The following is a 72,089-nucleotide window of genomic DNA, read 5'->3' on the forward strand; positions in this document are numbered from 1 at the left end:
CACCCAAATGGGGAGGTTTCCAGGAAGGAATCCTTTCCCTACTCCTCAAGAACATCTCCCTGCCGCTAATCAGTGTCCCTGTCAGACCAGTGACATGTCCCTATGCTACCCACAGGTGAAATCCGTGTCAGGCCCATGAGTCAGGGTCTTAAATAGACTCTGCCTGAGCCAATATGGTCACCAGAGTTCCATGGGATGGCAGCATCCAACTGGATAGCTCCCTTGGTCACCCAGGAAACCATATTCCTCTTGACTTCCTCTGACATGCAATGACGCTGCAGTTCAACACCACCTGCAGTGGAGAAAGCAGACTGCACCTGCCTACAGGTGTACTGGGTGTCCAACATATAGGGCTCATTCACCCAAGCACTGAGACCAGTAGTCTGTAAATGGGCCTTGTGTTTATGTGGCTTGAGCTGCCAGGGCTGAATGTAGGCAACCAATTCAAGTCTATAGGCATAGACACAGCTGCTCATCCTAATTTGACAGCCTTGCAGGTGTGGGTGAGCAGCCCCTTATGCACAGTCTGCAGTCTGCATTGAAAACAGCCCATGTTGTTCCAAAGATGTAGTAAAAATATGCACAGAATATTATAAATCTAAGGGCTCTTTCACACGGGGGGTCCGATCAGATCCGCCTGTCAGTTTTTTAGGCGGATCTGATCGGATCCTCCATGCAGCTCTATGGGGCAGCGGGTGTCAGCGGAGGTCACCTCCGCTGACACCCGCTGCCATCCACATCCGATCCTGTGCTGAAATCTGGACGGATGGAAACCCTATTTTTCCATCCGTTCAGTAATCGGATCGGATGAGAGCAGACAAGCGGTCCGCTCTCCTCCGATCCCCCATAGAGGGCAGCGGGTGCTGAGACACCTCCCTCTCCGCTCTGCAAGCGGAGACGGAGCTGTCATCCGCCCGACTCAGCGGGGATCGCGGATCGATCCCCGCTGAGCAACACGGATCCGCCTGCGGAGGCGGACCGTGTGAAAGAAGCCTAAAAGAGCAATTAGACTGCATAGAGCATCATAAACACATTTCATGCTGACATTTAGGATGGCTTTTAGGATCCATTATAAAACCAGATGAAGATAGGTAAGAGGAACTGTGAACTCAATAATGTCATGATGCTTTCACAAAAGGTATGAAAATCCTTTTTCCATGCCAGGTAAGGTTCTGCCCCTGTATAGAGGAGTCATCAGATGGGGTGCCATTACCAAACCTCGCTTATGAAACTACAGCAAATTTCCCCTCCCCTCTGCATTTCTGTGCTTCTCCATGCAGTGCAGCTTTTCAGGAAGCTTCAGTCTCAAAACTCCTCTAAAGAGCCCTGAGCCTGATGCAGGCAATGGTCTGACTCTTCGGAGGAGTTATACAAATATAAAAATGTAAAACAAAAAATGCAAAAATTGCTTTGTTTTACATTATTCTGTCATTTTGTGGTTAATGCTGGCTGCTATTTTTTGTCTTTGGTAGTGCGGATATTCTTCTATTTTTTTTACAAATATAAAAATGCCTTGATGGGTAGGTGTCAGTCTGGAAGAGTGTGGCAAACATTTGGCTCACAGCTGCTGTGTGGTCCGATTGATCTCCATGGGCAAGTTTGACAGGTGGTGTAAAATGAGGCTGCATTCACATCTTCATGTTCCAGGAACACAAGCAGAAACGCACGTTCCCAGAAACATGCAAAAAATCGCTATTGTGCCTGCAGTACCATTAGTTTTAACCTCTTCACGTTGGCTGCATGCATGTATGAGGCCTCTCAGGGTGTGGGCCTTCACACAGAGCGACTGCACATATGTGGCCCTGCGTAAACCACCTACCATGCTGAGAGCGCGCTACCAGAAAGCTCCTGATGCAGACTAGTGATTGGGAGCTTTCCGATTATGTGACTGCCGCGACAGCAAGTCACATGACCCGAATGCCCGCCTCCTGACTTTTGGAACCCTTAAAGCAGTGGTTCTCAACTCCTGTCCTCAGGGCCCCCTAACAGGCCAGATTTTAAGCCATACCTTGGGGAGATGCAGACTAGAATACTGCAATCAATGAGCAGCAATAGATTTCACATGTGATGTATTTCAGTTATCTTGCAAACCTGGCCTGTTAGTGGGTCCTGAGGACAGGAATTGAGAACCACTGCCTTAAAGGGTCAGGACGGCGGGAACGGGTTAAAGACGAGTCAACACTTTCCCACTCCTTCAGACTGACATGCACGCAAGACATTTTAAAATTTACACGGGGAGCAGCTGTGTGTTTTGTCACACACGAAAAAACTGCACCTAAACGCGCATTGCAAATCGCACAGGGCTCACTGCCATAAAAGGCGCAGGAGCTACTTGTTTGTCACACGTAGAGAAGACCATTCAAATGTATGGGCTGCCACATGCTATTGGTGCAACAAAAGCATGAAACATAGCGTCGCATTGCATCACGCAGGCATGAATGGAGCCTTAGAGCCCTAACCTCTCATCAGCCTTCTAGATATGAAGTGTCTTCCTCTTTGTTTTGTGCATTTACCAAACACACACTGCCCCTGCCTATTCTGTAAGATATAAAATGTCAAAATCATCCTGTACCATCTCACACTGAGATGGAACTAGTATTCCTAGCCTCCCTATATATACACACACACACTAACAAGGGGAGGGCGGAGCTTCAAACTGGACACCCCCCTCCTTAGACGAGCTTTGCGCAGTCCGACCAATCCAACCCGAGCGGCCGGAAGCCAATAACTAAGGTCGTAAGACCTAACCTATCAAGTCATGCGTTCCAGAGGACCCGGAAGTGGCATGTAGGTCAGAAGGAATATGCGGTGCCATGTGTGGTTGATGCTCGGTGAAGGGAATTAGCCGCACGGTGTGTGATACATGCACGGTGACCGGAGCCGGTGATGTGTGTGTTGTAGCAGGCTGTGTGATGAAGGATGGCAGTGCCAGCCATACAGGGCACCGGCTTCCATCTCCGGAGGATGCTCACCTACTTCCCCCAGGATATCAGCCTCGCCTTCGCCTATGGATCGGCGGTGTTCAGACAGACCGGGGCCTCCCAGAACCATGCCAATGTAAGAGGGGAAGTGACAGACAACTGTCAGTAGGACTTGGAGATGAGATTCTTTATAGAAGAACTACAGGCAAAACTTTTTTCATTTTGAATAGAGTAAGGGAGGGTTATATGTAGGGATCGACCGATTATTGGGAAAGCCAAATATCGATGGCCGATCTGCACTTTCCCGATATATTGGAATCGGCCACCAAGGTGACTGATATTGCCGATATTTTGGGAAAGTGCTTGTACCGGAGTGATGCCTGCAGCTAGAGGAATCACCCCGATACCGGCTTCCAGAGCTGACGGTCAGCTGTCTTGTAACAACAACCGATGCGGCTGAGAAGCCGCTCGGCTGTCATTACAAGGAGCGGGAGAGGATGTCCCCCCTCCCGCTGCCTTTCCGCGGCTCACCAGGGTCACCCGTCCCACCAGGAGACCTGGGAAACCAGCCTGCGCGGCCGCCAAAGACCCGCATTCGGCTCTGATCGGGTCTCCACTTTTGGGTTTTTACATGATGTCAGGACATCACTTCTGGGTACTCGGCGCTAGATTCAAAAAATTACAGCATTCAAAACAGCCGAACTTGGCGTTTTGAATGCTTTAAAGTGCAGAGGAGGGGTTTGGGGTCTTTTAGACCCCCCCCCCCCATATCCCTCCACAAGAGTACCTGTCAAAGAACAAAAAAAAAAAAAAAAAGGTTTTTAATGTACGAAAATATCGGCCGATATGCATTGACCAAAATATCGGTATCGGCAACGAGAAACCAATATCGGTCAATCACTCGTTATAACCCCCTATAGATATACAGTGGATACAAAAAGTCTACACACCCCTGTTAAAATGTCAGGTTTCTGTGATGTAAAAAAAATGAGACAAAGATAAATCATTTTAGACGTTTTTCCACCTTTATTGTGACCCTTTATTAAAACCGTACAACTCAGTTGAACGACAAAATAAAATCTTTTAGGTGGAGGGAAGTAAAAATAAAAAAAGACGGCGACTCTCCTTAATGTGGACACCGAAACAAAAATCTGACAGGTGTGCTAATCCCATTTCCATTCTGTCCAAAACGTAAAAAGTTTTTTTCTTTTAGTTACACTTTAACAAGATAGTGTACACAAAGTGACATTTCATTTTTAGGTGGAGTCTGATCGCTGTTTTTATATCTGTTGGGAGGTCAGACAGTCAGATTTCTCACCAGGCCCTCCTATTCTTCCTTTTCCCATTGGAAATGTGCTCCGGTGTCCTCCAATCTCATTTCTATATGAATATCAAAATCACAATGTTTATTTTCCTCCTGTCACTCCCTGCAGCACACATAAACAAAAGGGGATGGATGCTGATGACGTTGGTGCCCTTCTGTGGACAGCTGCCCATACTTAGCCAGTGACATTGATATTCCCTGTCCCTTTGCTTACATGTGATAGGTTAGGAAATGATCTGGACCTCTCGGATGATTGGATGAAAATAAACACAATTTTGATCAGATAAAGACGAGTTTAGAGGACATCCTAACAGTTATATAAATCAATGGTATATGAGGTATAATCCCTTATACTGACAACAACAAGACACTTTCTCTATCGCTCATTGACAGACGTAGTCCTCGGTGATACAGCACCTTCGGGTTATGTTGCCTCCGCAGGAGTAGGACTAGACAGGAAATTAAAATGCTCTGGCCACACCTTAGGGGCAGTCCCAGAGGGTATATCCTCTCTCTCTCTGCCTCAGCAAATCAGTTTTTTTCTGTCTAGTCAGGAGTAAGGACCTAGATACCTTGCTGGGATCTTCGGTCCTGGCAGGATTTTTTTCTTAGAAAAGATTTTTTAGACAGCTTTTTTTCTCCAGTGTTCCTGTGAGATCTTCAAGCAAGAAAGCTGAACTGGGCGACGGGCGGGATGTTGAGATCCAGTGGTCACCCCAGTTCAGCCTACGAGCGCGTGCAGGCCATAGCTCCGCGCTGAGTCGGCCGCGACATAGTCCCACTGAACGGGGACTGACCCTGCGAGTTAAACGTCCCGCTGAAACGCCAAGGACCATGAGTCACAGCGTCCATATTGGTCGACAGCCCTCCAACTTCGGTGGAGAGGGGTACTGTCAGGAGTTGGCGCCCGCCTGGTTCCGGTATGGTGAGTAGTATGTTCCCCTTTTCCCCCTGTCGGGTCTTGTGGTGAACGCGGGCCCCTCTCTGTAATGGTAAGGATGGGTTCCCCTCTATCCTATAACAGGTCACAGATCCCCCTAATTAAGTGTGATTTTTGTGTACAAAGCCAGCAGGCTTGGTTTGGGAGCTGACAATCTAAATACAAAGTATGTTTAAATGATTGTAATATGTGGCAGCACTGGAAGCTTACTGTGTTACTAGAAGTATCCTACCTGTCAGAAGTCACAGGACAGGTATGCGGCTTGCCAGGTCATTCCTCCAGCTGAAGCAGGTCTCCCGACGGCCATGCGGTTCCGCCAGGGTACCGCCGGTCAAGCTGATCTCCATGAGAGAAAGGTTTTGCGATGCCTAGTTACTGCAGGACGCCGCTATGCTGTACAAACCGCCGTAGATCGCACGAGGCCGCCATTTTGGCGTAGCCTCGTGTCTGCAGCATGGGGGCGGCCATGTTTGAGGTGACTCCAACACCTCGTGGAGCTAGGGGAGGCGCCGGAAGGCGTGCAGAGGGGCGGAGCCGCCTCCTTTCTTCCTGGGCAGCCAGCCAAAAGACTTCCTGTTTGTGAACACAGCGCTGTAAACTGTTGCAGTGAACGCTGAGCATCAAGTGGTGAGCCTGGGGGTCTATCTCTCTCTCTCTCTCTCTCGCTCGATAGGGATCCCTAGCAGGTAACACTGAGGGGCTTTTGTGGCGCTGGGGGTCTGGAAAAAAAAAAAAAAGTTTTTTATTTAAGTTTTGATTGAAGTTTCCGGGTAGTTACTGGAATAATCATGGACCCTGCCACACAAGTACCCCCACCTGTTTCCCTCAAGGGGGCCACGGGACCCGCCGGTGCACAGAGCATGGATGCATTTACAGCAGTTTTGGAGTCTATGGTGGCTCGGGTGGAGGCGGCCTGTCAGGGACGGGGGTCAAGAAAGCGACCCCCGCCTACCCCTATAATATCTGACACCTCTGACTCAGATTCAGAGATGGTCACTGCAGCTGCAGGTCCCTCTGCAAGGGCTGTTATCTCAGGTAAAGCTCCCTCAGACAGTGAGGAGGACGTGCATTCTTCCGCCATAATTCAGGAAGAAGCATTGGTGGACGCACTAGTTGTGGTGGTGCGGGAAACCTTAAGACTTGAGGTTTTACCGGCAGAGGCAACTGAAACAGAGATTCCCTTTGGTACTAACAAGCCCATCAAAACGGTGAAGGTTTTTCCTGTACCCAAGTGTTTTGGTAATAAAATCAAAGGAGAATGGGAGCATTCTAAACGTACCTTTACTATTTCCAAGCGTATTGCTAGACGCTATCCGTTTTGAGGAATCCCTCATTAAGAAATGGACGGTACCACCAGTGGTGGATCCACCTATTTCCAGGCTGAATAAAGCCACGGTTATCCCAGTGGAGGACACTTCGTCCTTTAAGGATCCGGTGGATCGGAAGATGGAAGCGGAGTCCCGCACTATCTTCTCTCTGATAGGGTCAGCATTTAGACCAGTAATTGTTATTGGTCTAGTTTCCCAGACACTAACGGAATGGGCGAGATTGGTACGCCAAGACCTTAGGGGAAAAGATATTCCCCAGGAAACATCTGATTTGATGGAACAGATTATACAAGGACTACAGTTTATCTGTGACGCAGCCTTGGATACTACTCACCTATTAGGGCATGCATCTATGTCAGCGGTAATCCTCAGACGTGTGCTGTGGTTAAAATGCTGGTCAGCGGACCTAGGTTCCAAAAAGACCTTGACGAATCTCCCTTTTCAGGGGAATCGCCTATTTGGGGCCACCCTAGATGAAATCATTAAAGATGCCACTGGGGGCAAGAGCACTTTCTTGCCACAGGCTGCTAAAGCTAAGGGACCTCGCAACAAGCGAGGACCTTTCTTTACCGCCCATAAAGGGTTCGCACGCCCAGCTGGAACAAGCGGGAAAGGCAAGACTCCTCCAGGAGGGTTCAAGAAGGGCTGGTCGGACAAACAGAGGACCGACTCAGCCAAACCCGAAGCAAAGGATTACACAGCCTGAAGGTGCGCCCCCCACCCGGTTTGAGGGTGGGGGGACGTTTTCACCGGTATTCAGGACATTAGATCGAGCATCGACTACTACTACCGGTGCGATTCTTCCCTTCCAACATTTAAGTGTTACAGGGAGCGGTAGTCACCGTTCCCTGAACAGATCTTTTTCTTTACCTTTTCCTAAGATTAGTCTCAATTCCCCACAGGAATCGGATCCGGTTGACCAGACAGACCAAGAAGCCTCTAGCCGGGTGACTTCGGTCCCTGAGATTCAACCAGGAGAGATCACCGTTCCTGGTAGGAATCAGGTGTCGGATAAATGTGTGGGAACAGAGAACGACCAGACTTTCTCGGATGGTCGAGGCCAGATAGCTCTAGGGACGCCTGGTTCAAATTCCGTCAGTACCAGTGGTCCTAGAAATTCTAGGCTGGCCTCGCCAAGCCGGCCTGGCCAACTTGGACTTGCTAGTCGCGGACGTTCCGTGGGAACTGCTTCTCAGGGAGTATCTACGGTCTCTAGGACCAATCTACCATTGTGCTTTACAGTCGCTGGTTTTAATGGCCTGGCCATTGAGACCCAAGTACTGAAGGACAGAGGGTTGTCAGCTTCAGTCATTCCTACCCTTATTAAAGCAAGGAAAGCGACTTCCAGCAGAGTCTATTATCACACATGGAAGACTTGTATCGCGTGGTGCGAATCTTTAGGATTTCCTCCACGTACCTATTCGGTGACTCGAATATTGGCCTTTTTGCAGAAAGGGGTTGAGCAGAAGCTAGCCTTGAGCCCCATCAAGGGTCAAGTTTCAGCATTAGCAATCTTCTTTCAGAAACCTTTAGCTACCAAGTCCTTGGTGCGGAATTTCATCCAGGGGGTGCGGCACCTGGCTCCACCAGTCCGCGCGCCCTTACCGCCCTGGGATCTTAATTTGGTTTTGTTGGTTCTACAGAAACCTCCTTTTGAAAACATCAGGGAGATTCCCTTGCTTACTTTATCCCAGAAGGTGGCCTTCTTGATGGCTATCACTTCTGCACGCAGGTTGTCAGAACTGGCTGCTTTATCATGCCAGTCCCCATACTTAGTGATTCATAGGGATAAGGTAGTACTTCATCCTAAGCCATCCTTTCTTCCAAAGGTGGTTTCAGATTTTCATCTGAATGAAGATATTGTACTACCTTCCTTGTGTCCTCAGCTAAAGCATCATCAGGAACATGCGTTGCATTCCTTGGATGTGGTTCGGGCAATCAGGGTATACCTGAAGGTTACGGAATCGTTCCGTAAGACGGATTCACTTTTTGTGATCACGGATGGCCCCAGAAAGGGGTTGCCTGCATCTGCCGCGACTATCTCCAAATGGATTAGACAGACGGTGGTACAGGCTTATTCTATTAAGGGTCAGAGTCCTCCGTTCCCTGTTAGGGCGCACTCCACTCGAGCGCTCAGTACTTCCTGGGCCTTTCGCCATCAGGCGTCAGTGGTCCAGGTATGTAAGGCGGCCACTTGGTCGTCGGTACATACCTTTACAAAATTTTATAAAATTGATGTGATGGCATCGGCGGATGCCTCATTTGGCCGCAAGGTTTTGCAGGCCGCTATTTGAGGAGACCGGTGGTCTACCTCGAGGGTTTTTTTCTGTTTGAAAAAAAAAAAAAAAATTGTTTTCTCTTTTTTTGGTGAGTCTCATCATTAAGGATGAGCATTGTAAACTTCTAGTTGGCACCGGTTGGGCCTTCTAGATTGGGATTTGATTTCCATTTTCCCACCCCTCAGTTGTGATACTGCTCTGGGACGTCCCGAAGGTGGTGTATCACCGAGGACTACGTCTGTCGATGAGCGCTAGAGAAAAATGGATTTTTGTAAAATCTTACCGTAAAATCCTTTTCTCTTAGCTCATTGACAGACGTAGTCCCCGCCCCTCTGTTTTGGAGTTGGGTTGGGTTAAATTCTCTAAGCACTGCTTTTTCACATAACTGATTTGCTGAGGCAGAGAGAGAGAGGATATACCCTCTGGGACTGCCCCTAGGGTGTGGCCAGAGCTTTTTAATTTCCTGTCTAGTCCTGCTCCTGCGGAGGTAACATAACCCGAAGGTGGTGTATCACCGAGGACTACGTCTGTCGATGAGCTAAGAGAAAAGGATTTTACGGTAAGATTTTACAAAAATCCATTTATTTCTCACATTGACACCAATGATGGGACACTTTTACCCCCACTAATACCAAGGATGGGGCACTCTTCCTCCCGCTGACTGCAACGATGGGGCACTCTTCCTCCCGCTGACTGCAACGATGGGGCACTCTTCCTCCCGCTGACTGCAACGATGGGGCACTCTTCCTCCCGCTGACCGCAGCGTTGGGGCACCCTTCCTCCTGCTGACCGCAGCGTTGGGGCACCCTTTGCCCCGCTGACCGCAGCGTTGGGGCACCCTTTGCCCCGCTGACTGCAGCGTTGGGGCACCCTTTGCCCCGCTGACCGCAGCGTTGGGGCGCCCTTTGCCCCGCTGACCGCAGCGTTGGGGCGCCCTTTGCCCCGCTGACCGCAGCGTTGGGGCGCCCTTTGCCCCGCTGACCGCAGCGTTGGGGCGCCCTTTGCCCCGCTGACCGCAGCGTTGGGGCGCCCTTTGCCCCGCTGACCGCAGCGTTGGGGCGCCCTTTGCCCCGCTGACCGCAGCGTTGGGGCGCCCTTTGCCCCGCTGACCGCAGCGTTGGGGCGCCCTTTGCCCCGCTGACCGCAGCGTTGGGGCGCCCTTTGCCCCGCTGACCGCAGCGTTGGGGCGCCCTTTGCCCCGCTGACCGCAGCGTTGGGGCGCCCTTTGCCCCGCTGACCGCAGCGTTGGGGCGCCCTTTGCCCCGCTGACCGCAGCGTTGGGGCGCCCTTTGCCCCGCTGACCGCAGCGTTGGGGCGCCCTTTGCCCCGCTGACCGCAGCGTTGGGGCGCCCTTTGCCCCGCTGACCGCAGCGTTGGGGCGCCCTTTGCCCCGCTGACCGCATCGTTGGGGCGCCCTTCCTTCCGCTGACCGCAGCGATGGGGCACTATTCCCCCTCCCCCACTGGCACCAACCATTGGGGAAATTTCCCCCCCTAATAGCAATGATGGAGCACTTTTCCCCACTAATACCAAAGATGGGGCACTGTTCTTCTCACTGACACCCAACAATGGGGCACTATTCCCCCCCCCTAAAAGCAATGATGGGGCACTATTCCCTCACTAATACCATAGTTAGGGCACTGTTCCTCTTGCTGACGTCCAACGATAAAGCACTATTCCCTCCATTGACACTAATGAGGGGGCACTATTTCCTCCCCCTAATTCCAATAATATATTCACTCCCACTGTTGCTAAGACAATTTCTACTCCCAGGGGGTACAGTCCGGCCCCCCTCAGGTCTTGAGTACAGTAAACTGGGCCTTGGTTTATAAAGTTTGGAGACATCTGATAAAGTAATGAGTAACCCAGGAGGAAGTGTGGGAGTCCCTAAAGCCCCTTTCCCATAGCTGTTTCATCAGCCTCTTTTTTGACCTGTAATTGGACAAATTTTAAACAAACTGCAATGTATTCCTATAAAGGCCAGGTCTATGTGGTCATGTGTCCTTTTACGATAGGGACCATTCAGGTTAATCAAACTTAACCCACTAAGTTTGCGTCTCTGTTCACTTTTTTGCAGACTTGGCTGAGTTAAGGCAGATCTAAGCAAATACATGTCTGGTTACATCCACCCAAAAGAATGACATCAATCTGTATTTCTTCCATCACATACCTGATATCGGTTTCCATCCTGATCTGACTCAGCAAGGGGTCAGTCTATGGATCACATGCTGAGATGGAATGAAGGTGCCTGTATGAAAGAGCCATATCCTCATTGTGAGGGGTGTCCAGACATGGCAGATCAAGTGGAGAATTGTACGAAGATCTCAGGTTTTCTATTCCCCCCCCCTGTCGTCGCTAGGGAGATTTCCAATCATTTTCTGGTTAATGCACAGACGGTGATAGGAAATCTATCCAACGGGGACTGAATTCGGATAAAAGGTTTGTGTGTTCAGGCATTTCCTTGGTGGTAGGGTCTCTTTTTAAAAATAAACTAGAAGATGTCATCTCAAGCTAATTTGATTGCTGCCTACATAGGAAATCTTCACCTAAAGTGACTCTTGTTCGTTCAAATTGTCAAGTGGGTTAAGATTACGTATGACCCCTGAGATTTATTATCATGATATTCGTTTTATGTTGTTCAAAAAGTTGTTTCTTCTTTCTTCGTTTTACCCAATTTAAATTTTTGCCTTCCAGAACAACATGCTGGACTTTGTGTTTGCAGTTGATGACCCTGTCACATGGCATACCATGAATCTAATGCAGAACCGGAGTCACTACTCATTCCTGAAATATCTGGGGCCGAAGCAAATTACTAATGTCCAGAATAGGTACGGAGCTGGAGTCTATTTTAACACGCTGGTTCCATGTGAAGGCAAGGTATGTCCATCCCCTGGATACTGCTGTCCATGATTGTAAAATAGAATGTCCATGCTGCAAACATCGGTCCTCCAGCTAAAGCAAAGACTTTAATCTGGCCATACATGGATCAAAATTTGACTGCTTTAGCAGAGACTGGCTGAATTTCGACCTTTGTATGAGCACCCTGTTTGTATACATGTTGTTCTGTCGATTGACTTGTGAACAGCCAGCCTTGTGGGTTTTTTCTGAACGATTAGTGCCACCGGATACAGCCGGCAGCACGAATCATTGTGTTCTGCTGGCAGGAGGGATTCTGCCGCCAAAGCTGACTTTGTTGATGGTGAAATGAAGCGATAAGAACATTTCATAATCTATGGTCTGCCCTATTACTATGTAATAAGGAAAGCTGTGTGTTCTCCGAAAAGATGTGCACTTTTTGTCTTTCCTGATACATTGTTTGAGGGAAAAAAACAGGTTTACAGCTTATAGTCAGGCCTGCTTTTCTGGTTTCCAGTAAAATAGCCATTGGACACAATACAATTCTATCCCAGAATTACCCACTTAGAAAAAAAAAAAAAAACAGTGCACACTCCTGGAGTAATATTAGGTGGAGACAATCCGGAAACAATTAAGTGTTTGTTTTTTTTTTTGTTTTTTCCAGAATTGTCGCTCTTTTTTTTGTTTATAGCACAAAAAATAAAAATTGCACAGGTGATCAAATACCACCAAAGGAAAGCTCTATTTGTGGGTACAGTGTCGTACGACCGCGCAATTTTTAGTTAAAGTAACACAGTGCCGAATCACAAAAAATGGCCTTGTCATTAAGGGGGCAAATCTTTCCAGTCTAGAACTGGTTAACAGGGACAGAGACAGCAATAAAAACTGACAGGTGTTCTAACTCCTCTCCAATCTATCTAAAACTAAAATGTTTTGCCTTTAGTTATACCTAGGGTAATAGCATTGATCTCTGCTAGCTTCATGTAACATATTCCCAGTTATGTATTGTCTTCTTCACCATGTCCCAAGCGGAGTCCTCTGCTGCCCTGATGGACGGCTGTCCAGCAGGTGGTCCTCCCTCCGGACTTGCATGCGGGTGCTGGCCTAATAATATCTAACGTCGAGGCGGTTCCATTTGCACCGTTCCATCCAAGATCCTCTGTCCTCTTGTCGGATACCTGCATGGATTATTGAATGTGATATTTGCACCAATAGGACTGTTTTGCTGATGGTTATTGCACAGCCACATTATATACACAGTTATATATTTTGGGTTTTATCCCAACACTTATGCACTTTTTTCCCCTACTATCAAATATGTGATTCTACATTTTATTTTTTACACAACTAGAAGTGTGCTGATTACCGCATACATAGTCTATTGAGAAGGACAGGTTTGTTTTCCGTAGACATGTAATTCATTCAAATGCAGATCTCTGTAAATGAATGATGCAGCTGTGTGGGCAGACAGCAGCTGCAGGGGAGAGAAACCCCTGCATGCTGTCACAAGTGGGGGGGTTGGAAAGCGGGTGCTTAAGACCATGTTGTGCCCTAAATACAGGTGTAAATGTTCCTAAATCCCTTCCCACTGCTGCCTTCTAGCCCTTTAAAGTGGATCTAAATGCTGGGAGGTGGAGGCAGACATTCTGATCATGTGACCGCTGAGATTGGCATTCACAGCGATCACTCGATCCCAAGTATGCATCAGGAGCTTTTAGGTACCTGTTGGTTACTTTACTGGAAGCCCGCTCTCAGCCCACACAAGTTTTTACCTAGGGCCATATATATGCACCGGGTCAGCGGGAGGTGGTTAAGGAGAACTTGGCTTTAACATATTTTAGGAATGTTATTTACCTGTAAAATCCTCCCTTGTGTAGACATCCAAAGTGTCTGATACTGCTGCTGGTTGTCTCCATCGTAGATGTGATGTCCGCAGCCCCGGCAGACTCAGAGCTGTCCCTCAAATATTCCTGTTGGCAGCTACTTAAAAACGTATGCAGGGAGGTGAGGATAGAGGCAGAGGAGCTGGGACAGCATAGACAGTAACTGAACACTGCTAGACGAGGAAAGGCCTGTGGTGTGCAAGGAAGGATGGAGGTGTGCTAGGTTTTTGACTCTTCCTGGAGTAACCAAATTTGCAAGCAATTTCAAAATCGCATTTTACGGCAATGTTAGACCCGTTCACACTGGGGCAACCTGTGATTGCCTGACAGGTCGCCGTAGGTCGCCTGCCATAGAGAAGCCATGGACCCGTTTTAAAAGGAGCGACACAAGTCGCTCCGACTTAGAAAAAGGGTCCGGAGCTTCTTTAGGGCGACCTGCATTGACTTCAATGATATGAAGTCCATGCCGGCCGCTCCGAGGTCGTGGTGCGAGCTGCGTGCCGCGACCTGTGAGGTCGCCCTGGCAAGTCGGATCGCCCCAGTGTGAACGGGGTCTTAATAAATACAACGCTGCAGGTAAGTATTTAAATAGTTTTCTGTGCTAAGCCTACAATCTTTTAAGTTAATAATAGGTTCTCTTTAAAGATAGTAAGCAAAGCCAAGCAAACCATTTCTTTATAACCCTATGGCCAATTATTCACCTCCTACAGACAGAATTTTATACTGTTCTCAAACTTTTAATACAGCAGTTTCAAGCACATTAGTTTTCATTAGCACATGATTTAGAAACTATTCTGTCTTGGCTTTGAGTAATAAGATAGTACAACTATTCAGATGAAAGTGAGATGGGCCTAAGGATACCAGAAGTCCTTTTTCTCAAATACTTTGACTTCCTGACCAAAACCATGGAATAGGTCGTGTGTTTGAAAGCGGTACTGTACTGATCGGTGTGTGAAAAGAAAATGTACATCCTACCTGTTTGAGCAGTACAGTGTTTTCATAGGTTCGGATTTGTTTTACAGAAGCATTTTTTAGCTTGCAGCATTTTAATCAATGTATTTTTATATCAAGAGTTTGAATAGCTACTGATTTTGTATTTAGGAAGTAGCAATACATTATTTCTAAGTGAACTTGCACTGTATATATGGGATTCCTTGTCACAGCTTCATGTCTTCTTTTCCCCAGGTCATCAAATATGGGGTCGTCAGTACCGATACTCTCATTGAAGACTTACTTTACTGGAAGACTTTGTACATTGCTGGTCGCTTACATAAACCGGTAAGATGGGGAGAGTGAAAGCTGGAGAAGGAACCATGAAGGGAAAGGGTTTCTTTTCTTGCAGTACAAACCTCAGGGGCACATGTACACAGACATTGTTTTCCTGCGTTTCAAATATTTAATTCCCGGTTCACATTTCTGCGATGCGGGAATGCTGCGAATATGCAGCCTGTTCCCGCATTGCACCCGCACCCCTGGCAGTTCACACTGCCATATGCGATACACAAGGGGTGTCAATTAAAAGTTAACGACCCCCCCCCAGTTGAGATCGCATATCGCAGTGCGATCTGCAAGTGAACCACCATGCGATCCGATTGTGCTACAGATAAAAAAAGGGTCATGTGCGTGTTTAGTGCGATTGCGGTGCAAATTCAGCCATACAAACTGTATAGCTGAAATTTGCACCGCACAGAGATCGCATGTAATTCGGAGCGCACTGCTCCTAAATTACATGCAATCTCTGTGATCGCACTAATGTGAACCGGCACTAAAACACGTTAAACGAGGTCAGGACATTTCCATTAACTATAGTAAGGCAATACACCCATCTGTGCAGAGGCTGCATTTTCATCTTGCTGTTTTTATTGGGTTTTTTTTGAGACTCTGCATGTTCTGTTGAGGTGCGTTTTGAATTGCAGGCAAAGCCCTTTCTTGTGAGACACTGCTTTTTTTTTAATTCAAACACTACTGCATTTGACAGATAAGTTTGAATTTAAATGTTTTTTGAATCGCATCTAGTGTGCTGCCTGTTATTTCTAGGAATGTCAGCAGAGGCACAGAACTAGAAGGTCATGGGTACATTGGTAACAAGTTGTTCAGGCCCCTTCTACCCAAAAGCACTCCAACAATCTGCCCCATTTACCCTGGCTGCCGGAGGGATTACCTTGTGCTGCTCAGACTGCAAATTGTTGCTTGGTTCTTGATGAAATATTAGCATTTAGATAAATGTCCGTGTCGGATCCCATTTTTAAACCTGAAGAACCAGGCTAGCCCCCTCCAAAAGACCATTCAAAACTCTTAAAATGAATTCTGTAGTTTGTGTTTTTTTTTGTATGTTTGTTTTTTAAATAAAATTGTTTATTCAGGGTCACTAGCATTACACTAGCAGAAAAATCGGGCGAAATTCTAATGTTGCGAACGTTCGGCCGATATTCTTGTAGTTAGTGGATGACGATTGATAATCTCTTTCAACTTTTCGGCCACGAAAAATCGTTTGAGAATTTAGAAATATTTTTCCTGAATGAATGAAATTCTGAAGTTTAGTGGCTTCCTCGCACAGGAAAAATCATAAGATTTTTCGTGCGCATGTGCAAAAACCTTTAACCTGGAAGTAAACAAATTAACAACATACAAAAGCAACGATCTTATGTCTACACAAGCTCAAATACACATTCAAATACACATTCAGCTAGCAGGACACATAGTACACTTGAGTATGCCATGTACAAATTGAGTTTTGTAAAGTAATAAAAAAGTAAAGACACGCAATGGTACTCTCATACACATGATCCATACTGAATGAATAAGTGAACGAATCAGGAAAGAAGAATCTGTACACACAACGAACGTACGGTACTCCGAGCGAGGATGACCCGGAAGGGACGTCTAGAGGTCACTTTTTTATGTCATCATTTCCCTTCTAATTTAACAAAATCGAACAATAAACCAGTTAATTTATGTCCTTTGAACGTTTATCTTTCGAAATTTGATCGCTACATGATGGTAGTATCTTTTGCCCTTCCGAAACATCGTTCGGTTTTGGACGCACACGCCCGATTTTTCAGCTAGTGTATGGCCAGCTTAAGGAATTACAACCATTACTATTCACACATCATGTCAGTTTTCTATACCTGTTACGGGTTGCTAATAAAACAGAAAAAAAGTGTCTGCTGACTTTTAAAGGAAACCTATGCTGATGAAATAAAAAGGCTGCCATTGTCAACTTAAAATTCTAGTATCCTCTGTATGCGGGTTATGATACCAGAGGCAAAGTTGGAGACTGAAATTCTAATCTGTAGACTTGTTTCAGGTCAACATATTGAAGCCTTTGGTTTAAAGTAACACCCAGGCAAATAGTATTTTATAACGGTTGCTCTGTTTCTCCTCAGTACAGGTTTCCTTTAAAGCACTTCATTACCTAGGCCCTTCATGTCTGAAGGAGCTACTGAGGCAGTGGGGTTGGCTTACTAAGTATAAATAAGGTTGTAGACAGAACATTACTCTGAAATCACAGAGCTCCCGCCGAAGCGAGACAAATGAGGGCTTGGAAAACCAAATAATGGGACTTTAGCGTTACCAATTAACCATTAAATATTCACAAAGAGATAAAAAATAATAAAGCTTTATTCGTTATACATATAAAATCATCCACTTAAAATAAGCTGAATGAGAAAAAAAAAGAAATTAATACAAAAAACAGACCAAAAAACAAACACTTTGGTGGGATATATCACATAGATAGATATAGCAGTGTTACCAAGACCATATATAGATTATATACAAGTGGCTAATCCGGTGAATAGTCCGGTTTTAGTCCACAAAGCGGTGTCCAACATGTTTCGCCGGAGGCTTCTTCGGGGGCGTTTAAAATGTTGAACCTATGGTCATGATACTTGATAGACACCTAATTGAGTTTATCATTCATATTCAGTATATCCTGATACTGTTTAAAAACTCCTGAGTGGAAATCATGGGGATATGAGCGGGGACACATCAAAGGGTTAGCCCTTGTGATTAGATAAATTGCCACACTGAAATGATGCTTTCAACCAAAAGACGACTAGGTCAGTCTTAAGGGGTAGCATAAACACAAGACTCACATACCAGTGAGTCTTGCCTAGACAGAGTCATTGGTAAAAGATGAAGATCGTACTATATGTATGGTCCCGCATCGAGTCCTTCAGTTCATGGGGACTCGATGCGGGACCATACATATAGTACGATCTTCATCTTTTACCAATGACTCTGTCTAGGCAAGACTCACTGGTATGTGAGTCTTGTGTTTATGCTACCCCTTGAGACTGACCTGATTGCGTGGGTGGCCCTTGTGAACGGGGCTCTCCCACTGTATAAACTTATATCCATAGAAACTGTCCCCACAAATACGAAAAGATTTGGCAGCCCTGGGTGGATGGTGCGGTTTAGTTCCACTTCTTCTCCTTGCTGCTATTTGGTTCACTTGTCTGCCGGTTCTTTACCTGCTTATTTCTCTCTGTATTTTCTGTTACTGTATGTACGCAGTGTTCCCCCACCACGCTTACTTGGGCGCTACTAGCGCACTGGGTTTTTCTTATCTGTCTATGATGCTGGCCACTGGCTACACGTTTGTTGTATACTGTTGCTTAATTCTGATTTTTTTCAATAAAGAGCAACCTTGTTTGTAAAAAAAAAAAAAAAAGAGAGAGAGAAATACAGGCAGATACTTACAGTATCCATCATGCCATACCATCAGGAAGGCGTTTTGATTGGCCCCAAATTTATTCTGAAAAGGTACAACTCTAAACATACAGCCAATTTCATTAAGAACTATCTTCAGTGTAAAGAAGAACAAGGAGTCCTGGAAGTGATAGTTTGGCCCCCATAAAAACCCGATTTTTATCATAGTCTGTCTGGGATTGCACGAGGAGACGGAAGGATATTAGGCAGCCTACATCCACAGATGATCTGTAGTTAGTTCTCCAAGATGTTTGGAACAACCTACCTGCCAAGTTCCTTCAAACACTGTGTGCAAGTGTACCTAGAAGATTGATGCTGGTTTGAAGGTGGTCACACTAAATTTTGATTTGGATTTCTCTTCTGGTAACTTACTTTCCATTTTGTTAATTGATAAAAGGCCCCTTTCACACTTGCCGTTCTGTCGGCAGACTCAGTTTTTCTCGGCGGGGGCTCGATCCGCCGATTCCCCGCTGAGCAGGCGGATGGCAGCTCTGTCTCCCCGCTGTGTGCGGAGACAGAGCTGTCAGGTCCCCGCTCTTCTCTACAGGGGAATCGGATGAGAACGGACCGCCTGTCCGTTCTCATCTGATCAGCCAGACGGATGGAAAATAGGGTTTCCATCCATCTGGATTTGATGGACAGGATCGGCTCGGACATGTCTCCGCTGACATCCAATGCCCCATAGAGATGCATGGGGCATCCGTTCAGATCCGCCTGGAAAAACTGACAGGCGGATATGAACAGTCTGCAAGTGTGAAAGGGGCCTAAGCCTGGTCTCCTCTGCTTCTTAATAAGAAGGTCTTGCTTTTACTAGGATGTACCTGAAATAGTATGGAACATAACTTTTCTTATCCTCTGTTAAAACACTGGAGAACTCCACTTCAGTCTGGGATGGCTCTTCCCTGGAAAAAATTCACAACAGACTATAAAAGCTAGTTTATTCAAGCCTATGGCTTTCTTTCTCCATTGCCTTTACAAAAGCCTTACTTTTTTATGATTTATTATTATTTTTTTTTTTTTTTGTACTGTGTATTGATTTTTTTAGGGTGTAAAGTGTTATAAAATATTATTATCTTTCCCTTCTCCAAGCTACCTTTAGTAGTCTGGCCAGATAAAGTTATTATTTATTACAATGAAAAAAAATCAATCTAGGATTTACAGTCCACACATTTCATGGGTTATAAAAAGTCCCCCTTCATTTTGTATGGTAGTGTTTTTATATCCAATAAAAACTGTTCGTCGTAGACAAAAAAAGTGTGTGTAATATGTATGTATATTTTGCAAATTCTATTTACAGATAAAATATGTTGGTTGTCTCTGTAGATTTACAGAAACCTAGATATAAACATTTATATAAATAGGGTGAACGCATCATTTGGTGTGCGTAATTGTTAGCATTAGAACACGTCTAACCTAGATGTGAGATTTATAAATCCAAAAATAAAAAATGTTGGAGTGCGGTCTCTTAAGAGAATCTCCTTGCAGAAGTCGGTAGGGGAGAATAGAAATGCAGGAGTCTCTTCGGGACAGGAGTCATTGCTAACAGAGCTCTCAGACTCTTAAGAGGAAGCTTTTATGTTTTGGTGGCTGCCCATAAGTGCCATGGCAGCCACACCGAATGGTACAATGGTACTTCCACCAATTGGCTGACAACAGATAAGAGTTCTTTGACAGTGACAACTTGAAAATTAGAAGTTGGGATATCTGTTTCTTGACTTAACAAATGAAATGTGTTGTCAGCCAGCTAACATAGTAGACCATAGTAGACCTCTATAATTAGGCCATATAAGGGTAAAACATTTTAAAGCAGGTAGCTGCAGGCAGGGACTACCAGTAAACCAGTCTGGTGGTATAAACATCAGTGGAGTGACTCCATCAGTGTGCTGCTTTCTTGGATGATTACTGTAACTAAACCGCGACCCACACTGTGTTTGTGGGTTTCCGTCAGTATATGGCTTCCTCTTGTCTTGAACATAGATTTCAAATATTCTAGCCGCCGACCACTTAGCTTGTATAAGTTCTGGAACCTTCTCCTTTTATTGAACAGTCTCAATTTATACACCCATGAGTACATCCCCCCCCTCCCCCCCTCCTGATCAAATTACCCTACCAGGTCAGGTGCCTGATTACATTATCCTATGCAGAAGAAATCGTATACAGAAATTAACATATCTAAGGAACAACCAACACAAACAGTATACTATTTCCACTCAGCAACTAACAGATGACAGTGATTCAATCAACCTAAGCCAATTAACTAGCAGACTGCCTTCCTCAAGCTCATGAAATACAATACACATTATCTTAAGTGTAAACACAGCACCCATTGTAGATAACGGGTGAGCAAATCAGCATATTTAACAATGTGTGGAAGACAGGTGGTTGAGCTGATGAGTCTGACTGTGTGAAGCAGTCTTCATATGTTTCTTCAGATATATGGTTGATAAATATTACTGTCCCAGTTGAAGTAATCCAAACCATATTCTCAGTGTGCAATAGATACCGGTCTTTCACTCCCAGTGACGGTGAGTACCGTCACAATTACTGTGGATGCAGAGCAGGGATGGGCTTTTGAGGCCAGGCACCTGGCTCACTGCAGACCGGAGAAGCATGATGTTGGTTTGTTAGCGGCACAGTTCTTTGGGATCTTCCTTTTATTGAAAAAAAAAATCATTTTTATTGGATCTTTTTTGGTTATACAGCATACACATAAGAAAATATAAACCAACATCTTCAACAGCTGCTTGTGCCAAGACTGGGCAGGGAATGTCAGGCATTCATGGGGGCTGTTGGTGACAAGATTTGGAGTTCCAGGATGTGTGGATTTGGTTACAGTAATTTTTTTTTTTTTATGGTTACAGATTGGGGCCAAAGCCAGATATATTGGAGTACTCACAAAGTCATTTATTAAGCAAAACTCCCTTATAACTTGCTCTGTGAGTAATACGTTACAACTGGCTGCTGAGGGAGAGTACTGCACAAAGACAGTGGCTTACCATGGGCTGTCAGCGCCCGGGGCAAGGCAGGTCATTTGCGTCCCCTAATCCATAGACTTACATATTTTCAGCTCCCTGCAGTCTGGTCACATGATCCCCTGTGTTAGCGGTGGTTGCAGGGGAGAGGAGAGAGCACTTGACAATGGCCAGTAAAGCCTGGAGCGGTGACATCACCCATAGGTTCCTATGTCCCATCTGTTGTTGGTGCTCCCTCCTCTCCCCTGCATGCACCACTGGCTCACACAGGAGATAATGTAACTAGACTGGAGCAGCCTGAAAAAGGTGTATACATCTTTTCTGCACAGGTTAGCCAGCAATAGGTGTTAGGAGGGGGGTTGGGAGAATTTTTAGGGCTACTTTGGTTTAAACTGAAAATTCTATTTTAATCCCTCCATATTGGTAGGTATTGGCGGAGTTAATGAAACCTATTGTGCTGCATTAGCGGCCACTGGCAGCAGAGCTGCACGATTAATCGTTAAAAAAAAAAAATCACAATCTCGATTCACCCGCCCAATGATCTTAATTCGGCATTTCCTCCCGTCATACAGTGCAGAGCCGTTCTTTGCTCACTCACACCTGTCAAAAAAAAAAAAAAGCGCCTCCAGCAAATGTTTATCCACATTGCTAAGGCTGGGAGATAACTATAAACAAGTTTTCCAATGTATCATTTCGTTGATCGTTGTTCATGAGGTCAGTTTAGGCCCCTTTCACACTAGTGCGACTTGTCCCGCGATTTTGGACCGTAAAATCGCATGACCAAGTCGTTTTGCATTATTTTCAATGAGCCCCATTCATATCAGTGCGTTTTTTGAAGTCGCACCGACTTCAAAGTAGTTCCTGCACTACTTTGGCACGATTTTAATGCATTTTGAGGTATATAGCCCTGAGCCATTGCTCAAAATCACGGCAAAATCGCGTCGCAAAATTGCGGTAAAATCGCATAAGTGTGAAAGGGGCCTAAACCATATAGTGATTTCTAAAGCCTTGTGTGTTTTTTTTTTTTTAATTAACAAACCTGTTCTACTTACCTGCTCTGTTCAGTTGGTTTTGCGCAGGGAAGCCTGGATCCTCCTCGGGTCCCTCGTTGCTGCTCCTGGCCTCTCCCTCCTATCGAGTGCCCCCACAGCAAGCAGCTTGCTATGGGGGCACCCGAGCCAAGCTGCAGCTCCGTTTGTCCATTCAGACACGGAGCTGACGTTCGGCCCCACCCCCTCTCCTGATTGGCTAACTGATGTTGATTGACAGCCACTGGAGCCAATGACTCTGCCCAGAGGCGTAACTAGAACCTTCAGGGCCCCGGTGCAAGAAACCATGAAGGGCCCCCCGGACCCCTGGCCTGAGCCCTTCCCTTCAAGCCTGGGGCTCTTGACACTGATCCTGGTTCCCTTTACTCTCGTTACCGTCCCGCAGAGGGACCCTTTTGCAAGTTCTGCAGTGGGCACCCTTCCTGCCATCTTGGGGCCTCCCCACGGTGGTGGAATGCCAGGGCCCGGTTGCAAGTATGACCTTTGTGATCTTGGAAGTTCACCCACTGGTGTCAGTATTTATTTTTTGGTATTTTAATTGTATTATTTTTTACAATATTACTGACTATGACTCTGTCCATTCAGAAAAGGAAGGAGCTGATAAATTACATATTTACCGACCCCCTTCCTGGTTCTCTATTGTGGCACATCCCCTGCAGCAGGAGAGGGAAGGGAGCACAGTGGGGTGGGGGGGGGGGAGCATGGGGCCTGGTTGCAATTGCAACCCCTGTAGTTACGCCCCTGATGCTGCGGCTGTGTCTCAGCCAATCAGGAAGGAGATTCCGACAGCCGAGTGACTCATGGACATCGCTGGAACTTTGCAACTCCTTTAAAGACTAAGCCTTTTTCTGACACTTGTTGCTTACAAGTTAAAATCAGTATTTTTTGCTAGAAAATTACTTAGAACCCTCAAACCTATTATATAAAACACACACACACACACTTATTTTTTTTTATTTTAGCAGAGACCCCAGAGAATAAAATGGCAGTGGTTGCAAGTTTTAATGTCGTACTGTATTTGCAGAGCGGTCTTTCAAATGCAATTTTACTTAACCGTAAAGATAGGCCAATTTCTTTTGTATAATGTACAGTTGGTTAAAATGTGTATGAACCCTGACAGTAAAAGATGATGTTACGCTGAGAATCGTGATCTTTATTCTAAGCAAAAAATTGTGATTCTCATTGTATCCAGAATCGTGCAGCTCTAACTGCATGTGTTCTATATAAATATATATATAATGTGTGTTAATTACCACTGATATTGGTGCCACTAATGCAGCACGTAGGGGTAAAATAACTGACACTGGTCACTAATGCATCAGTGACCAGTGGCTGCCAGAGCTGACAGAGGGTGGCTGATAGAGTCTCTATTTGCAGTCCCTCCCCTGTCCCCTTATCCCAGTCGGTGTCTACAGGTAGGTCTGTGTATCAGTTTATGATGCCGTTACTTTCAATGCCAGTCTACTTGATCCCGGGGGGGCTTTGTTCTTTTCCCTGGCAGCCTGCGCCACCCTTCCTTCGTCCTCCTCATTGCTAATGTTGGAGCAGAGAGAAGGTTGAAGGAGACGGTGTCTTTAGAAGGTGCCAGGAAGCTGCGCCACTTTGGGGTTTAGGAGGCTGCAAAGCTCTTCTCCCTCCTGGGCTTCCAGGCTCAGTGTTCACCTTCCACACGGCCTCCATCTGCATGGCCGCCTACTTGCTGTGTGAAGATGGATCCCCGCACCCAGAGAACACTGCCACACTCCCGCTGCCACGTAACCTGACATGACATCAAGGGGCAGCACACTTGGGATGGCGCCCCTCTAAATTTTACATAAATGTGAAACAACTTTCCGTGCTATCCCTGTGTATAAACAACCTACTACTCAACTCTATATACTTTAAGAAGCAGCTAGCACTTCTATGCATCCAACCACCTGTACAAAATACGATTTTAAATATATATAGCCACAAAAAAGCGCAGTGCTCTCCTTCAATAAAGTGCATTCAAGTTATAGTGCATAAATAAAGATCTGAAAACTGTGTAAAAATCATCTATATATAATACATTTGCATAAGTCTATAAGTCTTTTTTTAATTATATATATATATATATATATATATACATACATACATACATACATACAGTACACTTCTTACCTGCTTGAATGGACCTCACCAGTTTTAGTTTTAAAGGAGGTCTATATGCACTTTTTAGTGTTATAAGTGGCACTTGAATAAATTGGCATTACAACTAGGGGCAAAATTTAAGCTCTTTATGTAATAGGGTAATCTCACTCTAACCAAGGACATAGAATAATAGATTGAATATTTTGATGGTAGTTTCTAACTTTCCCTCTTGCCTCTTTTGACCCGCTACCAAGATTGTCAACCCGGGGGCATTGTGGGGGTACCACAGAATAAGAGTCCCTGTCAGAAAGAATGCTGGGGGTGTGGGGGAGATCAGATAGGGCACCATAGGAATTGGCGACAACAGGCATATTGAATTCCACAAGGGAATCCTCAGTACCTCCACAAGCTGATGGTGCCCGTGGCACCTCCCCATTGTATAGCAGAGGAGGATCAGTAGCATAGGTAATATTGGCCTCCTCCACAACAGCAGGTAATGTTCTTGTGGAAACCCCCCCAGCTTTTAAAGAGACATAACTTCCATTCAGAGGTGACCTTTCATTGGTGGAGGCTGCATTTGGTCAACACGCCCTTTCTTGGGATCCAGTCCCTGATTACCACGCCTCTCGTTTTCTCTCAATTTATTTTGTTGTCTGGGTGTATTCCTCCTTCCCTGACTATAGAGCTCTGATAACTCAGGGGGGCTACCAACTTTTAGGACGCTCTATGGGTCTGATCTTACTCTCCCCTCAATTCTCTCTGGCCCTTTATTTGTTTTTAAAAAGGTTATAAACCTCCCAAATAAAAATAAAATGATAACCTGAAAGACAAAGGCATAATAAGATGGTATGCGATGCATACTAGCTCATTATGAAATACTTACCTTAAAACTAAGCACCTGCAGCGCCCACCGCTCACACGCCGTCCATCTATACCCGGTCTTCCTTCCAGGTTTGCGTCCTCCGGCCATCTGATTGGCCGGAGCTGTGATGACGTTGTGCATGCGCGCGGGAGTCTCTGTTCACGGCACGGGGCTCTGAAGGAACGACATGGACGGCCGTTCCTTTAGAGCACATGCGTCAGTGATGTCACTGGCTGCACGCAAGGAAAATATCTCCTAAACGGTGCATGTTTAGGAGATATTTACAGTACCTATGGGTAAGCCTTATCATAGGCTTACCTATAGGTATAAGTTACAGAGGAAGCTTTACTTCCTCTAAGTGGTGCAGAAACTGAGGGATCTGCATTGGAATGTCTGGGATCATGCAAGGACTTTTAAAATCCTCGAACCTTCTTCCAAATGAAAATAGAAGATGGAACCCCTTTCATAATCTGCAATATCTCTAGCAAACCTATTACGTTTTCTCAAAATGAGGTCCTCTTCAAACTTCTTTCTCTTGGTGTCTATAAGTTCTCTACACCTAGAATAGATGGGAACCTCTCTTGTATGCTTCAAGAGCATTCACCAGCTCACTAAGCTTAGCATGATTGGAAACCATCATGGGCTTCCTCTGCATGCATAGGATTTCCATCCACTGGGCAGTACAGAGGGAGGAGAGTCTGTTCCAAGTCTGCTGTAAAGCCCCGTACACACATAGCGATTGTCGGCCGCAAATATTCGGCCGCCGGCCGACTGTAGGCTTGTTAGTATGATGCTTCCGACAGCCGACAGCGCATTTTCGGCCGAACAGAATCTGTCGTGCAGGCATTAAAATTTTTGTAGGCCAACACCAGAACGGCCGATTGTTCGCCAGTCAGTACAGATTTCGGCTGACAGACAGCAGATTTGCAAGACTGGGCATGCTCAGAGAAGAAAAAAGACAAGGAAAGTTAACCATCACATGACATCACTTCTGCAGTCGGCTGTTGGCCGACAAAATTCGTGTGCAGTCTTTTGCACTTTTCAGCGGACAGGACAGCCCTGGACAAAAGACGGCTGATCGTTCGGCCGACGATCGGTACGTGTGTACGGGGCTTTAGTCTGAATCCAGAAAGTTGCATCTTTTTTTGTTTTGTAGGCCTTCAGATAAATTCTGTTTCAAAAAGGAAATATCCCACCATTGGGTGGTATAAGCGGCCTCTGCATTTCTACATAATACTCTCGTAATCCTGAAGTTTATTCTCCATTAACCCTATGTTGGATAAAGGAGCAGTAGGTATGCCATCGCTACTATTATTATTGTTTGGAGATGGTGCTTAATTTGGTTCTGGCAAAAAGAGTTTGGAAAATCTTTTCTGATCCCTTATTTCTATCCAGTTCATCTACAGGAATATCTACCATGTATAAAAACAGAGGTTCACTGCATTAAAGAAAAAAAAAAAACTAAAATGATATACAAGAATCACAATGACGGCAAACTGAATAATGGTAAAAGAAAACAAGGTGAATTGGTTTGAGAATGGTACAGGAATGTAACTGTTTGTTTTTTTTTTTAAACCTTTTAAATCAGTGGGTTTTAATTCCGCTTTAATTTTTAAACTTGTGTAATAAAAGTTGCATTTCTGTTGAAATGGAAGGATCCCACTTTATTGGATAGCTGTAATATTTCTGTGTAATTGTTCAAATACTAATCATACATAATATGAATTAATTATTTATTGTTCTGAAATTCAATATAGTATTCATTTATCAGTAATTCCCAAAGCTTCCACTAGAGGACAGCAAATGCTTTTGTTATGCTTCATTTATTCTCCTATGTTGCAAAGGCTAAAGTTTGCTATGGAGTTTACGTATTTACTTTGTTAAATACTATAATGTTTAATAGACCATCTATTCCACCCACTCATGTTTTATATGTCCCGGGGCACCATAATTTAAAGTAAAACTTTTGCATGCAAGAGCTAATACTGTACAGCTGTGTGTGAGAAACATGTCTTAACTTCTCTCTGGTGTAAAGGGCTAATAGTAAATCCTATAATCAGAGCTCAGATCAGTTTTTATATATGTCAGATGTAAGTTCTTTTCCCAGAATTACTGACAGATTGCATCAGTTAATGAATCAGGTGGTATGGTTGACAATGATATGTCTTGTCCCTCTGTGCAGGTGAAGATCCTAGTACAGAAGGAGACTGAGCAGCTGCGCACGGCGCTGAACGCCAACCTGAAGAGTGCTGTCATTGCCGCTTTCCTTATGTTACCCGAAAGTTTTTCTGAGGAGGAGCTCTACTTGCAGATTGCTGGCCTCTCTTATTCAGGTGAGGTTTACTATTAAGATCACCCAGAGTCATATGCAGGACTTAGAGCGTTAATAGTCTGTTTTGACAAGTGATGCAAAACAAGCCTCTTGTGCGACTGTAACAGCTTAAGGGTACCGTTTCAAGTGGCGAGCAAGCAGGGGCAGGAAAATGTATAGTATTTCCTAACATGTCGAATCTTTAAGACCAAGGACCTATTAACCTCCTTCCTTCCAGATGCACCACCAATACAAAGGCACAAGGTGGGGGGGTCAATTATCAGGAAAATTAGCAAAACCATTAGGGTCCTTTCACACAATCCACTGTCCGGTGCGGACCGTTCTCTGCTCAGCGGGGATCGATTCGCCGATCCCCGATGAGCAGGCGGATGACAGCGCCGTCTCCGCACTATGTGCGGAGAGGGAGGTGTCAGAGCCCCACTGCTCTCTATGGGGAATCGGATGAGAGCGGACCGCCTGTCCGCTCTCATCCGATCCCCTGGACGGATGGAAAATAGGGTTTCATCTGTCCGGATTTCACGGACAGGATCGGATGTAGATGGTCTCCGCTGACATCCGCTGCCCCATAGGGATGCATGGAGGATCCGATCAGATCCAACTAAAAAAACTGACAGGCGAAGGCCCCTTTCACACAGCTAGTCCGTCAGGCGTACTCCGTTTATCTCAGCAGGGGATCGATACGCCGATCCCCCGCTGAGCAGGAGGATGACGGCTGTGTCTCCGTGCTGTGTGCGGAGACACAGCTGTCAGTTCCCCACACATCTCTATGGGGGAATCGGATGGGAACGGACCGTCAGTTCGTTCTCATCCAATCCACTGGACGGATGGAAAGTAGGGTTTCCATCCGTCCAGATTTGACGGATCGGATGTTGTAAGTGGACATGTCTCCGCTGACATCCAATGCCCCATAGGGATGCATGGAGGGACCGTTCAGATCCGCCAAAAAAACGGACAGGCGGATCTGAACAGTCCGCCTGTGTGAAAGAGCCCTAGGTCTCAAATCAGGTTGCTACTACTTTAGAAAACTCTGTGCAATAGGTTTACAGACCTGTGTGTCTGTATTTTTGGGCAGCCAAGTGCAACATCTGCCAAAGCTCTGAGACAGATTTAACCCTAAAGGTGATACATATTTTCACTCCAAAGAGTTGCATAAATAGAATTCCAGAACTACACTACAACCATAACTTTTATGACCACCCACCTAATGTTGACTAGGTCCCCCTTATGCTGCCAAAACAGCCCTTTTGCCACCAAAACAACCCTGACCTATCAAGACATGAATGTCACCAGAGCTCTGAAGGTATGCTGTGGTATCTGGTACAAAGCTGTCAGTAGCAGATCCTTTAAGTCAGGGGTGTCAAACTCAAATTCATTGGGGGGCAACATCCGCAATATAGTTGCCTTCAAAGGGCCGGTTGCGCGGAGTTCAGGAGTGCGCACGGCGCGGAGCTCAGGAGTGCGCTCTGCTCCCATCCTCCCACCTGCCTCCACAGCCTTTACCACCCCACCCCCTTTACCACCCCACAAAAACACTCTCACATCTGTGCTTTCTCCTACCTTCCTATCTGTTCCAGCTCTGGTACAACCCCTGCCTGTGTATTGGGCAAAAAGCCCACTCTCAGGGTGCAGCTTGCTTACAGAAAAAAAAAAAGGCACTGACACTAATAGCCAGCTCCGCTAGAGGGACTGAGGAGAGAGAGCCGGAGACTGGCCGGCCGGCCAGGCATGTGCCCAGCTCAATCAGCCGGTGCCGCTAGAAAGACAGAGGAAGCGTGAGATGTCTCCTTGGAGACTGGCCGGCCGCCCGGCCGTGCATGCGCTCAAACAAAGGCGGCGCCGGAGGATGTATTTGCTTGCGAGACAGTGACAAAGAGGTGGCAGGCAGCGGCTGTTACGTGGGCCGCACGAAAAGGCCTGGCGGGCTTTGTGTTTGCCACCCAAGCTTTCCAGAATTTCCTCAATTGGATCGAAATCTGGTAAATTTGGAGGCAAAGTCAATACCTTAAACCATTTTTTGCAGTGTGGGAGGGCGCCTAATTCTGATGAAAGAGGCCACTGCCATCAGGAAATACTGTTTCCATGTAGGGGTGTACTTGGTAAACAGCAAACTTTAGGTAGGTGGTACGTGTCAAAGTAAAACCTCAGTTCCAAAAAAGTTGGGATGCTGTTTATAATCTACAAAAAAAACAGAATGCAATAAATTTTCAAATCTCATAGACCCATATTTTATTCACAATAGTAAATAGAAAATCTATAAAATGTTTAAACTGAGAAAATGTACCATTTTAGGAATTGATGGCAGCAACAGGTCTCAAAAAAGTTGGGACCATGTTAACCACTGTGTAGCATTACCTCTTCTTTTGAGCCCCTTTCACACTGCAACTTTGGACATCAGAGTTGCACGACATGTCATTGTCCACATTTTCCAATGATACACATTCATATATGTGCAACTTAAAGTTGAAGCAACTTCAAAGTAGTTCATGCACTACTTTGATGCAATTTTCATGCAACTTGAGGGCCATAGACTTCAGTGTTAACCCTCAATGTTGCATGAAAGTCTTACCTAAATGTTATACAATTGAACTTGTGTGCAACAGTTGTCCATTAAAACTGGTCAAAGCCAAAGTTGTATCCAAGTTGCACCCATCCAAAGTTGTGTTAAAGTTGCACCAAAATTGCACTCCAAAGTTGGCGCAACTTTGGAGTCATACAAGTGTGAAAGGGGCCTTAACAACACCCTGTAACTGTCTGAGAAGTGGGGAGAATCCAATGGCTGGAGTTATGTGAGCGGAATGTTGTCCCATTCTTGCCTGATATAGGATTCTAACTGCTTAACAGTTCTGGGTTGTCTTTGTCATACATCTAGTTTCCAGGTTCGCCAAATTAGTTTGAATTGGTGAAAGGTCTGGACTGCAGGCAGGCCAGTTAAGAACCCAGACTTTTTTCTACTGCTGAGTTATGCTGTTGTCATTGATGCACTATGCAGTTTAACATTGTCCTGCTAAATTATGCAAGGCCTTCCCTGAAAAAGAAGTTATCTGGATTGGAGCATATGCTGCTTTAAAACCTTGTTCTATCTTTCAGCATTGATGGTACCTTTTTACAGATGTGCAAGCTGCCCGTTTTTATACGCATGAAGGCACCCCTATACCGTCAGAGATGCAGGCCTTTGAACTTGGTGCTAATACCAAGTCGGAACATGGGTGCCCATGGTTACCAAAAAGAATGTCAAATATGGATTGGTCTGACCACAAAACAGTTTTCCACTAAGAAACAGACCATTTTAAATGAGCTTTGGCCCATAGACGAAGGCAGCATTTCTGGATCCTGTCCAGAAATGGCTTCCACTTTGGATGATAAGAGTTTTAACATTTTTGAATAGCACGGCGAATTTTGTTCACAAACAGTTATTTGTGGAAGTATTCCTGGGCCCATGCAATGATGTCTATCACAGAATCATGCCTTTTTTTTAATGCAGGGCTGTATGAGTTCCTGAAGATCACTGGCATCCAATATTGTGTACAATATTGTCCCTTGCACACAGAGATGTGCGCGTTTACACACGGGGGTTGATTTACTAAAGGCAAATAGACAGTGCAGTTGTACTCTGCAAGAGCAGTTGCTTCAGAGCTTAGTAAATGAGAAGAAGCTCTGCTGACTTCCATCATCCAATCATGTGCAAGCAAAATTTTTTTTTTTTTTTTTTTTTTTCTTGTACGTGAGTGGGTGTACTTTGTAAAGTGAAGCTCTACCTCATTTACCAAGCTCGGGAACAACTGCACTTTGCAAAGTGCTTAGTCTATTTGCCTTTAGTAAATCAAGCCCAAGGTCTTTACTGAACATTTTCATCAAGATCTTTCTGTCAACAAGATGCCGAGTATAAACATTAAATAATATGCCCATGTGCAAGAGGCATAAGGCCCCTTTCACACTATCCGTCCGTTGGATGGACTCCGTTTATCTCAGCGGGGGATCGATCCGCCGATCCCCCGCTGAGCAGGAGGATGATAGCTGTTCTCCGCGCTGTGTGCGGAGCCCCAGCTGTCAGTTCCCTATACATCTCTATGGGGAAATCGAATGGGAACGGAGCGTCGGTCCGTTCTTATCTGATCCGATCCGCTGGACAGATGGAAAATAGGGTTTCCATCCGTCCAGATTTGACGGTTCGGGTCGGATGTCAGCGGACATGTCTCCGCTGACATCCGATGCCCCATAGGGATGCATTGGGGGACCGTTCAGATGAGCCAAAAAAACGGACCGTTCAGATCCGCCTGTGTGAAAGAGCCTTAAGGCTTCATGTACACTGGCATACAATTATTGCGGCCATGGGGAAAATGCAAAACGACACAAAATCACAGCACGTTTTTGCGTTTTCCTATGGCTGGCGTTCAAAACGTTCCTATCCTGAATGCGATTCTTCTTAGTTTAGAAGAGGGAAGTTGAAGCCCACCTAAACGTGGCAGCTCCTAAACTTTGCTAAAATCCTATGTGTACATGGACACATAGGCTTTTATGGAGTGAGTTTAGGACTAGGAGCTTTAGCAAAAAATGCCAAAAGCTCCTAAACTCAAATTTAGGAGCAACTATTGTAGGCTAGTGTACATTAAGCCTAGGATAAGTCAACCTGGGTTTAATTTTAATAAAATGTAAAGCTGAACCCAAAACGTGTGTGTATGTATATGTATATGTATATGTATATATATATATATATATATATATAATATATATATATATATATATATTTATATTTAGTGTGTATGTGTGTATATGTATGTATAATATATATATATATATATATATATATATATATATATATATATATATATATATATATATATATATATATATATATATATATATATATATATATATATATATATATATATATAAATGTGAGGGATTAGCTCGGTAGCGGGTGTGGATGACCCCTTTGGGGGGTTCGTCACACAGGGAGATAGCCGAGGAGTGGTTGAAAAGTGGTTTATGGTTTATTCTTCCAATTTTCTTCAAACACGTGCATGCATCAAAAATCAAAATAAAACACAAAAAAATCCTGGCCGCTGTGGGCGTTTACCTTCTCTCACACAGGAACCTACCTAAGGAGTCTTCCCAACCTACTGCTGGGCAGACACTGCTGGTCCTACAGCATACAGAAAATGTCCATTGGGTTTTTTCTTAACACAGAAAAAGTTCAACACCTCACCTTTTAGAAGTCTCTCATCTGACTGCTCTCCCCAGCTCACACGGCGACAGGAGGCAGCAATCAATAGACTCCCTTTGGACAAATTATAGAGGCCTTAATTGCCTCATTCTAAACAGCTGAAGGTTTTTCAACTTCCGTACACCTTCCTGCCTACCTCTGCAGCCTACACCCTATAGTAATTGGTGAATTGTCTAAACCAAGCAGAAATATATCTCCCGTCTGTGACAACACCCATAGATTTACCTGACTTCCTGTCACAATATATATATAAAAGATTCAAACATGCTTTTACATAATACTAACATACACACGAGTATACATACTATAATTTAGAATCTCTGACTGGGAGATTGAGCAGCAGCAATAGGAACCGGGCAGTGCTCCATTCCTTTATACAGACATGCTTATGGGAGGGGCAGGTACTAGACCAAACTATATTGGTTTACTACAATGGCAAAGATTCCCGAGTCACAAGACTAGCTGAACAGAATTGCAAATCCTTTGGCAGATAAAACAAATCACATATGTGCATTTAACTGCATATTGTAAGTGTTTAAAGTTTACCTTGAACATTTTGTTCACTTTAAGAATTTAATCTACGCACTCATCCAGAAAATTATATTTTTGGAGTTCTCCCTGTAATGTAAATGTTTATTGAGGCAGCTGATTATCTTTTGCACGAACTGTTAATTTGGGATTTCTATATTTGCTATTCAACAATATGTTTTTTTTTTTTTTTTTTTAATTTTATTGCTATGCTATACTGTTATATTTTCCCTGTTTTAGGTGACTTCCGCATGATAATTGGTGAAGATAAAGGCAAGGTGATGAATATCGTCAAACCAAACATTGGCCATTTTCAGAAGCTGTACAGTGGCATACTCCAGGAGTGTACTCAGGCTGTTTATAAACCTACGTTGGGTAAAGTAGAGGTAATCGTCTCTGCAAGGTTTATGATATTTGAAGGCAGTATGAGGGTGCGTGTTCTAACATGCCCGGAGAGTAATAAATTCAGCTTGGGCAGAACAAAAAAAATCGCCAGCATCAGTTTAAAGTGGTATTAAACCAAAGGCAAATTTATTTATTTATTTTTTTTAGCTTACTAATGCTTAGATGTGATGGCTGCATTCATTTTTTTTTTTTTTTTTTTTTTTAGGCTTTTTTTCTTTCTAGTGATCTGGCCAGTAAGTCTATTGTTTTTCAAAAGTTCAAGCTGCCCTGTAGAAGTAGCAGTTCCTGGGATGACGCAAACCATTTAATTCTGACGGGTGCTTGCATTGATCAACTTTTTATTTATGTAAAACCCTTATCCTAGAAGGCACAAAATGTTTGGTTGCTGTAACTGCTTATAAAGTGTAACTGCTTATAAAGTGTAATCTGGAGTTCAGCTTCAATGTGTTAGTGTATCTAAAACTGCTAGTACATCTAACACTCCCAACCCCCCCAGACTGACAATGCTGCTGTCCAAAGATGCCTCAGGGCTCCTTCATCCACAGTGCAGGCACTCTATTTTCGGTGTGTTACTGGCCAGATCATCAGGTGAAAACAGAGGGGGGGGAGCCTAAAAAATGAAAACTAATGCAGCCACCACATTTAGCGATTGGTAAGCTGCAATATATTACATTTTTGGTTTTGGGTTTAGTACTGCTTTAAACAAATTGGCCCCAGCTGCAACACTTGGCAAAACTCCAGCACTGTTCCCTGATGTATCCTTTTCTGGGATACATGGACTCAGGAGGTTGCTGCAGAGAACGGTGACAAGGTCATTATTTGGTGCTTTAGGCCTCTTTCACACGGAGTGAACCGTATTGCGATCTGCTCCGACACTTTTTTTTCTTTTACGGACACTTGTGTCATCCGCTCCTTATGTCCGCATTTCATCCCATCCGTTTGCGGATGATATACGGACATAATGTATGTCTATGGGGATTGCGGATGACGCCGCTGACATCCGATTTTGCGTCCTTTCCGTTTTTTAAACGGAAAAAAAATAGGGTTCTGTGTTCCGTTCCAAAAAACGGAACAGAACTGAAAGGATGCAAATCGGATGTCAGAGGATGGTCATCCGCTGACATCCACAATCCCATTGACATGCATTATGTCCGTATATCACCCGCAATGGATGGGGTGATATACGGACGTACGAAACGCCCGTGTAAAAGAGGCCTTAGTCTTTTTTATATTCAGTATTCCCACCCCCCCCCCCCTAACTGCTGAAGGATGAAAAGGACCTGTGATGGCACAGAACCAGACCAAAGACTCCTGGATACAGACACTGTTTGGCTGAATCTTTGATGCTAATTATGATTAAAAATACAAGGGAGTAAAGGAACTCCGCTGTCAGTTTACACCCAATTGCCCTCCGGAATGTATCCAATTGGAAGTAAACGGACACAAGTCTGTTTGCACCTGCCAGCCTATAAATGTGAGTGCACTGTCTGATCAGGACCACCTGAAAAACTGATACGTGGACCTGATCGGACCTTCGTGTAATAGGAGCCTTCTACCACGGGCACGTCAACCTGTTTGAAAATGTACAAATGTTTTCTAAGCTGTCGAGTAAAAGAAAAGGGGGTTCTGCTCCTGGCATAATTCTTTCAAGGATTGTCTGCTAGTTTCATCAAATTGTAGAGTTTATTATACACTTGCATGTGACCGGTAATTATTACTGGAATGTTGCATAAGCTGGCTGCAGATTCTGGTATAGTCATATCAGAGTAATTGATTGGGAAGTTGGTCTATGCTATTATGGTGCACGGGTGTTTATCAATGTGATCTAATCGTCTGTATTTTCATACCTGAATGTGTTTTATTATCCTAGGTAGATAAGAGCCCAGAGGGCCAGTTTCTCCAACTTATGAATCTGCCAAAGACTTTACAACAAAAAATAACAGATTTTGTGGATCAGCCGGGTAGGAATCGAGATGTGGAAGAGGTATTGTTACAAGTCGCTCAGGACCCCGACTGTGGCATTGTGGTGCAGCAAGGTAAGAGCAGCATACCATTTATTGTTGATGGGACATTTTACATTTTCAGCATTCAGCTATGTTAAAACATAGATGCACTGTTTCTTATACTCTTATCAGATCTTAAAGCGGAACTCAAGTTCCACTGTTTTAAAAAAAAAAAAAAAAAGCAGGCTGGCTTTTATTGCAGAAGACACATGCACAATAAAATGACCCTACCTGCCTGCTCACTTGCTGGCATCTTCTGCACTATAACTGAGCTGTGCATGCGCACCTCAGCTTACAGCTATGGGCAGGTCTCTGAGTGCCAGGGTGACAGCCTACTGTGCATGTGCATAAGTGATGTCATCCCCTGCCGGCCAATGAAGAGGCCCAAAGACCAGAACATAGAGGAAGATGCCAGTGTCGGTGCCTGACCATTGGACAGGTGAGTATCATGCTTTTAGTTCCACTTCAATGCTGACTTTCATTAAATTCAGCAGTATTGTAGAGCATAGCTGTGTCTTGTACATAGGTAATGCTGGCCATAGATAAGGAGCTGAATGAAAAAAAAAAAAAAGATTCCTCCATCTACACGATCGAGGTGGATGGTGGAATCCTCCTCCAGCCAGGACAGTTTTTTTAAGCAATTTTATGAACTGATTGAATCACTTACTGAGTATGCTGTTTCTCTATCTTTTTTATCCCTGCTTATGTTAGTTTAACCACTTTAGGACCGGAGGATTTTCCTGCTTTACGTCCAGGCCACTTTTTGCAACTTGGCACTGCGTGATTTTAACTGACAATTGCGCAAGCATGCAACGCTGTACCCAAACGAAATTTACGTCCTTTTTTCCCCACGAACAGAGCTTTCTTTTGGTTGTATTTGATCACCTCTGCGCTTTTCATTTTTTGCGATATTAATAAAATAGTGACAATTTTGACAATTAAAAAATATCCAATATATTCTATTTTTGTCCTATATTTAGGCCAAAATGTATTTAGCTACATGTCTTTGACAAAAAAATTCTCAATGAGTGTATTTTTAACCGCTTTAAGACTTTAAGAAGATTTTACCCCATTCCTGACCAGGCCATATTTTACGATTCGGCACTGTGTTAATTTAACGGACAATTGCACGGTCGTGCGACGCTGTACCCAAATAAAATGTATGTCCTTTTTTTCCCCACAAATAGAGCTTTCTATTGTGGGGATAGAAACAAACTATTCAGTGGCGGAATAGGAGCAGCTGCACCACATAGTTATCATTTTTTACATAGAAACTACTTTTTTTTTTTCATACTATTATAACAATAGTAATATAATATCGTAATATATGATTTTTTTTTTTTTTTTTTTTTTTTTTGCATTTTGTCATTTTCATTTTAAAGCACAGTAAATGCTCTATTTTCATCTGGTAACGTCAAAACTAAAAATGCAGTAATTCCCCATATGCGAATGTTCAACTTGCAAACTTTCAAAGATGCCAATGTGTTTGCATGTCCATTCATGTAAAACTGGGTACACACCATATTTTGTTTTTTCATTCAACCCAGTGGGCTGAACAAAAAAAAAATCTGTGCCTTTGTGTTCTAACAAGGGGACACTGATCAGCGCTCACAGCCATTGTCTGCAAGCACTGATCTTTGTTGGACTTATCAAGAAAAGAAGAAATACCTTTATTTGCACTCGGAGAATAACAAAACGTACAAGATGGGCAAATGTAATGTCATCACTCGGGGTCAATTCCTGACCCTGTGGCTCCATCTTCCTAGGCCGTCCAGCAGCAAGGAGAGATGGTGGAGTAGAGGAGCTCAGCTAGGGGCAGTTCCTACGTCTGAGGCTGCGATGGAACGCACGCCTCGCCCGTGGACCGCACAGGACGTAGTGACCTCAGGGGGCGGTAACGCGTTTCAGAGCATGTGCAGTAGTGCTTCTTTCGTCAGACCAATGGCAGGAAGAGCGGTTGCCGGAAGTTAAATGGAGCGTGTAACCGGAAGTAGAAATTGCGAGGAATTGAACGGCCATTTCATTTTCTATTTCTAGTCCCACTCTCTCTTTAACTTCCAGCATCTTCTCTTCCTGTCATTGGTCTGACGAAGGAGCGCTACTGGGCATGCTTCGAAATGCGTTACCGCCCCCTGACGTCACTACGCCCTGTGTGCTCCACGTGTGAGGCGTGCGTTCCATTGCAGCCTCGGACGGAGGAACTGCCCCTGGCTCAGCTCCTCTACTCCACCATCTGTCCTTGCTGCTGGAAGATGGAGCCACAGGGTCAGGAATGGACACCGAGTGATGACCTTACATTCGCCCATCTTGTAAGTTATTTTTATTCTCCATGTGCAAGTAAAGGCATTACAAGCTGCGCTTGGAGGCGCCTTCTTCTTTTCTTGCTTTATCAGTTGGGGTCGATTCTACCAATTCAGAAGGGCTGCCCCAGTGTCAGCGTGGGTACCCCCTGCATGATCACAGTAGACCATCCATCCCCCTCTCCCCCTTCACCATAGCGCCTATGTTCCATGTACTTGTTGGACCTATGAACGAGCTCCCGGAACCAAACTTATTTTGTAAGTAGGGGACTAGAATATCCTTTATACCTAACCCTTTTCCAGCATCAGTTGGTATAAAAAGTTCCTCATCCCTATGGCCAGTACAGAGGATAGGTTAATAAGTCATCCCTTTTTGACAGGTGTCTGCCAACACTTTGTGCCGCTGGTAGCTGTGAAACCCGGCTGTCACTGACAGTTTCAGTCCCCAATCAAAAAAATAATTCTCTTCAAGTTTGTATTTTCTAATTATAGTATATTTCCATTGTTCTCAGCCTCCTCCAAATTCCTTTTTTGGATAACCACTGTGATCAGGCTTGCTGTTTAGAGGGTGACTACATTCATTCTCTATGGTCCCACTGTATGTAGGAACATAGCCACCCTCTCTTGCTCGCTTACAATATGAACTAGGGGCTATGTGTGCATAGAGAAGTGTGCATAGGGAAGTGCCCATGACCACAACCAATGTTCACTGCACGTTTCAAACAAACGGAAAGACCAAATTTAGTTTGAATGAACCATTAGGTACCACAGCCATTACTGCCTCTGCATCATTCCTTGCCTGTACAGATGCTGGGAAATACATAAGGGTATCTCTCTTACAACTGCAAAAATGTGGCATGAATACCATTTCAGTAGGATAGTGATATTCCTTAACCACTTCTGGACTGCCCACCGCAGATTTACTGCGGCAGGCTGGCCCTCCTGCGCAAAACGACGTAGCTGTACGTCGGTCGCGCGCCTGCAGCTAGGGGGCAAGCGTGCGCCGGCGCGCTCCCGCCCCCACTCGGCTGCGGGGACTCTGATGCACGGGGCAGGCGGCTCCGATTGTCGCCTGCCACCCGCGATCGCTCCCCGCTGAGAGAAGAATGGTCAGCTGTTGTAAACACAGCTGACCGTTCTCTCTGGAATGATCAGAGTTCCTGTGATCCTTCTATATAGGAACACAGGTCTCGGTGATCATTTCACAAGCCTGACCCCCATACAGTTAGAACACGCCCCTAGGTACACGTTTAACCCCTTTGATCACCCACAGTATTGATCCCTTCCCTGCCAGTGTCATTATTACAGTAACAGTGCATATATATATAGCACTGATTACTGTAGGAATGTCACTGGTACCCCCAAAATTTTCAAAAATGTCAGTTAGGGGTCTGATCTGTCTGCCACAATTTTTTTTTTTTTTTTACCAAAAAATATATAGCAGAAAACAAATTGGCCTAAAATGTTAAAAAAATTGATTTTTACATTTTTTTTTTTTTTTTTTTGGGGCATATAGCATTGGGTTATATAGCCGAAAGTGAAAAAAAAAAAATAGATATTTTTTGTTTTATAGTGCAAACAATAAAAATCGCACAGGTGAATACCACCAAAAGAATGATGTATTTGTGGGGAAAAAAAGGACATCAATTTTATTTGGGTACAGCGTCGCACGACCGCGCAATTGTCCGTTAAAGTATTGCAGTGCCGAATCGCAAAATATGGCCTTTTCATTTACGGGGGAAAATCTTCCGGTCCAGAAGTGGGTAATTCATTTTAGCAGAAGGTGGGGGGAGCTGGGAACTCAAGTGCAGAGATTTGCAGATCTGAGGATTTCAGAGGTATACGATGGGAGGCATAAAAAGCTCCTGAGCAGTTGCTCCAAACTGCAATGTGACCTCATGCACACTGGACATTATAAAAACAAAAAAACACAAGTAGCATTGCTGCGTTAATGTGAGTTTTTCTGTGTTTTATATTCTCTTTTTTAGCAAGAAAACACAAGCTATGGGATCAAAAACTGGTTAGCTGCGTTTTACCGGCGTTGGAACATAGAAACATAGAATGTGTCGGCAGATAAGAACCATTTGGCCCATCTAGTCTGCCCAATATATCTGAATCCTATGAATAGTCCCTGGCCCTATCTTGTATGAAGGATAGCCTTATGCCTATCCCATGCATGCTTAAACTCCTTCACTGTATTTGCAGCTACCACTTCTGCAGGAAGGTTATTCCATGCATCCACTACTCTCTCAGTAAAGTAATACTTCCTCATATTACTTTTAAACCTTTGCCCCTCTAATTTAAAACGGTGTCCTCTTGTGGTAGTTTTTCTTCTTTTAAATATTCTCTCCTCCTTTACCGAGTTGATTCCCTTTATCTATTTAAAAGTTTCTATCATATCCCCTCTGTCTCTTCTTTCTTCCAAGCTATACATGTTAAGGTCCTTTTTAACCTTTCCTGGTAAGTTTTTACAGCTCAAAAACTGCTCTTAAAACCCACTAGTTCTGGGGGGGATTTTACAGCCAGAAATCGCCCCAGCCTATGGGTGAATGGACACATAGGATAACATGCTGGGGAGTTTACTGGCTGTAGAAAAAAATGCCTGAAGCCAAAAACAGCCGCTGTAAAAACATCCAGTGTGCATGAGGCCTAAGAGCCGGTTCACACTGGGGCGACTCAGTCGCCCTGACTTTGAAGCCGCCCCGTGCAGCGCAACTTCATCGCGGCTTGCAAGCAACTTCTCGAATAGAAGTCAATGCAGGCCGCTCCAAAGTCTCCCCCAAGTACTGCAGGAACCTTTTTCTAAGTCTGAGTGACTTGAGTCACTCTGATTAGAACGGTTCCATTGTACAGAATGGAGCGCTACTTGTCAGAAGACCAAGTCCCTGACAAGTCGTGGCAGTGTGAACCGGGACTTAATGTTTGGAGTGGAACTAAATAGCCTTTAGATAAGGAAATTGTGGTCCTTTTAATTATTTTCCTTTCATTCGTCAAATGATTTTAGATTTGGAGCAATTTGTAAATAAAGTGTGAATGGAAATGAGTTGCCCTTTATTTCACGCACAGTTTAGAGTACTTGCCTGTGATGGGTAACATCTGTTTTCTGCTTCTTTACAGCTATTTTTGGCATAGTGAAATCGTTCAGCTTGACTCAGAGTGCCAAAGGGATATTTACTGCTGGTAAGAGCTGAGTAACTAATCTGCCTGGCTACTGTGTACCACCATTTGCTGTAAACTGGAGCACTGATGATCTTTCCTCTCATGTTTTTCCGTTATTCAATATTTCATAATACCGCCACCGTTTATACTGCATTTGACTAAAGTGTGTCACTTTTTTTTTTTTTTAGTTAATAGTGGGGGAAGGATTGGCAACCCCACCATTGCTTTTTGTTATTTATTTGATATTTACCTTTTGTTTATCCCGTTGCCCATTGTCACCGGGACTAAGGCCCCTTTCACACTAGTGCGACTTGTTCCGCGATTTTGGACCGCAAAATCGCATGACAAGTCGTTTTCCATTATTTTCAATGAGCCCCATTCATATCAGTGTGTTTTTGAAGTTGCATCGACTTCAAAGTAGTTCCTGCACTACTTTGGCACGATTTTAATGCGTTTTGAGGTATATAGCACTGAGCCATTGCTCAAAATCGCGTCAAAGTCGCGGTAAAATAGCGTCGCATAAGTGTGAAAGGGGCCTAAAAGTAACAAGTTCTAAAATTTTGACATATTCCAGCTTTTTCTGCTGAAAACCAAGGCCCTGTTTACATATAAGGGATTTAGAATCGCAGCAAAAAGCACAAGGCACACTTGGGTGCCATTCATCCTGAAAAGTATCCTAATCGCAGCAGTATTTTGTTGTGACAAAACACGCATGTAAAATCACACCTGGTTCATGGCCACAATTTGGTCCCTGAGCTTCTTTGGCTTGACAAGGGAAGGGGCAAGCAAAAAATAGGGGATCCCTCACAAGGGGGGTACCCTAGAAGAAAGCTGTAACCGAGGACCAACAACGGTATAGAATTGCACAATTTATTGAAAATGGTGGTAAAGGAGATAAATTACTGAAAATAGGGAATGGGCTGCCCTTTGCGTGACACGCGTTTCCACTTGTGAATCACGTTTTTTACATTTCTAGCAGGGACTCACATTCCCACTAAACAATACAGGGCCTAGGAGGGGTTTTCCTTTCACTTCTGTCTGTGTTTTAATTATTTCCCATATATTCCAAGTAAAAGAGGTGACAAGGCTAGGGAGGGAAGTCTGCCATTTTAGGGGATGCTCTGCAGAGTCAGTTGAACTTTAGGGGATGCTCTGCAGAGTCAGTTGAACTTTAGGGGATGCTCTGCAGATTCAGTTGAACTTTAGGGGATTCTCTGCAGATTCAGTTGAACTTTAAAGTATAACTAAATTTGCAAAAATGGGTGCGCTAACCAATAAGAAAAAGGGGAGGCTGCACTTAAACTCTAAGAACTAAAGAGTAATAGAATTAAAAAAAAAAAAAAGGAAATAAGTGCGCTCTCCCAAAAACCTTAAGTGATTCTCAATTCACAAAGACCTAACATGATATACAAAAATATATCAAGGTGATTAAAAAAAATCTAGTGACCACTGGATCTATAACAGTCAAATGACTGAAAAAGAAATATGTGCAATAGTCTCTCAAATAATAAAATAACGTGATCTCTCCACACACAGGTGTACATTTATGAAACTGTGACTTTTTTTCACCGCTCACTTCTCGGCAGTTCTCCGAGGAAAATTATCACCTGGCATCCTTTTTTATGAAGCGGAGAACTTCAGTTCTCACAGGGTGAACAGAGGAAAAGTGTTTCCTCGGAGAACGGCCAAGCTTTGTGTACAAGTGAATGGTGCCGCCTGTAATCTCGTGAGACAAAGCGAGATTACCATAAATGGTGCACGTTTATTAAGCAGTGATAGAATATCACTGCTGAGTACACGTGCGTTCGACCCCCCACTAATGTTAATAAAATAATTAGTCCCCCTACATAAATATGTTTATACTGCATACACACGCATACTATATATATATATATATATATATATATATATATATATATATATATATATATATAGTGTGTGTGTGTATGTATATATATATGTGTATATATATATATATATATATATATATATATAATATATATATATATATATATATATATATATATATATATATATATATATATATGTATGTGTGTGTGTGTGTGTGTGTGTATATGTATATATACATATATATAGCAGGGGGACATGATTACTGTGTTGAGGGGTCTGAACGAGGAAGGAAGTCAATAATCTTCCTTTCCCCCTCAGTTCTCCCCCGATTCTGTCTTCTCTCCCAGATTCACCACCTCCAGGCTGGTGAATCTGGGAGTGTGAATTCTGGCACAGATCGCCCAGAAGCTGTTTAGCAGGGAATGCCACGCATGCACCGGAAGTGACGAGCGGGGCCGGTGCAGGCGCATTGACTCCTGGGAGCGATGACGTTCCGCTCCCAGGAGTCATCGCAAACCGGAAGAGACGGCGCGGGCCGCGGCCGCAGAGGGAGGAAGTGGAAGGGAAGGAAGGTGAGTATATTCTCTTCTCTAATAAGGTAAGTGACCAAAAAAAAAAAACGCAGTATCCATTTCTTTTTCAGGTTGCACTCAGCAAGCAGATGGCCCGAAATCGATTTTTTGAGGCCGGAACTCCGCTTGTAGAAAATGGAAGTCACTGAAATTCAACTCTCCAAGCACTGAAATTTCACTTTTAGGTGGACTTACCCTTTAGAGGCTACAAAGATGCATAGATTGTGTATCGCTTGATCCAAGGTGCAAAGCTTCCCAGGCTCCTGTACAAAAATAAATCCTGCAAAGACGTGTATTTATTTATTTTTATAAAGGTGAACCTAGCTTTTTAGCAGACCTTAGGAGATCAGATTTCCGTGCACAGTCTTCCGTCCCTTAGGCACAATGATAATCCCAGGGCTCATGACCTCACCCAATGCAATGCTTTGACATATATATCTTCTTTTGTGAAAAAGATTTATAGTAATATTCAGTGTTCGTATCACCTCTAAAAATGCCATAGCAATATATATTTTTTTTATTCCTGTTACATTGTAATCCTGCTGCTGATCATTTTGAGAAGCGTTCCGCCCAGGGATCATGTTTCATTGTAGTTCTCTGTGACCATTTTACTATTCTTCCTGCTTAGTCCAAACTAAACACAATGTATTTGATTTCAGTATCATCATCTGTTCTTTATTTAACACAAGGCTGCATTTCATTTTGTTTTCACCAAACATTTATTTAATCTCTGTTTTGTTTAGGACATTTTATAGAAAGTATTTGCGTTCTTTTACAGATTGGGAAATTGCCACTTGATCTCATTTAACTGGTTAAAAAGAAATTATATTCAACTATGTATTCTTAAAGGATAAGCTTACCTTTCATGATATGTTACACTCCTATCTAGGGTGTAACATGTTCAACAACCACACCCTGACCCCCCTCCTTCCCCATGACACTGGCTAAGGGATGCAAACCACGAGGCTCCATCCACACAACCATGTCCATTCATTCATATGAATCTGGGAATGAAAAAACTACAAGTACCATCTCCCTTTGCTACAGACAGGCTTGCAGTTTAAATGGGCAGCACGCTTGTAGTCCATTCACACTTGGGCTTACAAGCTGACAGCCTGTATAGAGGTACGGGCTGAAAGCTGAAGAGAGTATGTGTGTGTATGTGTATATGTATATGTATATATATATATATATATATATATATATATATATATATATATATATATATATATATAATAATATACACACACACTATCTCACAAAAGTGAGTACACCCCTCACATTTTTGTAAATATTCTATTATATCTTTTCATGTGATGACACTTTACTACACTGTAAAGTAGTGAGTGTACAGCATGTATAACAGTGTAAAATTGCTGTCCCCTTAAAATAACTCAACACACAGCCATTAATGTCTAAACCGCAACAAAAGCGAGTCACCCCTAAGTGAAAATGACTCTGAAACTGACCTGCAGCACAGTGGCCAAGACCATACAGCGGTTTACCAGGACAAGTTCCACTCAGAGCAGGCCTCACCATGGTGGACCAAAGGAGTTGAGTGCACATGCTCAGCGTCGTATCCAGAGGTTGTCTTTGGAAAAGAGACATTTGAGTGCTGCCAGCATTGCTGCAGACGTTGAAGGGGTGGGGGGTCAGCCTGTCAGAGTTTAAACCATACGCCACACATGGCATCAAATTGGTCTGCATGGCTGTTGTTCCAGAAGGAAGCCTCTTCTAAAGATGCCCGCAAACCGTTTGCTGAAGACAAGCAGACTAAGAACATGGATTACTGGAAACATGTTCTGTGGTTTGATGAGACCAAGATAAACCTATTTGGGTCAGATGGTGTCAAGCGTGTGTGGCGACAACCAGGTGAAGAGTACAAAGACAAGTGTGTTTTGCCTACTGTCAAGCATGGTGGTGGGGGTGTCATGATCTGGGGCTGCATGAGTGCTGATGGCACTGGGGAGCTACAGTTCATTGAGGGAACCATGAATGCCAACATGTACTGTGACATACTGAAGCAGAGCATGATCCCCCCTCCATTCAGAGACTGGGCCACAGGGCAGTATTCCAACATAACAACCCCAAACGCACCTCCAAGACAACCACTGCCTTGCTAAAGAAGTTGAGGGTAAAGGCGATGACTGGCCATGCATGCCTCCAGACCTAAAAGACCTTAATGGCTGTGTGAGTTATTTTGAAGGGACAGCAAATATACACTGTTTATACAAGCTTTGCACTCACTACTTTACATTGTAGCAAAGTGTCATTTATTCAGTGTTGTCACATGAAAAGATATCATAAAATATTTACAAAAGTGTGAGGGGTGTACTCAGTCTGAGATACTGTGTGTGTGCGCGCGCGCATGTGTTTATGTATGTATGTATCTTTATCTATCTCTTTTTATCTCTATCTACCTCTGCTTGAATTCTGGCTGGTTCCTGATAAACTGGTAACAATTTTCTTGTGGCCCCGTCTTTAACCCTCCCACCTGACATTTTTAACTAAAATATCGAAGGAATTAGGCCAGCCATAGATTGAAGAACCGCCCGATATTCATACCGTGTGTAGGCATGCTGAATGTACCAAGTTGATCGATCAGCTTGGGTACAACCAGCCTGCCGGATTGACTTGTGATTTATCGTTAGCGCCTGCTATAGCTGCTAGCAATAATCACTGGCTTCTCCCGGCAGGGACGGCTTCCCCCACCAGCCCCTGCCAGGAGTCAACAATTGCTCATGAGGAGGGATTCCCCTGTCAGCACTGTTGTGATGATGGGGGAATCTGTGCAAATTTCTTTCCTGAAACCACCGTCTATGGCCTGCCTTGGAGCAGAAGATTGTAAACTGGACAGTAGCTGCATCCATTGTTCAGGTATTCTGATGGCTACTGGTGCAGGAGATTCGTCAAACCGCGCTGTATAGCGTTTTCTTTTTTTTTTTATTATTATTCAGTCTATGCATTCTGTTTTCTATGGTCAGCCTAAAGACCTTGTCACCTTGCCCCATGCAAAGCATCAAGAGCCTTCAAAATTCTTTTGTATTTGTGTTTTTTAACCTCCTCCTCATCTGCGTTTGACCTGCTAAAGGTGGGATTTTAATTCCCATAGACTTGTAGAGGAATGCAAAACCCATGTAACAGAATCAGAAGTCCTGAAGCCCACACCTGGACCACCTTATTTTTACTTTTCCAGCACTCCCGTGCCCAAAGGTTTGTGTCTTCTGCAACTTACCCAGTACGTCTGTGAGAGCATGCAAATTCCTACTATCCTTTCCTCAGGCCTAGCAGAGAATTGCACAATTGTCATATGATGGAGTGGATGATGTCACTGTTAACTTTGAGAGAGATCTGAAACCAGTCGATACAGGTTAATCTTGGTGGCAGCTGGGATGGAGGAAGGAGCGGCAGAAAGATTTATCTAAAGGTTGAAGAATGTATGTATAACCAAAACTTTTTTCTTTGGATAGAGTAGTGAAGGGGTTAAATATGTTTTTTTTCCTGTCTGTCTTGTTAGAAAGATTTCCCCTCACTTCCTTTCATGGAGATGCAACAGGAAGTGAGGTATAATCTCAGCATCAAGTGATGGTATGCCCTCCCTGGATACAGTAGTTGGTACTGGAACTGGAGTCCCTTTTTTTTAGACTGACACGATCGGACCATCTATTGCCCTCTATGGGGCGGTGGATATAAACAGACGTGTCTGTTTATACCTGCCAATATCCAATCCCGTCCCCCCAAAAACAGACTGATGAAGGATCTGTTCCCCATCCATCTAGCGCAGTGGTCCTCAACCTTGGTCCTCAGGGCCCACTAACAGGCCAGGTTTGCAAGATAACTGAAATACATCACAGGTGATATAGTTTGCTGCTCAGTGATTGCAGTATTCTAGTCTGCATCTCCCCAAGGTAATACTTAAAATCTGGCCTGTTAGTGGGCCCTGAGGACTGGAGTTGAGGACCACTGATCTAGCGGATCAGATCAGATGACAGTCAGATGTAAACAGTCTATTTACATCCGACCACCCATAGAGGAAAGCGGCTGGGTCTGTGTCCAGTCTGCATAAGTGGAGCGGACGTGGACCTGTCATTAGCCTGCTCAGCTGGATAAGATTCCCGCACTTAGCAGGCGGATCTTCTGGCGGAGTCCACCAGTTTTGAAAGAGCCCTTAATAAGGCCATACATGGGGCAAATTTTTTCCTGGAACCACAGTCAGTGTTGACAGGGGAATTCCTCCCACCGCGCAATTGTATTCTTGGGGTGGGGGTGGGACAGAGGAAGCCATTCCTGCCAGGAGAAGACAGTGATTATTGCTAGCAGCTACTAAAGCCGCTAGTGGTAATTGCATGTGAAACCCAGCAGGCTGAATTTAACTAGCAGGCACACAGACAGCAGTAAAAACTTGAATTTGTTTTTAATAGTTTCATTTTCTTTTTAAAACGAAGGGAAAAAATAGCTGTACTCACACCTTACTCATAGAGGGTTTAGGAGACATAAAGAATTTGTAAACTACCCAGACACTGTGTCAATGTGCATATTAGTAAATGGGAGGAGTTTTATTTTTTTTTATTTGGATCATGAAAATTTTGCATCTGTTATTATATATTACACATAATTATAGTAATTAGTAATTAGAAGCCATTTTGTGCGCTTTCCTTCCTAGTGTCGCTAAGTGTCTAATAATCATACTGAGAGTCAGGTCATCTAATGTAGAACATTGATAATTCCTACTAACCACACAATGTGCCTTTTGTGTATATAGATATCTTATATAATTTTCTCTTTGATGTCTATTAAATGCTCTTTTGCCAGCGATTAACAAGTGTAAATTTTTAATTTAGGTCATGTAGTTGGGTATATTTCTTCAGCAATGTTCCATATTACAGAAAATGATGGTACAAACATACTCTATTTTCAGTCATTAATATTGGAGATCTGTATCACAGACCGGGAACCGTGCTTAACCCCATCCCAGCTGCCATCTGTATATAAACGTTCTCCCAGAACAGGCGGAATTTCGAACTATCTATGGCCAGCTTAACTTTTCCATCGGCAGCACCCTCTGGAGATCCTTCTGGTCCATAGGCAGGAACTGCAGACTGCTGCGGCGAAGCTGTAGGATTTGATCCGTAACCATACTGAAAAAATTCTGGCCTTTCGTAACATTTGACTGCACTACTGCTGTGGCAGTGTGGTGTCAGGATGAAAACAAACCTTTGGCGGATATAGCTCCCATATGTCTTTTCTTTTGTGCTGCATCTTCTTAAGTGGTCAGGTAGCTTTACATACTAACACCGAAAACTCCGAACCCTCTAGTGCTCAGACAAGGGTGCTTCAGGTGCTATCTTGACAAGTAATGTTTTACTCGATGCAGCCTTCCTCAGATTGGGTAATTTTCAATCAAATGTAAAAAATACACACAGGAGGGGGCAAACTCCTAGCGCATTACTACCATAACCATTTTTCGGATCTCATAAACAGTTACATACTTACAGACATAAATAAAAAAAAAAGGCATATCGAACAACACTAGCCGTAGGTGACGTCATCTACTCCGGTGCCACACTGTTTGGAGGCTTACGTGTTTTGTGGGGGACAAGCTCCCTTTCTCAGAGCTAACCCAACCACATGCTAAGCCACAGCTTAGATGTTCATACATTTTTGGGCGCTCCTCCCTTCAAACAAGCAAATGGGTGGGGCTCTTAATGCAGTGGTCCTCAACCCTGGCCTACAGGGCCCACTAACAGGCCAGGTTTGCAAGATAACTGAAATAGTTAGGTGATATTATTTGCTGCTCAGTGATTGCAGTACTCTAGTCTGCATCTCCCCAAAGTAATACTTAAAATCTGGCCTGTTAGTGGGCCCTGAGGACCGTAGTTGAGGACCACTGTCTTAACCACTTAAGCCCCGGAAGATTTTACCCCCATTCCGACCAGGGGGTATTTTGCGATTCGGCACTGCGTGACTTTAACGGACAATTGCGCGGTCGTGCGACGCTGTACCTAAACGAATTTGACGTCCTTTTTTTCCCACAAACAGAGCTTTCTTTTGGTGGTATTTGATCACCTGTGTGATTTTTTGATCACGCGCTATAAACAAAAAAAGAGCGACAATTTTGCAAAAATAGCAATATTTTTCACATTTTTTTTATATGAAATTCCCCAAAAAAAAATTTAAAAATCAAAATTTTTTTACTTTTTCGGCCAATTTGTTTTATGCTACCTATGTTTGGTAAAAAAAAATCGCAAAAAGCGTATTTTGATTGGTTTGCGCAAAAGTTATCGCGTTTACTAACAAAGGGAAAGATTTCAGTCATTTTTGTTGTTTTTTTTTTTAACGTGTAATGGCGGCGATCTGCGATTTTTTTTTTTTTTTTTTGCGGTACTGCGACATTGGGGCGGACAGATCGGACCCTTGACTGACATTTTTGACACTTTTGGGGTTACCAGTGACATTTCTACAGTAATCAGTGCTATATATATGCACTGTTACTGTAAAAATACACTGGTAGTGAAGGGGTTAACTTTATTTGGGAGGGAGGGGCTGTGTGTATCCCTAGGGGCGTGCTTTCTACTGTGATTGGCTGGGGCTTGAGCTGTATGGACACTGATCAACGGATCTACATACTAGATCCGAGTGATCAGTATCCTAACAGCAAGGAGAATGACAGGTGGCTTGTTTACACAAGCTGCCTGACATTCTCCCTCTCCCCCGCCGATCGCCGAGTGACCGGCGGACATCGGGTCCGCCGGTCACACGCGCGGGGGGGTCCGTGACCACGCGGGAGCGCGCCTCCGGGGGCGCGCGCTCGCTCCCTAGACCCTCACAAGCTAGTGACGTAGCCCTACGTCACTTTGCCTGTGAGGGGCTGACTGCCGACGTAGATCGGCGTTAGGCAGTCGGCAAGTGGTTAATGGCTTAAGTAGACCAACCAGTGGCTAGCAATACCACTACCTCCAAGCCATTGCCCATATACACCTGTGCCATTAGCCCCCTACAGCAGAGACACCCATCAAAAAGGGAATGTAAACCTCCACATGTCCACCCCTACATGTAGCCACTCAAACGGGCACAACTGTTATACACACATTCAGGCTTATGAGGTATGGCTAAGTGACTACAAACATTATCCAGCAATATTGGCATCATAAATACAGTGGCTCACAATAGCCCTTTTCAAACCCCCCCCCCCCCCTCCCGTGCACTGCATGGGGGTGCCATTAAGAGAGAATTTTCAGAGCAGCACATTTTGGTTGCGGGAGTGGGAACAGGTGCGATTCCTGGACCCGCAATAGTGTGAACTTAGGCTTAGTGCAGGTGCAAGCATAATGAATTGCTCCAGCACATATTTTTTTATTGGGAGACCATATTTCTGTTTTAACCAATGCATACTGAAACTACTAACTTTGGCCTAGACATTCATGTCTTAGCGTCCCCTGGTCATGTGTTAAATGCAACCTGCCAGGGTAGAAGTAGAAATTGTCATAGTTTGTTTTTCTTATTTTATTTTATGATGAAGCAGGCAGGGTTGTTATCCATATGTATAAATATTCTTTCCGAACCACTGAATGCATTTTAATACTTGCTACCTTGTTTCCCTAAAATGAAGACTGAGTCTTATATTCATTTTGGCAACAAAATTCACAGTAGGGCTTATTTTCGGGGTAGGTCTTATCCTGTGATGTGTTTTTGCCATTTCCTGTGCCCCCTGTCTTCTCTCCCCCTCTCCCTCCCTGCCTGTCAGGAATCCCCAGTGTAAACCAAGTTAAAAGTGGTTGTAAAATGCTATAATCCACTCTTCTAGTATTATAATGTACAATGCGTGTTTCTGTAATATTATTGTGCCAAATACCTTTGTTACAGTGCCTCTGGGTGCTTACATGACCCGCTAAAGCTCTCTTCACCGCTCCGAGTGCTGTAGAGATCCCCCTCTGACATCCAGGAGGAGAGCAGGGGGAGATCAGGTGAGCGGTGCTGTAACAAAGGTATTTGGCACAATAATATTACAGAAACGCACACATTGTACATTATATAATACTGTAATCTAGTGGATTATAGGATTTTAAACCACTTTAAACTAGGGCCTATTTTCAGGGTAGGGCTTATATTGCAGCTCTCCCCAATGATCACACTAGGTCTTATTTTCAGGGTAGGTCTTATTTTTGGGGAAACACGGTATGTGCCTGAAATGCATGCAGATTCCCCTGTACACCAAAATTAGGGCTGGTAGGGGCAGTGGAGTGAATTTTAAGTGCTGATAACACATTCTAACATCTATTTCAGGTACTGGGAGCTGGAGGTAGAAGGAATTTATGTAGGCTTACTGTAGAAAGAACAAGTATGGTAGTGTGGTAATTCTTATAGTCTAGTAAATTGGGTGAAGATAACATGGGAAGCTGGACTTCTTCAGACACGGAGTCCTAGTTTTTACTGTTTGTATAGCATGGTGGTGGGTTAAAAACCACTAAATTGACCGAGGTGCTCACTTTTTTAAGATATCATTATTTCTTTCATTTTGGTTTATAGTGAACTTGAGCGTTTTGTGTTTTGGGCACATGATATCTTACCTTTTTTGGATAATTATTAAAAGTTTACTTTCCTCTCTCTGTAGTCTTTATTTGCGATGCAAAGTCCATCTTTAAAGATTTTCTAATCCCATATTCACTGTTTTGATTGCTTTAAAGCCCAACTGAGTCTAAGAAATAGAAATCCTTGTACAGTCCAATAGGCTTCAGAATAAGACCTAGTGCACTCAGTAATCGGCACTTAGTAACAGACCTAGTCTGACATACAAGTCTAAGGACACTTGTGCTGAGGGTATGGCTGTGCTGGCATAGTGCACTGGAGGTTAGAAAGCATGTTTTAAGGCATTTCTAACCAAAAAATGGTCACAGATCATAACATACAGGGGAATAGGGCCATAGTGATAAAAAGGTGTAAGACTTTATTTGGGATGTGAGGCTCTTGCTTACGGAACTTCTTGCCTGTGTGAGTGTAATTCTGGCTTTTTGGTGCGCACAGATGGCACAGGTGTAGGGTCCAGCCCCGCTTTCTGCAGTCTCTTAAAGTCTATGGCAGGCTTATATACGAAGTAGGTGGACAAGGCTGAAGCTGTATCAAGTATTATTGGATTTAGGGCCCTATGTGTTCTTAAATGAATGTGCAAAATGCAGGTATTCTGCTTTTCAGACATTTGTCTCTGAATACAAAGGGCCCTAACACAAGTACCGCTCAGCACGGCATCTAAACAGTGTATTTTAGCTTAACATAGACCAAGGATCTTCAAACTATGGCCCTCCAGTTGTTCAGGAACTACAATTCCCATCATGCCTAGTCATGTCTGTCAATGCCAGAGTTTTACAATGCCTCATGGGATGTGTAGTTCCTCAACAGCTGGAGGGCCGTAGTTTGAGGATCCCTGACATAGACTTTGACATGCTGCAAACTTGATTGCTGGATGCTGCAGCTGTGCCTCCTGGGTGCACTAAAACACCAGGATTGCATGCACAGGGGCTATATGTCCTGTGTGCAAGGAGCCTTAGGATAGGTGTGCAGACAAAAAAAAACTTACACACCATGCCTGCTGAACTAAACTAACACACTCTAAGCTGCATTTATACCTGAGTAGGACTGTCTGATCCTAAAAGGATTTACCTTCTATGGGTGTGCTGGGTTCCCAAAACAATGTAATTGTTGTGCATGAGGATAACAAACACTTCTAGCACTCAGATTAAGGCCCTTTTCTCATGGGATGGAGCGGAGTCTGCCTGCTCAGAAGGGGATCACGCCGCTGATCCCTCGCTGAGCAGGGAGATGACAGGGCTATGCAGAGCGGGCAAGGACTGACCCCGCTCTCTATGGGGCAGTCGGATGGAAACGGACTGCATATCCGTTTCCATTTGATTGTCATCCGATCCGAACCGCTGGATGGATGGCGAATGTATTGCCATACATCTGTTTTCAGCGGATTTTGTTGGATCGGATGCCAGGCAGGTGTCAGCGGACCCATGTCCGCTGACATCTGCCTCCCCATAGAGGACAATAGGTGGCCTGATTGGGTCTGCCTAAAAAACAGACAGGCAGATCCGATGGGTCGGATTGTGTGAAAGGTGCCTTAACCCCTCGCAGCTGATCATTGCAAGAGACACTGTTGCGCAAAACATCTGACCATGTATGGCTACCATTAGGTTCTTAATGTGGATTGAGAGAGTTTAGTTCCACTTTAGGATTTAATAAAGGATTGTTACATTACATTTTTGTTCATATTATATAATACCTCCTCCTGTGTCTTTTGGCTCAATTTTCCATTAATGGATCAGTATAAAGATCATTAAAGAGGATCTTCAAAAAAAAAAAATTGTCAGCCACTACAAATACTGTACCCGCTGACATTTAATAAAAGGACACTCTCCAGGGATCCAGCACTGTCCCCACCCAGGCTGGTTCGTCGCTGGTCTTCAGGTCCCCAGCACCACCATGTCTCGTGTGGGAAGCAGACTGTCACTCCATGTGGCTTCACATGGCCCATGCACGAGATGTGCTCCACTTTGTGAATGGTCCCTCAGCCTCCTGGAATCTGTGATGTCGCAAAAAGCTGCGGTCAAAGAAGGAGGGCCAAGCGGAAGTGGGAGCAGGTACCTAAGTGTTTAAAAGTTAAAGAGGAGGGAGGAGTATTTCCCCTTTTTTTTTTGAGTGAAGTTCCGCTTTAAGACTAGTAAAAATCAATATTCTATTACTATTCTAACTAAGAATTGTTTTATAGTGCAAGTCAACTTGTATTGTTCTCTTTTTCAGGAGTTAAGAAAACTATTTCATACAGTGCGAAGAAACTCTACAAAATGATGAAGAGTCTACGACGACAATCCTCCTGATCGTTTTTTTTTTTTACTAGATTTTGTCTATTTATCTGTCCGATTTTCATTTATTAAGTATACCTAAGGTCAAAAAATGTTTTATTTTTATTTTTTTAAGTTTTGGAGCTGCATTAGAACCACTGTCCGGTTTTAAATGCTGTCTGTTCCCCCATTAGGTAGATTTACCCTCTTGATTTGTCCTGTTTACCATTATTGTGAAAGTAAAAGAAAATCCAAATCTTTGGGTTGCACCAGAAAAATAATAGAGGGGAAATCTTCTAGCAGGACGCTAGTTTTAGTGACCTGATTCCCTTAATCATCTTCCTGTTTTGGCTATGGGACAGGAAGTGAAGGTAAATCTCCCCAGTGTGGTACACAGATGGCAAAAAAAAAACTGACAGGGCTTTTATCTCCTACCTTTCGCTATACAAAGAAAATGTAAGTATAATGAAGTTGATTGCTTCTTCCAATGCTCAAGTCAACCGATTTTACAGAATTTTTTTTTATTGTGTGTTTGTATAATGGTAAATGTATATGTAAATTATGTATAATAAATGCATTACATTACATGCATGTAAAGGCACATCTGTATATGAGTTTGTAGCTCAAAGTTCCTTATTTTCTCTATGATCCCTCCAGTATTTTGATGAGCACTGTCGACAAAAAAACGCCATCTACTTTTGGTCAGATGAATGCCTGAAGCGCTCAAAGTTTTTATCTGAGATTGGCAGAGTTTGCTTTGGCAGTGAACAAGACTTAACATAACCTAGGAATTCATCCTGCATATGCCTTTTTTCACTGTATTTATCCATTTGTGTTCAGTCCATCCATTTGTGTTTGTCATTATTGGTATATTATAATGAGAATTGTGCTTTCTAAGCCCCACTAATAAGCCTGCCTTTGATTGCTGAGTACCTTCACGAAGACCATTGCCTCCCTGGTCAGATTAGGATATTATTGTATGGTCTATGACCCCTCACCTACCATGCATATACCTCTGGGCCAAACAGTCACAGAATCTTTTTTATCTGCCAGGATGGGTTTTCTCCAGTTTAAGTGCAAATCTTAACAGGGGTTGTAAATTCTGACTTGGTTTTTTTTTTTTTTTTTTTTTTTGTGGGGGGGGGGGGGGGGGGGTTCCTTAATTCATTCTCTGCATTAACGTAAAAAAAAAGTTCCATGATAAGCTCCCCTAAATACTTACCTGAGCCCAATCTCGAACCAGCACAAGGAGAGTGATTCACTAAATGGAGTAAAACATAGTGGTAGTAAACTACAAAGGTGCACACAAATATGGGTCAGTGACCCAGTTGTAAACGTTAACTACCTTGTATGAACAGCGATCCGATCCGATCCGAGAACCAATCTAGCTGATCGTACACTGATGTTCAATACATTTGTTTCAGTTCTAGTTTACACTGTTGCCTGTTGAACACTCAAATAATTTTATTGGTATGCCCCATGATCCATCTATGGGCAGGCTCGTTGTACTGAAGTCAATCTATCGATCAACTTCCGTACAACCAGCGTGTAGGGGCTTTTTTCGTGCGATCTGCAGTGATCATTGTATCTTTATGGCTGGGAAACCTCCTGCTGTCAGAACACAATACCGCAGCTTGAGGGATTACCCCATCCACACTGACTGTGCTGATAGGGGAATCCGGCAACTTAGGTTGAAGGAAAAAAAGTTGTATAATGGATGGCTTGCTTCACTCACTAAGCAATGAAATGTGTCAAGCTAGAAGGCATTAAAAAAAAACACCTGTAGGCTATGCTGTTTATATGATAAAACATATGCAGATACACTCCCCTGATAGTTTTAAAATGTTTTCTTTTCTTTCAAGATGGCCCTGCACACTTGATAATTCCTATTTAGTATATGCATCTAAAAATGTTTTTAAAAATAACTACACTTTGTTGTTATATAGAAAAGCGTATGTACCATTGTTTACCAATGAACACTGTAATCCATGCACCAGCATTGTAATCTCTTACAGTTACTAGTGCTTTGACTTCTGAACATGCACAGTACAATACCTTCACATGCACTATTCTCTGATGATAGTTTAAAAAAAAAAAATATATATATATATATATACATACACAGTATCTCACAAAAGTACACCCCCCACATTTTGTAAATATTTTATTATATCTTTTCATGTGAAAACGCTAAAGAAATTACACTTTGCTACACTCTACAGTAGTTAATGTACAACGTGTATAACAGTGTAAATTTGCTGTCCCCCTCAAAATAACTAAACGCGCAGCAATTCATGTCTAAACCACTGGCAACAAAAGTGAGTACACCCCTAAGTGAAAATGTCCAAATTGGGCCCAATTAGCCATTTTCCCTCCCCAGTTGCATGTGACTCGTTAGTGTTACAAGGTCTCCGTTGTGAATGGAGAGCAGGTGTGTTACATTTGGTGTTATTACTCTCACTCTCATACTGGTCACTGGAAGTTCAACATGACACCTCATGGCAAAGAACTCTCTGAGGATCTGAAAAAAGAATTGTTGCTCTACATAAAGATGACCTAGGCTATAAAAAGATTGCCAAAAGCCTGAACCTGAGCTGCAGCACGGTGCCCAAGACCATACAGCGGTGTAACAGGACAGGTTACACTCCCAGCAGGCCTGGCCATGGTCGACCAAAGAAGTTGAGGGAACGTGCTCAGCGTCATATCCAGAGGTTGTTTTGGGGAAATAGACGTATGGGTCCTGCCCGCATTGCTGCAGAGGTTGAGGTGGGGGGGTCAGCCTGTCAGTGATCAGACCATACGCCGCACACTGCATCAAATTGGTTTGCATAGCTATTGTCCCAGGAGGAAGCCTCTTCTAAAGATGATGCACAAGAAAGCCCGCAAATAGTTTGCTGAAGACAAGCAGACTAAGGACATGGATTACTGGAACCATGCCTGTGGTCTGATGAGACCAAGATAAACTTATTTGGTTCAGATAGTGTCAAGCGTGTGTGGTGGTAACCAGATGAGGAGTACAAAGACAAGTGTGTCTTGCCTACAGTCAAGCATGGTGGTGGGAGTGTCATGGTCTGTGGCTGCATGAGTGCTGCCAACGCTAGGGAGCTACAATTCATTGAGGGAACCATGAATGCCAACATGTACTGTGGCATACTGAAGCAGAGCATGATCCCCCTCCCTTCAGAGACTGGGCCGCAGGGCAGAATTCCAACATGATAATGACCCCAAACACACAAAAGGACCACTGCCTTGCTATAGAAGCTCAGGGTAAAAGTGATGGACAGGCCAAGCATGTCTCCAGACCTAAACCCTATTGAGCATCTGTGGGGCATCCCCAAACGGAAGGTGGAGGAGCGCAAGGTCTCTAACATCCACCAGTTCCCTGATGTCATCAAGGAGGAGTGGAAGAGGGCTCCAGTGGCAACTGGTGAACTCCATGCCCAAAAGGGTTAAGGCAGTGCTGGAAAATAATGGTGGCCGCACAAAATATTGACACTTTGGGCCCAATTTGGCCTTTTACCTTAGGGTGTAATCACTTTTGCTGCCAGCGGTTTAGACCATAATGGCTGTGTGTTGTTATTTTGAGGGCACAGCAAACCTACATTGTTATACAAGCTGTACGCTCACTAGTTTACCTTGTAGCAGTGTAATTTGTTATTTGTTCAGTGTTGAGTGTTGTCACATGAAAAGATATAATAAAATATTTACAAAAATGTAGGGGTGTACTCACTTTTGTGAGATACCATATATGTGTGTGTATATATATATATATATATTGTGAGGGATTAGCTCGGTGGTAGGCGTGGATGACCCCTTTGGGGGTGCGTTTTCACAGAGAGATAGCCGATTAGAGGTTGAAAACAAGACTGATTTATTCATGCAATTTACTTAACACAATTGCAAGCATCAAAACAGCCAAAATAAAATAAAAGACAAAATAAATCCTTGCCTCTGTGGGCGGCTACCTTCTCACGCTGGAACCTACCTAAGAAGTCTTTCCAACCTACTGTTGGGCCGACACTGCTGATCCTACAGCAGACACTCAAATGTCCATTTGTTTGCTTTTCACACAGCACAAACATTGTCCATTGAACATGTCCCTTTGTTTTCTTTCACACATCAACACATGTTCATTTATAACAGGATCCTTTACTCTTCAGATTCTTCACATTGAACACTTCTCTTCACACTCTTCACATGGAACACTTTGTCTTCTCACCTTTGAGACGTCTTCACTCGTGGTTACCCTCCTTAGCTTCACATCGCTTTAGGGGGTCTTCTCCCATGCTCACCAGCTTGTCGGGAGGCACACATCCGACTGTCCCCCTCTCCCAGCCCACACGGCGACAGGCGGCAGCAGTCCTTCTCCCATGCCCACACGGCGTCGGGAGGTACACGTATGTCTGTCCTCCTCTCCCAGCCTACACGGCGACAGGAGGCAGCACTCAATAGATTTTCTCTGGACAAATTATAGAGGCCTTGATCTCCTCATTCTGAACAGCTGAATGGTTTTCAACTTCCTGCTGGCTCTTTTTGCAGCCAACACCCTATAGTATCAGTGAACTTTTCAAAGCAGGTGGGAATGTGTCTCCTCTCAGTGACTACATTCCCAGATTTACCTGACTTCCTGTCACATACCCCCCCCTCTTGTTTCAACCCTAGGGTTGGGACACATATTTCCAGGCACGCATGTGTCAGGCACTGCTGACTCACTGATAAGCCTCCTATTATCCTCAAGCTTCCGGATGAAACTGTTTCTGTCATCTTCACTGACAGATTTCTCATAAATGCCACACAGTTTGTCTCTCATCTCATATACACATTCTTCAACTGCATTTTTGGCATAATTTTGCTCCTTCTCGTTTCTGTCATCTTCATTGACAGCTTTCTCATAAATGTCAGACAGCTTGTCCCTCATAACCGTCTGTCCAATCCACCATGGAGGACCGTGATCCATAGGCAACTCAATTGGGCTAGTCTTAATGTCTTCAACATTCTTAAGACGCCTCTTTCTGCAATCCATAAATGTTTTCCACAAAACTTTGAGAACCTTTGCTTCACTAAGCTTTGTTCCAAGTAGGGACTCTTGACATCCCTCTGTGACTTGAGTTGCCTCTCCATACAGCTGTACACAATCATTGACTTTTTGTTGTAAAAGGGAATGATCTTCCTTCTTGAGCTTTGCTTGCTCTAAGATGCTGTGCAGAGGATTTTCCAATTGAGACAACAGGCTGTCACACATTTCTTCAAAGTGACCCCTGTTCCTTTTCCCAGAGATATCAATATCATTCAAACATTTCATATTCATAGGCAGATCTGAAGCATTTGCACTCATCAACTTCTTAAACTTTTCGCCCTCCTGAGCGAGTCGCAGTAAAGGCCTACTATTTGATTTGATATTCAGTTTATATTTCTTGCCAAACTCTTCACAGAAGTAGCCAACCAGAACATCATCAACTTTCCTTCCACCAACATAGGGGTTAAAGGCAACAACACAGTTGAACCCAGCGATCTGGGTGGTATCCATTATAGACCTCCTCTCTGCATCAGTGAAGAAGCATGGAACTGCAACACATTCTTTTACAGGTTTCTTCAATGCACTTTCTGCTGAACTATTTGACCGCTCAAGGTCACCTAGTTCCTTTTCTCTATCTGAATTCCACATGGAATGTATCTCAAGATCACGATCAAACTTCTGCCACCCGTCTTTCACCAGTTCCATTTTGGAAACACTCCCTGAAAGGCACTTATTCATTTGCTTCACGTTTTCACCAACAGCCTTAGTTTTCTCCACTAGGTGGCGTTTGCTTTTTTCTCCCAGATTTATATCACTTGCTTTAGTTTTCTCCGCTTTAGTTTTCTCCACTAGGTTTTCAGCCTGAACTGAGAAATCATCACATTTCTTACACAACTCTTTTGTTTGCTGAAGCTCTAATGATACATTTTCCAATGCTTGAAGTTTTTGAAGGAACGGTTTATTCCAAAGGGGTGATTCAAGCCACGTGTCATCACATTTCTGAGGCTCACTCAGGACAGACCCCAAAACACTGATCCTTTTAAAAACTGCATCAGGCACACTATCCCCTCTTTGGGACAGATCCTCTGTTGCCTGGAATTCCTCTTCCAGTTCCTGCAACGGAATCTTCATCTCTTCTACTTGCTGTTCTAAGGCTCGCTTAGACTTTTCTAGCTCCTGAACTCTTTTCACAACATCATCCTTGGAGCGGACCAAATCTTCCATTTCTGTACACAGCTGTTGGTTAACTCTTTCTAGTTCAGCCTTACACTCTAGAGCTTCCTCCAAAGAGCGAGCCAAGAACAGGGCTTTGCTCTCGTTATCACGCACCTCCGTTTCTGCACGTGCGCGTTCTTCTGCATATTTTGCAGACACAGTCTTCTCTTCACCAAGCATCTGATCAAACTTCTTTTTCACATCTTCAACACACTGTAATGAACCAACGCTTTCTTCCATGCGTTTTTTCATATCCGCTATCTGAGCTTGCAATGTTGCGACTTGCTCTGATAGGTTTTTCTTTGCTTCCGCCTCCTCTTTTAATTGTTCCAGGAAGCCATTTTTCTCATCTTCCATTTGTTTGAGCTTTGTGCTAAAACTCAGCCTTTGACACCTCTCTTCCTGTAAGAGTTCCTGCGTGTCTTGCAGCTGCGATTCCAAGATAGAAAAATCTTCCGCAATTTCTCTAGATTTGCTGTCTGCTTGAGAAAGCTGATTTGTGACACTGTCCAACTCAACCTGCAATCGGGTTGCCTTCTCTGACAGCTTAGCACACACTCGGTCACCTTCTGACACCTTGACTTGCGATTCCAGAAGCTGTGCCTCTACTTTTTTTCTCTTGTGTTCAGAATCTCCTTTTCCCTGCATAAGAGCCTTCACCTCATTGGCTAGCATCTGGGAATAAGAATGTAATTCTGCCACACAGGCTTCTTTCTCCTTTAACTGCTGCTGGAAACGTTGGGCTTCACCTTTCCAACTTTCACAGTCTGCACGTAATTCATCTACCACATTGCTCAAAGTGGTGAGCTCATACACAGTACTCAGTAATTTAGCCTCTCTTTCACTTTTCTCGTTGTCGCTGAGAGACAATGTCGTTTTCAGAGCGACATTCTGTTCCTGCGACTCCTGCAGGTCTATTTTTGTAACTTCCAAACACTGAAGACTTTTTTCCAGCTGATTACGCAACTCCAACATTTCACACATACTTTGCTTCTGCAAAGTCTGAATTTCAATTTCCTTTTCCATGAGGATGGTATCTTTCTCCTTTATAGTGTCTTGACATTTTTGCAACTCGACCAAAAGAAGAGCAGTGGATTCTTCCCACTGTAACACATGAGACTTGAGTAGTTCATTCATTTCCTGCAAGTTTCTATGCTCCATTTTAAGCAATTCCAAGGCTTGTTCCTTTTCTTCCATTTTCCGTTGCAAGGCATCCAACTCAGCCCTGCACACATACTCGGTTTCTTCCAAACCGATGGCCTCCATTGGCTGCTGGCGTCTCTGTTTCCAGCCTGCCATGCTCTCTTGATGAGCCTTTTGTTGAGCTGTAAAGCTCCGTTGTTTCAGCATCTCCCCCATTTTGGGTTTACTTTTCATCTGAGCACACTGCGTCTCCATAGCAGTTTCATCAGTGTTGCTAGGGACAACACCCTTCCTCTTTAGTAGACTCTCTTTAGGCATGGATGGGGCTGGTTCAGACGGTAGCATCCCCTCCATCCATAGAATCCGGTCTCTCATTTCATCTATCTTTGCATTCTTCAGGCGTTTTGAACGCCCCATCTTCAATAACTCCACAAACAAATTTTTCACAGTCCAGCAAAAAATTTTCAGACCACTGTCTCTTTAACACATGTAGTTTTTCTCTCTCTTGCAAGATCTCTTTTCCTGCACACACAGTTTGTGCAGTCACTTGCACCAGACACAACAAAGTTCATCAAATAATTTTGAGACCGCTGTCTCTTTAAAACACTTTTTTTTTTTCTGTCAGGATCTTCTCTCCTGCACACATAGATTGTGCAATCTCATGCACCAGATAAAGTTCATCAAACATTTGCACTTCCTTGCAGGGATCTCTGCTTATGCCCACTGCATACCTCCACCATATGTGAGGGATTAGCTCGGTGGTAGGCGTGGATGACCCCTTTGGGGGTGCGTTTTCACAGAGAGATAGCCGATTAGAGGTTGAAAACAAGACTGATTTATTCATGCAATTTACTTAACACAATTGCAAGCATCAAAACAGCCAAAATAAAATAAAAGACAAAATAAATCCTTGCCTCTGTGGGTGGCTACCTTCTCACGCTGGAACCTACCTAAGAAGTCTTTCCAACCTACTGTTGGGCCGACACTGCTGATCCTACAGCAGACACTCAAATGTCCATTTGTTTGCTTTTCACACAGCACAAACATTGTCCATTGAACATGTCCCTTTGTTTTCTTTCACACATCAACACATGTTCATTTATAACAGGATCCTTTACTCTTCAGATTCTTCACATTGAACACTTCTCTTCACACTCTTCACATGGAACACTTTGTCTTCTCACCTTTGAGACGTCTTCACTCGTGGTTACCCTCCTTAGCTTCACATCGCTTTAGGGGGTCTTCTCCCATGCTCACCAGCTTGTCGGGAGGCACACATCTGACTGTCCCCCTCTCCCAGCCCACACGGCGACAGGCGGCAGCAGTCCTTCTCCCATGCCCACACGGCGTCGGGAGGTACACGTATGTCTGTCCTCCTCTCCCAGCCTACACGGCGACAGGAGGCAGCACTCAATAGATTTTCTCTGGACAAATTATAGAGGCCTTGATCTCCTCATTCTGAACAGCTGAATGGTTTTCAACTTCCTGCTGGCTCTTTTTGCAGCCAACACCCTATAGTATCAGTGAACTTTTCAAAGCAGGTGGGAATGTGTCTCCTCTCAGTGACTACATTCCCAGATTTACCTGACTTCCTGTCACAATATATATATATATATACACACACACACTACTGGTGCTTGTAAAGCGCTGTCAATTTTACGCAGCTCTTCACATATATTGTACTTTCTATGACTCCCTGCCCTCGACGAGCTTACAATCTAAGTTCCCTAACTCACATTCATACATACACATAATAGGGTCAATTTAGACAGGATCCAGTTAACCAAGTAACATATCTTTGGAGTGTGGGAGGAAATTGGAGTCCTCGGAGGAAACCTATGCAGGCACAGAGAGAATAGGCAAACCCTTGTATATATATTCTGCTATGTTCATTGTGCATGTGTATTTGAAAACTTTGCAAATGAAATGGCAATCCCATGAAACTAGGATTTGCTTGTTTGCATCAATTCAATAGCAATGATATTATTATTAGAACATTATTTTGATGTAATCTACCATGTGGCTGCAATCAGTAAATGTATATATACAGTTGGTGTCTCAATGGATATGAAATATAGTGGACCATACAGGAAGAAAGAAGGAACTCAATATTGTGTAAATCCATAAAACAGTATCACTTTATTAGTATTAAAATGTTACTCACAAGCATAGAGGTAGATCCAGCATTAAAAACCGTAAAATCGCACCGCTCACTCTGGTGGGCGTGATGACGTTCGCTCCTAAGCTCCGTAATATTGATATTGTTATAACCAGTAAATGTGTTTATTTGATGTGGCTTGAATAAGTTCTAAAAGGGGTAGTGCAGCATTTTTTTCTTTGCTGTATTAGATATTCTGTATTTAGATATCCTGCGAGCAGCTAATTTTTTCATCGGTTTCTATTTTTCCATGCAGTACTGAGGGCTGAGTTGTTACAATATATGCACCCGTCCTGTATAGACGTGTATTATAACAAAACGCCACTGAAGTACTCTGTACCTGCTATATGCTTGGTGGCTTACAAGGTACATAAGTGGACAAGTCACAGCTCGGCAGCGAGGAACAAATGATAAATCTCAAGCCTCCAAGCCAAGGTTCATGTGCAGGCCTGCTCCACCTTGTCAAAATAAACCTGCAGGACTAGAATTGGGTAGAGTAGATGGGTTTGGCTATGAGTAATAACTTCAAGGTTATGGGCAATTTATTAAAAAACGTTTGTGTCATGAACATCAAGGAGATAATGGTTGATTGGGGCCATTGACACTCCGAGTTATCATTCCACAAATACATTGGAATTATCCCTAGTGAAAGGTACTTTTAAGCAGTCATTAGAGATATTTAAATCATTAGATGTGTGTGTTCACTACAGCACAAAAGAGTATGACAGCAAATACAAAGAAGCCTTTGTAAAAATAATACAATACTTGTTGAAAAAAATATACAGACACTGCTAAGGTGCAAAAATAAATGGAGACCGCAAAAAGCAGTCAATCAAAAAAATTTAAGTCGGCAGGCTTTTTACTATAAATGTGTATGTGATTAGTAGAGTTGATCCCAAAACTAAATTGTGACCAATTATGAATTAGGATGTGCAGATCTGAATCTGAATTTCAGTGGGATTTTTTGGAAGTATTTTTTCCAAACACATCTTCTGTAAGCAATGTGACCTCATTAGTACCAATTAGAGATTCTTGAAAAGTTTGATCTCTTCAGCTGTCCATACATGGTTCATTTTGAGCAGCCAGTAGGCTGATTGAGAAAAAACATATGAATTCCCTTATCCACACAAGCAAGATGGTTCTTCCACATGTGTTATTGTATTCTGGCAATAGGATATTCCTCCGCTGTCAGATTACACTGATCAGTGCTACAGATGATTGGCTGTAGGCACTGATAAAACAAAAATTTTGCAACAGTCCCGTTTGAGCGATGTCAATCATTAGTTTGAATTCTTTTGAATGGAAGTGACCAGAGATGGATTTAAATTTGACTGGTCCCTGTTGAACCTTAAAGCTGAAGCTGCAGATGTAGTCATTACCCCGGTATCAGTGTTTTCAGCCGGCGGTGCTGAATAAAGTAAAAGCAATCCAAGTGGCTAAATAAAATGGGAAAAATGCACTACCCAAAGCGGTTCACTGGGTGCATATACTACATGTAGACATGCCACATCCTACTAGTTAAACTGGGAAGTCGAATCGAAAAACACATGGACTTTGTAGGCACAAAAATATCATAAAAATATTCATTTATTGGTTACACATTTTTTAAAAAACAGACACAAACCACATCAATAGATCAATAGTATGCCAATAGTTATGTAATTGTTAAAGCACCCAACAAGGTCCTAATACATGAATACATAAATACAAAACAAAAAAATAGTTATCGGTAATATGATCCACATCGACCGATTATGTCAGAGGAAAGAGAAAAGTACGGCTGTCCTCCGAAAGGATCACTACATGTGGTCATCGCAGGTACATACAGGGAGTGCAGAATTATTAGGCAAATGAGTATTTTGACCACATCATCCTCTTTATGCATGTTGTCTTACTCCAAGCTGTATAGGCTCGAAAGCCTACTACCAATTAAGCATATTAGGTGATGTGCATCTCTGTAATGAGAAGGGGTGTGGTCTAATGACATCAACACCCTATATCAGGTGTGCATAATTATTAGGCAACTTCCTTTCCTTGGGCAAAATGGGTCAAAAGAAGGACTTGACAGGCTCAGAAAAGTCAAAAATAGTGAGATATCTTGCAGAGGGATGCAGCACTCTTAAAATTGCAAAGCTTCTGAAGCGTGATCATCGAACAATCAAGCATTTGATTCAAAATAGTCAACAGGGTCGCAAGAAGCGTGTGGAAAAAGCAAGGCGCAAAATAACAGCCCATGAACTGAGAAAAGTCAAGCGTGCAGCTGCCAAGATGCCACTTGCCACCAGTTTGGCCATATTTCAGAGCTGCAACATCACTGGAGTGCCCAAAAGCACAAGGTGTGCAATACTCAGAGACATGGCCAAGGTAAGAAAGGCTGAAAGACGACCACCACTGAACAAGACACACAAGCTGAAACGTCAAGACTGGGCCAAGAAATATCTCAAGATTTTTCAAAGGTTTTATGGACTGATGAAATAAGAGTGAGTCTTGATGGGCCAGATGGATGGGCCCGTGGCTGGATTGGTAAAGGGCAGAGAGCTCCAGTCCGACTCAGACGCCAGCAAGGTGGAGTACTGGTTTGGGCTGGTATCATCAAAGATGAGCTTGTGGGGCCTTTTCGGGTTGAGGATGGAGTCAAGCTCAACTCCCAGTCCTACTGCCAGTTTCTGGAAGACACCTTCTTCAAGCAGTGGTACAGGAAGAAGTCTGCATCCTTCAAGAAAAACATGATTTTCATGCAGGACAATGCTCCATCACACGCATCCAAGTACTCCACAGCATGGTTGGCAAGAAAGGGTATAAAAGAAGAAAAGCTAATGACATGGCCTCCTTGTTCACCTGATCTGAACCCCATTGAGAACCTGTGGTCCATCATCAAATGTGAGATTTACAAGGAGGGAAAACAGTACACCTCTCTGAACAGTGTCTGGGAGGCTGTGGTTGCTGCTGCACGCAATGTTGATGGTGAACAGATCAAAACACTGACAGAATCCATGGATGGCAGGCTTTTGAGTGTCCTTGCAAAGAAAGGTGGCTATATTGGTCACTGATTTTGTTTTTGTTTTGTTTTTGAATGTCAGAAATGTATATTTGTGAATGTTGAGATGTTATATTGGTTTCACTGGTAAAAATAAATAATTGAAATGGGTATACTGTATATTTGATTTTTGTTAAGTTGCCTAATAATTATACACAGTAATAGTCACCTGCACACACAGATATCCCCCTAAAATAGCTAAAACTAAAAACAAACTAAAAACTACTTCCAAAAATAGTCAGCTTTGATATTAATGAGTTTTTTGGGTACATTGAGAACATGGTTGTTGTTCAATAATAAAATTAATCCTCAAAAATACTAATTTGCCTAATAATTCTGCACTCCCTGTATAATTCATGAGGTTGGAGCTAGAACACTCAACATGTTTCGCATATATGCTTCATCTGAAGTTTAAGTTCATTGCTCTGTACTCTGCTTATAGGTAATGTAAAACAGCAAGGGGGGTGAGAAGCTGAGGGAGCCAAAAATGAACATTGGAAAATTTGGGAATCTCACAATATTGATTCCTATCAATGGATGGTAGTAATTCACATGTATCTTATACCAAGAGGGCTGTAATAATATACATGAGTATCCAGGGCCAAAAAGGTACAAAGCCCACCCAGTCAGCAAGGAGTAGGCAGGTGAGATCAGCGGTAAATGATCATATGTATATTAGGAAGCAATATATAGCAGTTAAAAGAGATGTCAGAGACTAAGGCCGGGCTCCTTCCATGCACCTCACCCCCCCCAGGAATGGGGAACCGCCACCATGAATTGATTGTACAAGACCTGTATTTATTATAGTGTCCCCCGATGATCAGTCGCCCACCCGCCCAAAAAAAAAGAAGCTCCTGCTTCTTCTGACGCTTCCCGCGCTATGAGCTGTTTGACTTTGACAGCTCTTTTATAAGGATCTGACGTCACAAACTGCCCCACAATGCACTGCTTAGGTGCAGTGAATAAATTACATGTCATGTAATTTATTAACTGCACCTGAGCAGTGCATTGTGGGGCAGCTTGTGACGTAAGATCCCTATAAAAGAGCTGTCAAACTTAAGAGTTCATAGTGCGGGAAGCGTCCGAAGAAGCAGGACCTTCTTTTTTTTTTTTTATATTTTTCGGGCAGGCGGGCGACTGATCATCGGGGACACTATTTTTTTATTTTTATTTATTTAATAAAGGACTTGTCCAAAACTGGCTTTTGTCTTTATTTTTTTGTACAATTTTTGGTGAATTGGCAGGGGTACGATGTACCCGATATCCATTCACATGGGGGGGCCGTAAACTTAGGGCCCCCTTGTTAAAGGGGGCTTCCAGATTCCCATAAGCCTCTCCCCTACAGACCCCCACAACCACAGCCCAGGGTTGTTGGGAAGAGACCCCTGTCCCCATCAACATGGGGGCAAGGTGGTTTGGGGTGGGGGGGTTGAGGCCATGTTGAGGGCATGAGGCCTGGTATGGTTCAGGAGGGGGGGCGCTCACTCGCCCCCACCTGCATCCTGGCCAGCCAGGCTTTGTGCTTGGATAAGGGTCTGGTATGGATTTTAGGGGGAACCCCATGCCGTTTTTTTTTATTTTGTGGCGGGGTTCACCTTAAAATCCATACCAGACCCGAGGGGCCTAGTATGGACTGGGAGGGGACCCCATGCCGTTTTTCCAGCAATACTGACATAAACTGATGTGCCTATATATATATATATATATATATATATATCTTTGTGGTATACACTGCACTATCTGATCTCAACAAACTATAAAAAGCAAAAATCTCTTTCCCTGCCAGCAATGTATTACTAACTATAGAATTCCACTTATAAATCACCTGCTGGCCATGGGATTTGAACCCACAACCTGGTGAGGACATGGTACAGGAGACGGTCAGAGAGGGTGCAGACATGGTACAGGGGATGGTCAGAGAGGGTGAGGACATGGTACAGGGGATGGTCATAGAGGTTGCGGACATGTTACAGGAGACAGTCAGAGAGGGTACGGAGATGGTCAGAGAGGGTGCTGACATGGTACAGAGGATGGTCAGAGAGGATGCGGACATGGTACAGGGGGCGATCAGAAAGGGTGCAGACATGGTACAGGGGACGGTCAGAGAGGGTGCGGATATGCTACAGGGGACAGTCAGAGAGGATACGGACATGGTACAGGGGACAGTCAGAGAGGGTGCGGACATGTTACAGGAGACGGTCAGAGAGGGTACAAGCATGGTACAGGAGACAGTCAGAGAGGGTGCGGACATGGTACAGGACTTGATGTGCACCTCCAACCCTAACACAGCTCTGTACCCCCCCCAGCACACAAAACATCCAGCAGATAACCCCATGGCCACTCACCTGCAGCTGTGGTGCCTGCAGAATCTCCCCCCGCACCTCTGGCTGTCAGATCACTAGGAATTGAAGGGGGGCGGACAGCAGCTCTGTGGTGCCCGCGGAATCTCCCTCTGGCTAGCAGGACACTTCCCTGTGTACAGTGGAGAGGGTAGAGATCTCCGACCTGGGCAGCTGATCGGCTTAAGTGTACAAGTGAATTGCTTTGCTTGTGCACTTAAGAGAGAAGCCGATTGGCTGCTTGGTTTTGGAGATCCCTCCACTGTACACAGGGAAGTGACCTGCTAGCCGGAGGGAGATCCCACGGCCATGTTTTCACAGCCGGAACTTAGGCCGTCCCGGTTACCCGAGGGGTCGCCCACAGAACACCGGACAAAACCTATTTCTTGTCTTTTTTCCAGAGATACGGACTGACCGGGACATGGGTCTAAATATCGTGAATGTCCCAGGAAAATTGGGACTGTTGGCAACTATGGGCACATTGGCACGTGACACAATTATGACACGTCACATATGTCATTTGTAGCTTTAGAGCAGGTCTTCAAAGTCCCTTGTGGTGATGATTTTGATAAGATTGTGCTTCAGAAAGATGGATTCAAAACTTTGAAGCCACCACTCCCCTGATATAAACGAGACTTTGAACTATAAACCATTTTTATCATTCTTGCAATTTTGGTTTCTATATGATTAAGAAAAATGGGTACAACATCTGGAGGGGGAGTGGGGAAGAGCTGGAGAAGGTGCCATATAGAACCAAACTGGAGGAAATAAAGGGTTTTAATAAAGCGCCGTGGACCTGTTTATATAACAGGTCATAAGGATCTGGTGAGTGGCTTTTCAAAAGAGATTAGTGGAGAGCACTCTTGGCATGGTGGAGAAGCACAAATATTGGAAGGACTTTATTTGGCCTGGTTATATATTGGGCATTGAGAAGTTTTACATGGCGCGAGCAATTGATAAGAACTGGTGGAAGTGGATTTGTCAAACATATTGTCATTTAAATGTAATATACATTTATGTTTTTATGTTGGAAATTGAGGTTTACAAGGCAATAGCTGGCTATAGCAGATTACTAATTGTATGCAAATAGCAGTAACAGCAGATCAGCAAATGTATGCAAATAGCACCAACAAGGTGTCTACTATTTTTTAGGTTTTGTTTCACACATCAAACTGAAGTTATTAGTCCTCAAAGTAATAGCTGTAGCAAGTTTAAGTGGATTTTTTTTTTTTTTTTTTATATTTGAATTTAGTATATGTTTTTGATGTTAGCGCTGCACCAACCCATCTATATTTGTAAAACTTACTTGCCTGTGCAGTTCACAGTTATGTGCAGAATGTACACTGAGCTGTGCATGTGTAGCTCAGTTTACATTCCAGCACAGTCCTTTTGTGCCAGGATCACTGATTCCTATGTATGCTCAGGAGAGATGTCATCCTGCACCGGCCAATGAAGATGGCCAAAGACTGGTACCCAGAGAAGCTACAGAGAAGATGCTGGCACTGGAGAGGGACTTCATGGTCATCAGACCATTGATGCAGAGGAACTATTGCAGACTATATATATAGTCCTGCTATAAAGTGCAGTTCTGCTCGGATGATGGACATTAAAGTATTCATATTTTGTTAAAAAGACACCATCCCTTAGTAACACTTTTCAGGTTGCTAACATACATAAAATGTTTAAAATTAGCACTTACCTGTCCTCTCTACTGGCAATAGCACAAGTTATAAATATACACTATATTGTCAAAAGTATTGGGACACCCGCCTTTACACACATGAACTTTAATGGCTTCCCAGTCTTAGTCCATAGGGTTCAATATTGAGTTGCATGAAGCAAAAAAAGGAGATGACCGCACTCCGATGTAAATCAAAAATTGGAGTAAAATTTATTCCACATCAAACAAATAGGCAAACTGGAACAACACACTGTGGATGCAGGACACAAAGGCACTTTGTGTCCTGCATCCACAGTGTGTTGTTCCAGTTTGCCTATTTGTTTGATGTGGAATAAATTTTACTCCAATTTTTGATTTACATCGGAGTGCGGTCATCTCCTTTTTTTGCTTCATGTGATTCCGGATTGACGGATCCGACCAGCACCTGACATCCAGCCCACCTGGAGCGGTCTTTTCCCAATTGGATTTCAATATTGAGTTGGCCAAACCTTTGCAGCTATAACAGCTTAAATTTTTATGGGAAGGCTGCCCACAAGGTTTAGGAGGGTGTCTATGGGAATGTTTGACCATTCTTTAAGAAACGCATTTGTGAGGTCAGGTACTGATGTTGAACAAGAAGGCTTGGCTCACAGTCTCCGCACTAATTTATCCCAAAGGAATTCTCTGGACTGAGGTCTCTGGTTGAGATTCTCTGGTTGAGATCAGGACTCTGTGCAGGCCAGTCAAGTTCCTCCACTTTAAACACTCTCATCCATGTCTTTATGGACCTTGCTTTATGCACTGGTCCAAATCATTCAGTGGAGGGGAGATTATGGTGTGGGTTTTTTTTTTTTAGGGGTTGGGCTTAGCCCCTTAGTTTCAGTAAAGGGAACACTTAAGGCGTCAGCATACTATGACATTTTGGACTATTTCCCATTCCCAACTTTATGGGAACAGTTTGGGGACGGCCCCTTCCTGTTCCAACATGACTGCTCACCAGTGCACAAGGCAAGGTCCATAAAGACATGGATGAGCGAGTTTGGGGTGGAGGAACTTGACTGGCCTGCACAGAGTC

The 72,089-nt window shown here is 43.8% G+C and overlaps 1 protein-coding gene across 1 annotated transcript; it reads left to right on the forward strand.

The window, feature by feature from the left end:
- The first annotated feature begins 2,698 nt into the window (after positions 1 to 2,698).
- Positions 2,699 to 54,492, forward strand: TAMM41 (TAM41 mitochondrial translocator assembly and maintenance homolog). The gene is made up of 8 exons (XM_082266117.1): positions 2,699 to 3,057; positions 11,487 to 11,669; positions 14,717 to 14,809; positions 27,419 to 27,569; positions 33,561 to 33,706; positions 35,596 to 35,761; positions 41,146 to 41,208; positions 54,405 to 54,492. The coding sequence occupies exons 1-8, from the start codon at positions 2,920 to 2,922 to the stop codon at positions 54,479 to 54,481; spliced, it is 1,017 nt and encodes a 338-aa protein (XP_082122243.1). The 5' UTR covers positions 2,699 to 2,919; the 3' UTR covers positions 54,482 to 54,492.
- Positions 54,493 to 72,089: the final 17,597 nt, after the last annotated feature.

This window comes from Pelophylax lessonae, assembly GCF_965119305.1.
Source record: "Pelophylax lessonae genome assembly, chromosome: 8".
In the NCBI taxonomy this organism is placed as follows: domain Eukaryota; kingdom Metazoa; phylum Chordata; class Amphibia; order Anura; family Ranidae; genus Pelophylax; species Pelophylax lessonae.

Bases quoted from the DNA above. Each gene is read 5' to 3' on its own strand.
- TAMM41 (XM_082266117.1), top strand. From the start codon at position 2,920: ATGGCAGTGCCAGCCATACAGGGCACCGGCTTCCATCTCCGGAGGATG. The intron at 33,707-35,595 runs GTAATCGTCTCT...TTATTATCCTAG, and splicing joins CTACGTTGGGTAAAGTAGAG to GTAGATAAGAGCCCAGAGGG. The intron at 35,762-41,145 runs GTAAGAGCAGCA...GCTTCTTTACAG, and splicing joins TGGCATTGTGGTGCAGCAAG to CTATTTTTGGCATAGTGAAA.